At 36.4% G+C, this 70,364-nt stretch overlaps 9 protein-coding genes across 11 annotated transcripts in view; 3 read left to right on the forward strand and 6 right to left on the reverse strand.

The window, feature by feature from the left end:
• Window positions 1–7,583: 7,583 nt before the first annotated feature.
• On the forward strand, window positions 7,584–14,024 carry LOC116109142 (pumilio homolog 1-like). Of its 2 annotated transcripts, none has more exons than XM_031395370.1 (9): window positions 7,584–8,517; window positions 9,602–11,145; window positions 11,231–11,372; window positions 11,555–11,662; window positions 11,864–12,076; window positions 12,186–12,296; window positions 12,984–13,178; window positions 13,300–13,474; window positions 13,571–14,024. In XM_031395370.1, the coding sequence occupies exons 1-9, from the start codon at window positions 7,924–7,926 to the stop codon at window positions 13,606–13,608; spliced, it is 3,120 nt and encodes a 1,039-aa protein (XP_031251230.1). In that variant the 5' UTR covers window positions 7,584–7,923; the 3' UTR covers window positions 13,609–14,024. The 2 variants fall into 2 exon arrangements, with proteins under 2 accessions (XP_031251230.1, XP_031251231.1); XM_031395371.1 differs by having other exon boundaries at window positions 9,605–11,145.
• Window positions 14,025–14,423: 399 nt separating this feature from the next.
• Window positions 14,424–15,911, reverse strand: LOC116109145 (protein SRG1-like). The gene is made up of 4 exons (XM_031395373.1): window positions 15,576–15,911; window positions 15,249–15,496; window positions 14,827–15,151; window positions 14,424–14,737 (listed from the first exon to the last, which is right to left on the reverse strand). The coding sequence occupies exons 1-4, from the start codon at window positions 15,852–15,854 to the stop codon at window positions 14,483–14,485; spliced, it is 1,107 nt and encodes a 368-aa protein (XP_031251233.1). The 5' UTR covers window positions 15,855–15,911; the 3' UTR covers window positions 14,424–14,482.
• Window positions 15,912–16,555: 644 nt separating this feature from the next.
• LOC116109146 (thaumatin-like protein) lies at window positions 16,556–17,464 on the reverse strand. Its single transcript, XM_031395374.1, has 2 exons — window positions 17,322–17,464; window positions 16,556–17,232 (listed from the first exon to the last, which is right to left on the reverse strand). The coding sequence occupies exons 1-2, from the start codon at window positions 17,461–17,463 to the stop codon at window positions 16,556–16,558; spliced, it is 819 nt and encodes a 272-aa protein (XP_031251234.1). The 5' UTR covers window position 17,464.
• Window positions 17,465–18,637: 1,173 nt separating this feature from the next.
• LOC116109143 lies at window positions 18,638–22,285 on the forward strand. Its single transcript, XM_031395372.1, has 5 exons — window positions 18,638–18,684; window positions 19,040–20,837; window positions 21,342–21,543; window positions 21,642–21,838; window positions 21,928–22,285. Exons 2-5 carry the CDS (start codon window positions 19,049–19,051, stop codon window positions 22,005–22,007), a joined length of 2,268 nt encoding a protein of 755 aa, XP_031251232.1. The 5' UTR covers window positions 18,638–18,684; window positions 19,040–19,048; the 3' UTR covers window positions 22,008–22,285.
• Window positions 22,286–23,577: 1,292 nt separating this feature from the next.
• Window positions 23,578–25,929, reverse strand: LOC116109113 (L-type lectin-domain containing receptor kinase S.4). Its single transcript, XM_031395349.1, has one exon. It carries the CDS (start codon window positions 25,823–25,825, stop codon window positions 23,735–23,737), a length of 2,091 nt encoding a protein of 696 aa, XP_031251209.1. The 5' UTR covers window positions 25,826–25,929; the 3' UTR covers window positions 23,578–23,734.
• Window positions 25,930–41,423: 15,494 nt separating this feature from the next.
• Window positions 41,424–44,347, reverse strand: LOC116109137 (ribulose bisphosphate carboxylase/oxygenase activase, chloroplastic). 2 transcript variants are annotated; one of them, XM_031395364.1, is made up of 7 exons: window positions 44,188–44,347; window positions 43,181–43,497; window positions 42,978–43,083; window positions 42,797–42,882; window positions 42,201–42,673; window positions 41,840–42,121; window positions 41,424–41,700 (listed from the first exon to the last, which is right to left on the reverse strand). In XM_031395364.1, exons 1-7 carry the CDS (start codon window positions 44,230–44,232, stop codon window positions 41,585–41,587), a joined length of 1,425 nt encoding a protein of 474 aa, XP_031251224.1. In that variant the 5' UTR covers window positions 44,233–44,347; the 3' UTR covers window positions 41,424–41,584. The 2 variants fall into 2 exon arrangements, with proteins under 2 accessions (XP_031251224.1, XP_031251225.1); XM_031395365.1 differs by having other exon boundaries at window positions 41,804–42,121.
• A 4,375-nt stretch (window positions 44,348–48,722) lies between these two features.
• LOC116109114 (LOB domain-containing protein 29-like) lies at window positions 48,723–49,505 on the forward strand. Its single transcript, XM_031395350.1, has 2 exons — window positions 48,723–49,001; window positions 49,113–49,505. The coding sequence occupies exons 1-2, from the start codon at window positions 48,723–48,725 to the stop codon at window positions 49,503–49,505; spliced, it is 672 nt and encodes a 223-aa protein (XP_031251210.1).
• Window positions 49,506–50,144: 639 nt separating this feature from the next.
• Window positions 50,145–55,227, reverse strand: LOC116109128 (probable phosphoribosylformylglycinamidine synthase, chloroplastic/mitochondrial). Its single transcript, XM_031395355.1, has 3 exons — window positions 55,104–55,227; window positions 54,834–54,884; window positions 50,145–54,599 (listed from the first exon to the last, which is right to left on the reverse strand). The coding sequence occupies exons 2-3, from the start codon at window positions 54,873–54,875 to the stop codon at window positions 50,406–50,408; spliced, it is 4,236 nt and encodes a 1,411-aa protein (XP_031251215.1). The 5' UTR covers window positions 54,876–54,884; window positions 55,104–55,227; the 3' UTR covers window positions 50,145–50,405.
• Window positions 55,228–69,395: 14,168 nt separating this feature from the next.
• Window positions 69,396–70,364, reverse strand: part of LOC116109134 (AT-hook motif nuclear-localized protein 15-like) — a 4,851-nt gene continuing 3,882 nt past the window's right edge. The window contains exon 2 of the transcript XR_004124736.1: window positions 69,396–69,854. The gene's annotated coding sequence lies outside the window, so the exon portion shown is untranslated. The remainder of the gene's footprint in view (window positions 69,855–70,364) is intronic.

Consider the following 70,364-nt stretch of genomic DNA (forward strand, 5'->3'; position numbering starts at 1 on the left):
ATATAAACGTTTACAAAGTTTGTGACAATGGCTCCTTCCACGTTGTTGCTGCTGAGGAATTTCTGAATTTCAATGGCGATTTTGGTCTGTTTCCAGATTTGAGGCTTGTCTTCTCTTGATCTCAGTCTGTCAACGTGTCAATATGTGAAGATCTAGAGAGTGGATTAAATTGCTATCGATGGTGATGATGATTGATTTTGTCATGTTAATTTGGGACAAATTTGGTTTATTTTTGCTGTTGGAATTCTCAATTACATGTCCCTTTCTGCTGCTCCTTGGATTAATAGATTCTAAATAAATAATTAACTAATAAACCGAAGTAGATGTTGATGTTAATTACTTGTTTATAAATTAATTTGCCCTAGTAAAGTGCCGGCCGGTTTACAACTATTAAGTCTGCTACTACTAAAGATCGAAAAATTTAACCATTGTAGAACATCACGACAATGCGTTTCAATTTCTCAGCCTTCAACTTAGAATACTGTAGAAATACGTATTCCTGTAGAAGGATACGATTCCTGCTCGGTCGAAATACGTATGAACAGTGTAGTTTCGAATTGAACTGTTCAAAATGTTATGGGGCCATCCAAAATAATTGCGAGTAGTCGGATAAATTGGGTGTGGAAAGAAAGCTTGCAAGAAGAGTTGAAAGTTGGTTAGAAACTCGGGGTTGCTCATCAACCTGTGTGTGGATAATAATGAAATTTCTTTTGATAAAAGTAAACAAAAATACTTCCCTAGAGGTAAGGTTCTCTGTGTTAGGTGAGGTTGGTTTGAATATTAACACATTCTACAATTCATTTTGATTTTGTCCATTTAATTACATAATTCAGTATTAATATTTGCTAATGCATTTTAATTGAGTTGTGTTCTAGTGTCATATAATAATTAAACAAATTAACCGCAATGAGTTGGCATGATGGTCCAGAACAGTAGCGGATCCAAAAATTCTTGTTGGGGTAGGCCAAAATAAAATGTAATAGCATATGATAGTCATGTTCTATGTTTTTAGTTGAAATTAACATAAAAGGAAAAAAAAAGTTACATATAAATATATATTTTTTTTAATTTGAGTGGGCCATGTACTTTGGATCCGCCCCTAGTCTTGAAGGTTTGCTCCCTTTATTGATTTCCTGAATATTGGGTTTGTAAGGTTCTCAATAGACCCTAAAGATTAATTAAGTTGCGTACAAACTGGCCCGGGTTATCAAAAAAATAATTAAACAAATTATTTCGTGAGCCAAGATTGGGCTAGAATTTAGAGAAGCCGACCACTGGAGAGTTTTTCTGGAATATGGGCTTGAGCCCCAGCAGATTTGCTGAAGCAGGCCTTAAAGTTGTCAATTATACAGCCCATGTTTGGATCAAACTGAGTATAATTCTAAAATAAGGATAATTTTGTAACAGGGAAGACCTAATTGATCTTCAATCCCCACTTTTACATTTAATTTTTGTTCTGACATATTTAACCTTGATTTAAATTACCAGAAGTACCATTATAATTTTTAAATACACTCATACTTTATTTTATATTTTTGTTTTGATTTTCGATATTAAATGGGGTTTAAATTTTAAAGGGATTTTTTGTTTTTAATTATAAAAAAAGTTTACTTTAACCATATGGGGTGAAGACTGAAGATCAATTAGATAGGGAGTAAACGATTTTTTTCTTACCCAAATGATGACACTTCCCATCCACAAACTTTTAAATTACTATTTTACCACCAAAATTTATATTTCGTTTATAATTCAAATATCATTGCGACCTTACACCACCACCATTCTCTTCTCCGATCATTACTCACTAAAACCCCTTAAACCTTACTCATGCCATCCTCGCCAATCGAGTTATTAGGGTTTGCGTAGCCACCCCTCCCAAGTCAAATTCCAACCAACCCCTTGTGCCACCAAAAAACTTATTGACCTCCCTTCTTTAAAAGTCCCAGTAGTCTAGACCAAGTTTACTCTTTGTTTGCCGCTAAAATATAAATTTGAGTAATAAAGTAGTATTTTAAAAGTTTGTGAGATGAAAAGTGTCATTAAACCATTATTTGGATGGGAAAAAGTTGTTAACTCATTAAATAGGGATTAAACATCACTTCCAATTATAATAACAAGAGTAAACAACTTTTTCTCATCCAAATAATGGTTTAATGACATTTTCCCACCAAAGAACTTGTAACATACTACTTTATTACTCAAATTTATATTCCGTTTCCAATTCTAACATTGTTGTGACCTCACACCACCACCACCATTCTCTTCTCCGATCATCACTCACCAAAACCCTTCAAACCCTATTCCTGCCGATCTTGCCAATTGCCAACAATCGAGTGATTAGGGTTTGCACAGTCGCTCCTTTTAAGTCAAATTCTTATCAATCCAAACCCCCAAAATTCAATATTCTACCGCCAAAAGATTCATCAACCTCCCATTTTCAAAACCCCAATAACCTAAATTGAGTTTGCTTTTTGTTCGTCATTAGAATATAATTTGGGATAGATAAAATGATATTTTAAAAGTCTATAGGTGAAAAAGTATCATTACGACATTATTTAAGTGGGAAAAATTCGTTAACTCTAATAACAAATAGAAAATATGTGTTCTTCAATAAACATTGTTTGTACTCACTTTCCTCACTCTTAAAAGAAACACATATTCTTCTTGTTTACAACACCAATAGTCTATCATCATCATAGTTTTATTTTGTATTATACATGGCTCTTTTTTCAAACTTCAGAACTCATAAAACAACATTAAATTGTGAAAACTATGGTAAATGAATAATAAAAAAAAAGGATTAATGACACAATTCTCAACCCACAAATTTGACGTGGTGAAAACCATCAACTTCACTAGCTTTAAGGGAGCGTTTGGCTGGGTTAAGTGAGATTACTGGGGTTATGTCATCTTATATTACTTGATTACCATGTTTGGTTGTCAAATAATATAAGATACCGGTAATCTTTAAATACTAATAGTAGTTACTATGGGTAATATCAGATGTAATCTGATTATCTCCATTTTCTTAGGTATTCTGAGATTACCAGGGTTATTTTTTTTGTTATAATTTTATCCCTTAAGGGAAATGTGACATTGATACGAGATAAGAGGTGTATATGACGTTAACCCTAGTTAAATATAGATTTTACAATTATAACCTTATTTAAGTCAACAAAATAAGTTGGGTTTAATTATAAAAGGAGGACTGTGGAGACCACTCCCAATTTTTGGGCCAAAAGTTAATAAGCCCAAATAAAAAAATGAAGCGAGCCAAGAATAGATAATGAATTTTGAGCTCACCGATGTGGGATTAAAAAAATGAATATCATGTATCGATTTCTGAAACTAAAAACAAAAAAAATAAAGTGGACTGTAATCTGTACAACTTTTTCTTTTTGGACGCCTGCAATCTTCACTCTCTTTTTTTTTTTCTTCTTTTATAAAAAAAAAAACGAAATCTTAATTAAATATTGCATTTTAAAGATTCAAATTGCTTTATACAATGTTCAAATTTTTGTAATTAAAATGGGATTTTGTTGAGAAAAAAATGTTGTTTGAAATTAAGGACAAAAACTCAAGCATCATGTGGAAGTTTGGTCAATTTATTCAGTGGGTAAGTTTGGTTTAAAGTTAGGAGACAAAGGATTTAATTTTGTTCATATTTTTAACTAACCTCGCTGCATCTAATTAATATGTTGACGGTAACATGACCAATCTGCAATAAATTATTGTTTAAAAGTATGAACATGGAGAGGTGAGAATGAGATCATCGCTTGCAGATTTCCACCAAGTTTCAAGACTTCAATCCCATTCTTATTTACATATTTTAATATGTATGAGCACTGAATTCGTGAAATGAAAGATGGAGTATAGAAGCATACCCACGGATTATATGTATATTGAAAAATAAAAGAAAAGAAAAATCAGATTGATGGAGGTTAGGGTTTAGGGGTTTTTGGTGGGCGTTTAAGTGGAGAAGGGACAGAACATGTGAAAGTCATTACCAAGTATTGTAAGAGAGTGAACAGGATCACATCGTCATCACATGTCTGCAAAAATCACCCTTATCTTTTGGCATCTAAATATGTTTATTACTTTATAAAATAGCCTGACATTATCTCACAACTTGATGCTATTATGCAGCTTTCTGTTTTGTCGAAACTCAAAAGAATGAAAAAAATAAAAATAAAGCATCTCTTCATTTGGGTAAATTTACTTTCTCGTCATTTAAAGCCTTGATTTTTTACACTCCATTCTCCTTCCAGTAACAGCTTCCTTGTTACTTGAAGGGTCTGCTTACAAGTTTTTTTATTTTTTTGGTCGATGGTTTAGAGGGGTTTTTAACTAGACTGGTTTTAAAGTATTTTAAAATCAATATTTATTAGATTTTTTATGTGTTGGTTTTGATTGGCTTAAAAACCCTCTAGAACTAGTGTAATGTATTTTTAAGGGATTTATAAAACACCCAAAATCAGAGTGTTTTGGTTGATTTTAAAATTTTATTCTATAAATACCCTATCTACTACAAAACTATCCAAATTATATATATATAAAATTAAATATATTACGTGCGTTTCTAACCATATTAAATATAAAATAATTTTAAGTAATAAAAAAAATTATTAAAATCTCATTTTTGTATGCTTTCTTAGAGAAGTAGGGCTACAATTTTTCAATCATTCTAGATGATGTAAAGAATGACGAATAAGGATAAGAAGACTTTATCATATTTGAAATTATAAAATATTAATAAGTGAAAAACAAATAAAGAACTTTTACCTTGTAATTGAAAAAACAAAACTCTCAAAAACTGGTTAAAGTTGAGGTATTGTTATGGGCATATATGTAAATTTATCATTTTAGAAAACTGCAAAAACCGTTGAAAAATAAACTTTCAAGCACAAGTTAGGTGTTTCAAAAACCGCAACTTAAAATCCCTCAAAACCGCTACAGTGGTTTACCCTCATAACCGTTTCGGTGGTTTACCATCATAACTGTTATCATGAAACTCCCAAGTGGACCCTAAAAAGAAACCCTTTCTTTTTTTGCTTTTATGCATCGTCAAGTTATTGTCCTTTGTTACAAAACCTATAAATTCAAGAGTAAACAACTTTTTTTCCACCCAAATAATGGTTTAATGACACTTTTTCACCTACTGATTTTTAAAATACTAATTTACTATCCAAATTTATATTCCGTTTCCGATTTCAGCATCATTGTAACCCAATATCACCACCATTCTTTTACTCGATTATCACTCACCAAAACCCCTTAAACTCTATTCCTGCCAATCATTGGTAATCGAAGCAATTCAGATTTACACAAACACCTCACAAGTCAAATTCCAATTAATCTCAACCACCAAAATCTAATCTACCACCAAAAGATTTATCGGTTTTCTCTTTTCAAAAACCCTAACAGCCTGAATCAAATTTATTCTTTATTCACTATTGAAATATAAATTTAGATAGTAAAGTGATATTTTAAAAGTCTGTGAGTGAAAATGTGTTATTAAACCATTATTTGAGTGGGAAAAAGTGGTTAACACATAATTTCAAGCATATCAAATAAACAACTATTGTATGTTAATTATGAATCAGGGACTTGAGGAAAGTCTAACCCACATTCCATCCGTCCAAAATTTTTATTACCCAAATTCACTTTATTGGAGTCTGAAAATCATTAACAATATTTGATATCCTTAAATTCAATATCAATTTTTTCAATTATCTTATTTAATAAAAGAATGATTATGTCAAAAATTGAAAATCAAATTAGAGGACTCTTGAAAGAAATAAAATTTATGATAAAAAAAGGGATTAACTCAACTTTCAAATACTTTTTATAATTTAAAAACATTATAATGGTGTAAGAAAACTGAAGAAGATTACAAAAATATCTCGAGTTGTCGTTATCGAGCATAGCATCTATCTCTTGGTTATGCCCCATTTCCCTCTAAATCTAAACGACACTTGTACCACGCGCAGTCAAAAAGCGTGACTATGGGACCCAGTAGATCTCTGCCACGTGTTCCTCTTTAAGTTGTTGGGTGTGGAGGAGTGCGCGCGGGTGGTATGGTAGCTTTCTCTTCTCTATGTTATGACTCACTATTTTTAGTTCGTAAATAGACCGATGACGTGGCATTGTAACAGAAAATATTATAAGTATAATATCTCTTACATTCGGCCCTTTCGCTTTGTACTTTGTCTCTAATTCTACTTCCGGAATTTACGAAACAAAATTAATTACTTTAATTATTATTATATTTTTATGCAAGTGTTTATTACTCTCTCATTATTTTAATTGGTTTAATAATAATTTTGACACGACATTTTTTACGAGTTATCACTTTTTTTTTGGGTTTAAATAATGACTTAAATGACAATTTTTTATCTAAAATTTTTTAAAATATTATTTTATTATTTAAATTTTTATTTTGATGACGAACGAATAATAAACTCAATCCAAATTATTAGAATTTTTGAAGAAAAGAGACTGATGAGTTTTTTGATGGTAAAAAATTAGATTTTAGTAGTTAAAATTGATTGAATTTGACTTAGAAGGGGTGATTACACAAATTCTAATTGTTCAATTATTAACGATGGGTGAGATCAATGGGTTTGAAGGGTTTTGGTAAGTGGTGATCAGAGAGGAAAATGGTGACAATTTTAGGTCGTAATATATCATAATCAAAAATAGAATATAAATTTAATAATAAAATTATATTTTAAAAGCTTGAAAATGAAAAACAGATATTAAACTATTATTTTGGTGAAAAAAAAGTAGTTTAACCGCATTTAATTATACACTGTATTCGATTATTTCTATGTGCGAAAGGGCCATTGAATTTCTTCACTACACTACACTAGACGTAGCATTCTCGGATTTGCATTGATTTTGGTGGCTTGAAATGGTCAATAAAATAAAAGCTTGGCACCCAACTTCCATTATTACCAATCAAAAAACCACTTTATTTTCAACAACAACCATTCCCAATTCTATAATTATTTTATCAATTTACAATTAAAATATCTAAATTCAAAACTACATAAATTTAACCAATAAATCCAAATTATCCTATTAAAACAAAAATAAATTAAAGTATTACTTTTAATTAAAAGTCTCTTAAGAAAGATAGTGTTTTTTTTTTTTTTTTTGGACAAAGTATAAAATGAATTTTAAAGGATCTAAAAATAATATTAATTTGGGAAAAAAATTAAAGGCATTCAAATTTCTTACTTTAATTGAAAGTGTACAGCTCAGCCAAATTCATCCTACTGTTTCTACTAGATTATTGTTAAAGAATTTTGATTATGTGTCAAGAATAATTTAATAAAAGTTGATATAAAAGAAAATATAAAAAAAAAGTTTGCTAAGATCATCAACATATCCCAACACAATTTATTTATTAAAAAAAAATAAAAAATTCAGAAGTGTAAATTATCATGTAATCTTTACACATAAAAACCCTAAGACACACTGTTGTAAGAACAAATCCATTCTGAATCAATCCTGACCGTCCATTCATTTACTAACGGTTCAGATCTCTCTTCCTCTCAACTTATTACTGCCTTCATCTTCCACACTCCACTCTCGCTCCCTTTCTATCTCTCTCAAAATGGCTAAAGCCTCCATCAATTATCCACTCTCAATCCGATCCATTTCTATTTATATTTAACTAAGTCTACTCTAACACAATCAAAACTTAGTTTTTGCTTTCTGGGTTTTGTTATCTTAATTCTTGTAGACATGGATTCTTGGTTTTGATCATAAAAATCATATCTTTTGAGCTTCAAACGACAAACCCATTTGGATATTAACAATATTCAGCTCAAAGTTTCAATCTTTAGCTTAAAGTTTCAATCTTAATGTGTAAATGATCGTTGACAATTTTCTTCTTGTTGTAATTCGTCTTCAAAGATGATGCCAGATATTTCAGTACGATCATCCATGTTTAAGAGCCCTGATTACGTTGAAGATTTAGGCAAGCTGATTCGTGAACAAAAGCAGCAGCAGCAGCAACAACAACAACAAACATCAGTCAATACTGCAACTAGTGCGACTGATCTTGAGAAAGAACTCAATATTTATCGAAGTGGGTCAGCCCCACCAACTGTTGAAGGTTCTTTAAGCTCAATAGGTGGTTTGTTCAAGCAACTTGGGAACAACAAAGGTGGCTTCTCGAGTGAGGAGGAGTTGAGGGCTGATCCATCGTATGTAAATTATTATTACTCTAATGTCAACTTGAATCCAAGGTTGCCTCCACCTTTGTTGTCCAAGGAGGATTGGAGGTTTACACAAAGGCTGAGAGGAGGTGGAGAAGTGGGAGGGATTGGTGATAGGAGGAAGGGAAATGGGTCGCTTTTTGCGGTGCAGCCGGGGTTTGGAGGGAGCGATGAGGAGAATGGTGGAGCTGGTGGTGGCGGTGGAGGAGAGTGGGGAGGAGATGGGTTGATTGGGTTGCCTGGGTTGGGGTTGGGAAGTAGGCAGAAGAGCATTGCAGAGATCATTCAGGTGAAAATTTGGTGATAATTGTTGTGGTGTTGGTTTGGTTTAGTTTAGCTGAATAAATGTGATTTTGGTTTGGTTTCTTCATGACAAATATTATTTTTTGGTTTTTAATATGTTAGACTGGGTAGGAGTAATGTGATGTCTTATTGATGGATGAAATTGACTGATGGGAAGTTATTGTGTCATGCTAATTGTAAGTGGATTATCACGTTGAAAATTTGTGATTTGTTGTGTCTGATAATGTTTGTAAATGGTTGTGGAATTTTAGTAGACTAAGGAATGCATTTAAACTGAAAAGGCCATATTTTGATGATTATATGGATGGTGCTTGAGTAATGAACACATGTGTATACATTTCCTTTCGTGTAAATATTATGCTTTATGTCATATAGTGTTTCCATGTTTTTCCATATTGATAATGACTATTTGTGTGCCTTTCTCATAAAGGAAAGAGAGAGAAAAGGAAAAAAAAAAAAAAGAGTTGAGTTTGTTGTTGAAGGTTTAGAAACATGAAATTAGTTGCAACGAGTGCTAGGCTTTATCATTCTGTCAATGGGACTTAATTTATATGCCCATTTCTGTTGTTTGTTTAACTTCCTCATGTTGCTGAACTTGCCTCCTCTCTACTTGGTTGCTCTCAAGTGATCTGTTCACAATTAAGTTTTGTTTTATAATGTTGCCAAGGGATGAACCTGTCATTATCTACACTAAATGAACAAATTAATAGCATTAATACCGTTCTCCTTTGGTGGTTTGGAAGTGCTGATGTAGTGGGCAATGATTTGTGACCCTGTCACGAAGAGGCACCAAATAGGGGAGTCCTCACTGGCTTTGCATTTTTGGAAATATTACTGTAATTTGAAATTCTGTGAATTTTCTAAATGATAATGCATCTTTTGTGATTTACTTCCCTAGTGTGCTTGATTCTTTTTCGCGAATTGTTTCCATTCAGCCTTTTGTGGTGTACATGCTTTGTGTTTCTTGGCTTGAATAATAGTGTAATAGATATGTGCACAGTTTTTTTCTTGACCTTTTTACGCCTCTTTTCTCCCTCTTGACAAATGCTTCATACTTTGTTACTTTATAGCAGGATGATATAAATCATGCAGCCCCTGTCTCAAGGCATCCTTCTCGTCCTGCGAGCCGCAATGCATTTGAGGATGGTGTTGAGACTTCTGAAACCCAGTTTGCTCATCTGCATCATGATTTGGCAACCATTGATGCTTTGCGTTCTGGTGCAAATAAGCAGGGTCTGCCTGCTGTACAAAATGTTGGTGCATCAGCTTCTCATTCTTATGCATCTGCTTTAGGTGCTTCCTTGTCGAGAAGCACCACACCTGATCCACAACTTGTAGCTAGGGCTCCCAGTCCTCGCATTCCACCAGTTGGAGAAGGGAGGGGTAGCATGGATAAAAGAAATGTCGGCGTTCAAAACTCATTAAATGGTGTTTCTTCAAGTTTGAATGAGTCTGTGGAGCTAGCAGCTGTTTTGTCTGGCCTGAATCTGTCAACGGATGATATGGTAGATCAAGAGAATCATTCACGGTCACAAAATCAACATGAAATTGATGATCGCCATAGTCTCTTCAATTTGCAAAGTGATGCAAACCACATGACACAAAATTCATACTTAAATAAGTCGGAACCTGGGCATTTTCAACTGCATTCCGCTTCCCACTCTACTAAGGGATCTTATTCAAATATGGGTAAAAGCAGTGGGCTTGGGATTGGTATGAACAACAATTCTTTCATGGCTGATGTGCATAAGCCTGCTTTGTCATCTGCCAACTCATACCTAAAAGGACCCTCCATTCCAACTCTAAATGGTGGAGGAAGTTCACCTTCTCAACCTCAAATGGTTGGCAACATGAATTCTGCATTTTCGAACTTTAGTTTAAATGGGTTTGCAATGAATCCTTCATCGCCACCCATGATGGGAAGCCCGATGGGAAGTGGTGCTTTGCCACCGTTATTTGAAAGTGCTGCTGCCGCCTCTGCAATGGGAGCAAATGGTCTGGACTCTAGATCATTGGGGACAAATTTGGGTTTAGGACCAAATATAATGGCAGCAGCAGCAGAATTGCAGAACATTAATAGACTGGGGAATCACACTTCTGGAAATGCTCTTCAGATGCCTCTGATGGACCCATTGTATGTTCAGTACTTGAGATCAAACGAATATGCTGCAGCACAGGTTGCAGCTCTCAATGACCCCGCAATGGACGTTAATAATTCATATATGGATTTGCTTGGACTCCAGAAAGCTTACCTAGGAGCACTGCTGTCACCTCAAAAATCTCAGTATGGTGTACCCTATCTTGGTAAATCCGGTAGCTTGAATCATAATTTCTATGGCAATCCTGCATTTGGTCTTGGCCTTCAGTATCCTGGGAGTCCCCTTCTTCCAAATTCTCCTGTTGGATCGGGTAGTCCTGTCAGGCATGGGGAGCGTAATATGCGCTTTTCTTCTGGGATGAGGAATCTATCTGGGGGTGTCATGGGACCTTGGCACTCAGAAGGTGGTGGGGGCTTGGATGAAAGTTTTGCATCCTCTTTATTGGATGAGTTTAAAAGCAACAAAGCTAAATGCTTTGAACTGTCAGAAATTGCTGGTCATGTTGTTGAGTTCAGGTATATAATCTGCTGCTTACACTTTTAGTCTTCTTAGTTGTGGTAATCAAGAAGTTTAATTCTTCATTTATTATCATGTATACAGTGCGGATCAGTATGGAAGTCGGTTTATTCAACAGAAGCTTGAAACTGCCACAGCAGATGAGAAAAATATGGTTTTCCATGAGATCATGCCCCAAGCACTATCATTAATGACTGATGTGTTTGGTAATTATGTGATTCAAAAGGTACTTCTAATGTATAACAACTGATTTTCTGTGACCTTCTTATGGGGTTTGTGGTATTATTATTCTGGATAAAGGGGCTCCATTGTGAAAATTCTGTGCATGTTCAATAATGTTGTGGATACTGTCTAAGACAATCATAGAATGTTGACTTTTTGTGGCTATTATTTCGTTTTTATCTTCAGTTTTTTGAGCATGGAACTGCTGCTCAAATAAGAGAACTTGCTGACCAATTAACTGGGCATGTGCTGACTCTTAGTCTCCAGATGTATGGTTGTCGAGTGATCCAGAAGGTATCTTTTATTTAGTCAATCCAAGTTTTTGAGATTTCATCTTCATTTTGAGAATTTGTGTTGCAGATCTTGATGCATAGATGTTTCATCATCCTACACTGTATGATGTATGATTCATAAGATTGGATGCAAGGGTTAATTAATCTATTACATTTTTTATATTTTACATTTTAGGATTGAATCACACTTTGATCTTATCAGGCAATAGAAGTCGTTGAATTGGACCAGCAGACTCAAATGGTGACAGAGCTTGATGGTCAAATCATGCGTTGTGTTCGTGATCAGAATGGGAACCACGTCATCCAGAAATGTATTGAATGTGTACCTGAAGATTCTATCCAGTTCATTGTTTCAACATTTTATGACCAAGTTGTGACACTGTCTACTCATCCTTATGGTTGTCGTGTCATACAGGTTTGTAAACCCTATATTTTTATGGCACATTTTTTGTTTCAGATATCATGACTAGGAGTGATCAAGCTCACACTTCTAATACGAAAATGTATATATATTCATGTGGCAGAGAGTCCTGGAGCATTGCCATGATGCAAAAACCCAAAGTATAATGATGGATGAGATTCTGGCGTCAGTTTGCATGTTGGCACAAGATCAATATGGGAATTATGTTGTACAGGTTTGTTTTAATTCTTGATTTATTAACCCACCAGGGCTAATTGTACTTATATGGCTTGTCAATGCTGTTAATGGTGTTTATTAGTGGGGGTTATTTATTCCAAGCAGATGAATTGGGCAATAACTGACAATGATATACATATTTTTGCCTTGATGTGCTGCACTTTGCAACATTTAAGCCCTTTTTATGGATGCTGAGCCAGTTGAGTGGAAAAACCTATAAGAAGTTCATTTTATGGATCTGTTGATTGAGAGAAGCAACAAAACACAGCATTGACCAGAGAGCTGTTTTGGCACTGAAACTTAAACAGAACTTCTGTTGGTGATTTAATGGGGAAAATTATGGTCCTACTTTTGGGTCAGTAGAGTGTGCAAGTTTTAGCAATTTAGCATTTATTCCTCGACTAAGCTTTTCAAACTATTAAATGTTGAAGAAGTGAACTACAGAATCTGTGTGAAATATAAGTTTGGTCTTCCCTTCTGTGCTGAGGGTTTCAGGCTTGCCCTTTTGCTATTGAGTTACTGATACTTTCTTTTTTGTCAGTTTCTTTCCTTTTTGTGCAAGTCCGTGGAGTCTGGTGTGCAAAATATTGTATAATAACTATATTCTCTGTCCTCCCTCTACCCCTTTTCTTAATTTAAACTTCATTGTTGCCTCACTTTTGATTTCTCGTTTATAATGTCACAGCATGTACTGGAGCATGGAAAACCCCACGAGCGCTCAGCAATAATTAAAAAATTAACTGGGCAGATTGTTCAAATGAGCCAGCAGAAGTTTGCCTCCAATGTTATAGAGAAGTGTTTAACTTTTGGAACTCCTGCAGAACGCCAGACCCTGGTGAATGAGATGCTCGGTTCAATTGATGAAAATGAACCTCTTCAGGTTTGTTGGTTTCCAATATGCTCCTCATATTGCTTTTAACTTCTATTGTTTGGTTGTGTTGATTATCTGAACTAATAGTGTTCTTATTTTGATATTTTTTTTTTCCACCTGTTTATATCAGGTGATGATGAAAGATCAGTTTGCAAACTATGTTGTACAGAAGGTGCTGGAAACTTGTGATGACCAGCAACTTGAACTTATTCTCAACCGAATAAAGGTTCACTTGAATGCTTTGAAGAAATATACTTATGGGAAGCATATAGTTGCACGTGTAGAGAAACTTGTTGCAGCCGGGGGTACGTAATCTTGCATTTTTTACATTTTGGTTCTTCGCCTTATTCCAACCCTAGTCAAAGAACATGTTTCTAACAAGTTGCTTTTATCTTTTGCAGAAAGGAGAATTAGCATTATGACTCCACATCCTGCGTAGAAGGCGTAGAAAAGGAAGTTGTTGTACAGCTAACTGAGGATAGTACGAGTGCCTCTCTCTTTTCAATTTTTTTCTCTTTAATGTCTAGTACCGGCTCCGTCTATTTATTTGGATAGATTGGAGAGCTGATTGGAAATAAAAAATATTGTTGGTTGTACTTAAAACTGTACATTTGTTAGTTTGAGGATATACCTAGAATCAGGCTAGCTGTGGCTCAGATGGTGAAAAAAACTGATGCCCTGAAGAGATAATTTTACTGTATAAGTTTTAAGGGTGTAAAAAGGGAAGAGGTAGTAAAATTGTGATCGTGCCTGTACAAAAATGTTGTTAGGCGGAGACAGCCTTTGGGGGAGTTTGGCATTTTTCCAATGTTATGGATTGTTTTTTCTTTGTTTAAGGAACCTTTTTTTTCCCAATATCATGGTTCGGTATCTTGATGGTTTGGTTTGGTTATTTTATGATGCTGGTTACATGAATTGTATGCATGATCGATGACCGTCGATTGAGATTATAGGCCAAAAAGATCATGGCAATAAGAATCACTGGAGTTTAAACTAGAGAGAAGTTGCCTGGGATTTTTTTGAAGTTTTACTTGAAAAACAAAAATTTATATATATATTGGTAGAAATCACTGATTTTGAGAAGTATGGATTAATGGGTATTTAACATCTCTTGTAGTTTCTTGTATAATGTTTTTGTGGAGTCTTTAATTTCTCTTCCAATTTCAATGACTCTTTTAAGTCTTAATCACCTTCCAAAATTATTCCATTTCTGAAACAAGTATTACGCTGGGCAAGATTTTGCATATTTTCATGAACGGCTTCAAGCCATCAGCTGATGCCTGATCGTACGAAACCCGTTAACCTGAAAACAATCATACACTTTCCAGCTTCAGATATTCAGTGTGAGCTTTGCCATCCATTTTCCTCTCCAAAGTGTGTCTAATGTAATCGACGTACTTAATCTTTCTGTATAGCTTGGGGCGATGCTTATCGTCCATCATTGATTCCAGTGGACCAATTTCCAACTCTTCATTAGGCATCATAAATGTAGCTATTGACATTCTTGCTTTATTCACATTTGTGACAGCCCTGTGTTCAATGCTTTTGTAGACGCCATTGCTCCATGCCTGGGAAAAAAATTTCAAACACATTAGATGTTTAACACGTACATTTTATCAGCAGTTCTATGAGTAGTAAAAGTTGAGTTGTCAAGCACCTCAGCAACATCGCCGATGTTCACAACGAGTGCATTTGGAATCGGTTTTACAGGAACCCATGTTCCTTTGTGCCTAATTTGGAGGGCAGTGATCTCATCATCTTGCAGAAGTAAGGTTAATGCACTTGCATCAGAATGGGCGCTAACACCAAGAACAAGATCAGGCCTCGAGCAAGCTGGATAGTAGTTCAGTCGCAATGCTTGTTTCATCTCTCCGTACAACTTTTTCAGTCCATCTTTATCCATTCCCATCAGCAATGATAGCTTAGCAGCTAGTTCATCACTTAACTTCTGCATTTCGGCGGAGTAGTTTTCTACCGCCTCCCTGTCACAAGAAATGTACACGATGGAAAGACTTAGAGAAGAGAATCTAAATGTGATTAATTCAATGTTTGTCACTAAATCATTCCTTAAATGCATACTTGAAGCCGGGTAATGTCAATGGCCAGTGCTTGAATATCCTAATCTCAGGTGGGAGAGTCATTAAGAATATCAGGTCACCCCAATCAAGTTTTTGCTCCTCTGAGACGACATAGCCTTGTCCATATCCTTGAAGATCATTTTCTGCCATAGCATACTTCTTTTTCTCTTCCAGGGGAAGTTCATAAAACGCTGCTACGGCCGCTTTCATATTATCCAAAACCTTCTGCGGCACCCCATGATTTGTTATCTGCAAATTTACATTTCAGGTTAGACGTCTTTATTGCATAGCATCACAAACTATTGACTGTTACAATTACTAGAAATACCTGAAAGAAACCCCATTCCTTGCAAGCAATGTCTAGTTTTCCAAGTTCATCTTCATCTCCATTTTCCAGCAAGGAGAAGTTTATTACTGGTATTTCGGATGAATTAGGAGAGAACTCAGAGTCAACTGTCGGCCTGTCCTTGCGTTCTTGTATGTATTTTTCAGGTACAATCTGAGAGTCATTCCTCACGATCTCCTGAACACTTGGTACAGGTAATGATTTTCCCCAACCTAACCCCTCCTCTTCTTGCACATAACTATTCTCAGCTTTTGGCTCCATTTGTTTTCATGTATTCTTGTTCACGTTCAGCAGGAATATTAATATTAGCTGATTGCTTCGTTCAATTCAAGTAAAATTGGAATCTATAATTTCCTTTTTTCTGAAAATTCCTTTCGGAATTACTGGAGTTTTCTTCTTGTTTGACTACCCAAATTATAATGTTAAACAATATAAAGAATAATGAATGTGGTTGAGAGAATGACTTCCTGGAAAGTCCTTGGAGTTTACTTCTTGTTGGACATTGTTTATGGCTATCCAATGGCGGCAATTTACTCAAAACTTTGGCGTTTTGGAACAAGATAGAAAATGCCTTAGAGTAAGACTCAAGCCAAAGAAAATTTCTGTTTTCAAATATAGACTCGTTGGAATATCTAAGGATATAAAATTGGGTGGATTATGCTTCTCCAAGAATCGGTACGATGCCTTCGTCATTTTATTAGAAATTAGAAACCACTCTGTCAAGTCGCGAATTGATTACTGATGGGAAAATTCAAGTTAATGAAAACAGCATATGCAGCAAATCAGTGGGCTGAGCCACAGTGAAACGACAACTTTATTCTTCTACTAGAAATTTCAGTAACAACTGACCTTCCATTAACAATAAATTGAACTAGAGACTTTGCAATTACTCGTAATAAAAACTTGAATCATTACTAGAAATCCAGTAACAGGTACGGGAAACAATATCACTAATTATACCATCAATTGGGAGGACAAAATGTTATGACATAACGAGGAGCCCTGCAAGTTTTAAGCCCTGTAGCATCATCATAGGCATAGCTATAAGCCCTGGGGCAAATTGCTTTAAAGACATTGGAAAAAATAGTTGGCTTGCAGCTTTTAGGATTGGCAAACTCCCCAGTGCAACAATACCTATCCGATTTTGCAGCAACACAAGCACTCTTGCAGGCCACCACTTTCCCTTGTTGTTTCACAGCCAAATTAGTAGGGCAGCAGATGTTCAAATCAGCCTCACACGCTGCGACTCCACAGCCTGCACTACCACCTATAGGTGCCATTGAAACAGGAACATTGAATCCATCAACAAGACTCACATCATAGTAATGCAAGGAAGATTCCAGGGTGCCAAGAGTCATTTCTACTACTGTTGCTGGAGGGACTCCACCGATGCCATTGCATTGCAGGAGACCGGCGCAGTCCCCAGTTTGGCATGAGCCTTTGCCGGTTGTTTGGTCGAAACAGCAGCCTTGTCTTGGCCAGATTCTGCCTGACCATTTATCAGGGACTTCAAGAACTGTTTGCTCCCCACTGAAGAGGCAGAAGCCACCTTTGTAAGGAGTTTCATGTCCAGCAGTTCCGAGGATTCCAGGCCATATGCTTTCGTTGCAGTTGTTTACTAGTATGAGCTGAATGCCATCTGCAAGAAAACATCAAAAAGAACCATTTTGGTAAGAAAAAAAACTGATCAGTTCAAATGGGTTTTTGTGAGAGGGAAACAGAGAGTACCTGATAATGACAGGGAGGAGAGTATGCAGAGAAAGAAGAAGCAGAAGAAATGTGAAGAAGTTGGCATTTGTTTTGAATTTTGGTAATGGGAAATGGTGGTTTCATTTTCATATAAGCAAATGAATCGTGATGGTGCTTGCATGTTTCCTTCTTTTTCTCCACTATGAAAGACTTTCAACTTTAGATAACCGCATTTTCAGAAACGGTTTGTGAACAAAGCAAAAGAGATTTCTGTAAAAGTTTGCAGTTGATTTTTCCAGACAGTTAAAAACATTACCTTTCCACTGTGAAAATTGGCAAACTGGTAAACCCATTTATACATATTTGGTGATTTTCCCACACAGGTTTATTAAAAAAAATGGCATATAAAGTATCAAATCTACCATTTTCATAGGAAAATAGAATGATTCCAAAGTAACAAATCTTGCTTGTGCCTTTTTAACATAAGATTCTATTCTTCCTGTGAAAGGATCCTTTTACAGAATGTGATAGATAAAGCCTGTTTCAAATAAATAAGGGAGATTTTCAATTATTAGATTTCTGGAGCTTCCGAGCCTTTTCCCATGTGTCAAGTTTCACTTTCATGTGCTTATGTTCATAAAATTCAATTAAACTCAGCACTAATCACTGTTCAATCCATCTTAATTTTCAAAAAATTAAGATATAAAAATTCGGAACTTTATAAACCACTGAATGATGTTAATTAATTTTGGAATTCAGCTTAAACTGCGTATCCATCTCAAATTAATCACATATAAAAGCAGATTAATCGAAAATTATGTCTTTCGGGTGTTATATTAAAACAAAAATGATCTGGATCTTCAGCTGAGAAGAATTAATGAATTTTAAGTTAATTTCAATTGGGTTTCATACAGATAAAAAAAAAAGTATCAAAAAATAAGCTGAAAGTGGAAAAAAATTAATTGGAATGAAACCCTAACCCTAATGTCAGTTAATAAAATTAACATAGTCAACTGCCTGTTTGTTTCTCGCGAAAACAGAGTTTAAAATGGTTAATAGGATTAAACGTAACGGTCATGAACCAGAAAACTGGGCGGTTCAAAACGGCGGCAAAACGGCCGGTCCAGGATAATCGTTTTCTTTTTGATGATACAAACAACCGTTTGTGAAGCAACCGGGAGTTCCGGTTTCTCACTTACTAAAACCGGTTCACTTCATCACGTGTCCATATGACCGAGTAAACCCGAACTAATTGTGGATAATTAAACCGGGTAAGACAGTACCCTAACCGGTCTGTCCGGTTATTCTCTTTTCGGTTTATATCTCGCCCAAACCTCCCTTAACTCGGTTCTCTCTCTTGCCCTGGCTTTCAAAAGAGAGACTCTTCAGCACTACTGCACAAGTAAGTTTCCCATTCTCTTTCAGTGTTACTTTTCTTTCAATTTATACATTTTATTGGAAAACTTATTTTGTGTTTTTGTTTTTGTTTTTTATTTTTTGTTATATTTTAAGAACTTTAATGGGTAGCTTTTTGTTCCAAGTATGCATAATATTATCCGTCTCTTTTTTGGTTTATATTTTGTGAAGTTTAAAGTTAAAATGGCATTTTAGTAGCTGTCATGGGTAGTCCATGTTAAATTAGTTTAGTTTTGTAAGATGACTCTAGTTCTGGTGTATTATGCATTGTTTTTGGTGAAGAGTAACTTTTAGTCTTTTTAGTATTAACATACTTGTGTTTTGTGTATTGCATATCTAAGGTTGATGCCATGGCATCTAGACCAGAACTGATACCGATAACATCACAAAAACATGACCCAGCATGGAAGCACTGTCAGATGTTTAAAAATGGGGATAGAGTACAATTGAAGTGTGTTTTTTGTGGTAAAGTATTTAAGGGTGGTGGGATTCATAGGATTAAGGAACATTTAGCTGGCCAAAAGGGTAATGCATCTACTTGTTTGCGTGTTTCACCTGATGTTCGCCTTGAAATGCAACAAAGTTTAGATGGGGTTGTGGTAAAAAAGAGGAAGAAGCAAAAGATTGCAGAAGAGATCACGAATAATAATCCGATTTCTAGTGAGATAGATGTCTTTGAACAGGGTGATCTTGGTACTGGTTTGCAATTGACAGAGGTTTCAAATACACCTGAACCTATAGCTAGTTCGAGTGTGTTGGTTAATAGAGAAGGAACAAGTAATATTAGTGGAGATAGGAAAAAGAGATGGAGAGGGAAACATCCTTCTGTGAATACTTATGCAGTTGGTATGTCAAGTGTTTCATTAGCTGCTAAGAGAGTGAATAATCCTCTCTATATGGCTATAGGGCGGTTTTTTTATGATATAGGAGCACCGCTAGATGCTGTGAACTCAGTTTATTTCCAACCAATGGTTGATGCTATTGCCTCAGGAGGATCAGAGGCTGTAATGCCTTCATATCATGATATTCGGGGTTGGGTTTTGAAGAATTCAGTTGAGGAGGTGAAAAATGATATTGATAAATACACGGCAACTTGGGGAAGGACTGGTTGTTCTGTTTTGGTTGACCAATGGAACACTGAAATGGGTAGAACTTTGCTGAGTTTTTTGGTATATTGTCCTGAAGGAACAGTGTTTTTGAGATCAGTTGATGCATCTGGAATCATAAATTCCTCTGATGCTCTTTATGAATTGCTTAAGCAAGTGGTGGAAGAAGTTGGAGTTAGACATGTGTTGCAAGTGATCACTAGTAGTGAAGACCAGTATATTGTTGCTGTGAGAAGGTTAACTGATACTTTCCCTACTCTGTATTGGACTCCATGTGCAGCTCGTTGCTTGAACTTAATAATTGAGGATTTCGCGAAGCTTGAGTGGATTAATGCAATAATTGAACAGGCTAGAGCCATTACTAGATTTGTGTACAATCATAGTGTGGTTTTGAATATGGCAAGGAGGTATACTTTTGGAAATGATATTGTAGAACCGGGAATCACTCGCTCTGCCACAAACTTTACAACATTGAAAAGGATGACTGACCTTAAACATAATTTACAGGCTATGGTAACTTCACAGGAATGGATGGATTGTCAATATTCAAAAAAACCAGGGGGACTGGAAATGTTAGATATAATAAGTAATCAGTCATTTTGGTCATCATGTAACCTGATTGTTCGCTTAACAAATCCTCTCTTGCGACTTCTGGGAATAATTAGTAGTGAGAAGAGGCCTGCAATGGGATACATATATGCTGGAATGTATCGAGTAAAAGAAACAATTAAGAAAGAACTCATTAAGAGGGAAGAGTATTTGGTCTACTGGAATATTATAGATCACTGCTGGGAACAACAATGGCATCTTCCTCTTCATGCTGCAGGGTTCTTCCTGAATCCCAAGTTCTTTTATAGTATAGACGGTGATATGCCCAGTGAGATTGTGTCAGGAATGTATGACTGCATAGAGAGATTGGTTTCTGATACAACTGTGCAGGATAAAATCATGAAAGAGATAAACTCATATAGGAATGCTGTTGGAGATTTTGGGAGGAAGATGGCAATTAGAGCGAAAGATACTTTACTTCCTGGTGAGGACCAATTCTATTAGATTGTCTGGTTATTTTCAGCTTTATATTACGTACCATCTTTGCTTTTATGGGAATTTACTTTAATTTTTCAAAAAATACCAGTAGCAGGAGGGTGAGTGTGAAGAAGCTCTATTTTATGTGTGTTTAAGCGTATAAAAAAAAAAAAAAAAAAAAACTAATTAGATGCAGAATAAAGCGGGGTTTGCTTACAAATGCAGATGAAAAGCTAATATAGATAATTAATATTTGTGAGGAGCAGTTTTCATAGTCATTTATTACTAAAAACTCTTGAGAAGTCCCTAATGTTTTCTATTGGGTATTTGGTGGGAAACATTTTGTTGCTTATAGTCTATGTAGTTCCAACTATCATGTGATGGATCAAATTGCTTGCATATCTGGCATTAATGTCAGAGGCACTGCATGTTTTGATCATTATATTTTTTTGCAAGAAGCCTTATAATAAGGCTTACATTAAGCTGATGTTTTACTACCTATCTGCCATAGCGGAATGGTGGTCAACATATGGAGGAAGTTGCCCAAATTTGGCACGTTTGGCAATCCGCATTCTCAGTCAAGCATGCTGTTCGATGGGATATAAGCAACATCAGATTCCTTTTGAACACATCTATGACACAAGGAACTGCCTGGAGCGTCAGCGTCTCAATGACCTTGTATTTGTTCAGTACAACTTGCGGCTGAGACAAATGTAAGTAGAAAATATTGGGCCTGGATATGTTTATTGTTGGTACCCTAAAATATCTAAGATGAGAAAATCATATTATTTCACATGCTGAATTTTTACAGGGTCAGCAAAAACAAAGAACAGGATTCTATGGACCCCGTGTCATCTGATGGCGTTAACACTGCTGAAGACTGGATCACGGGGAAAGACGTGTGTTTGGAGGACTATGGGACCTCAGACTGGATGGCACTTGATCCACCGGCTTCTAATACAATGCTTTTAGGATCTGCCAGTGATGAAGTTGAAGAGCTAGGTGAAGGTAGTTATAGTTCCTTGGATGTAAAATAGTATTCAATGAACTTTCAGCTTTGCACTGAGTTATAGTTTCTTATTTTGATCAATGTGCAGGTTTTGATGATTATGAGATTTTTAATAGAGTGAAAGATGGTGAGGAGGAAAATGTTGACGACAATCCAGTAAGTCAGTAGACCACAATCAAAGGGACACTCTTTTTTATGTAAATAATAAGTAGATTATTGTTGCCATTTGCACATTATCAACCCGACAAGGTAGGGTAAGTTATTTATCAATCTATCTCTGTTGCTACGATTGGAACCATGGAGGATGATGTATCCGAATGCTATTGTGGTTAGGAAGATTTAGGAATGTAATTGTAAAATCACTCTCACATTGGGTTTGCAGTGGTTCAATGTTAGCATTTTTGCTCCATTTTGAGGTCGGAGTTGTTGCCGTAAGAATAAATCTTTCACCCTTATATACAGAAAACTAATATTCTCATACAAATGCTGATATTCTTGTGAGTTATGCTTGACAGCAACCTGCAGTGGAGTCGGCATGCAAGAATTTCCTTGCATCTTCCTGCTGTTTCGTGCTTAACCATGGCAGCGATGATTTATTCTGCCTCCATGATCAAATTACATTCGCGTTCTTGATATTTTGGTAATAGAAGCCATGTTCAATTCTATAAGCTTCCTAAAACACTTAATTCCAAGGCAGTGATTATAAATGATTCTAAAAAGATAAGCATTGTTGGCCAGTAGTAGTATAGAAATCTGCCTTGATCGTTCTGAAATGTAAGTTCATCAGGATTAGACCACTGTAGCCAGAGTGACCAATTACAAGATCTTGAAATGGTCGGCTCCATCATTATTACATTCAAATCTGACCGGCCTTGTATTTTTCAAACTACCAGTTTCAAAAATCAACTAAATAAAATACCAGTTTTTCATTCGCACGCTCTCTCTCCAATAAGAATACGAAAGCTGATGGCTTGGTATACTTTTGTCTAATCACTGCAACTACGTGTTGAACTTAGACTTATTTTATAAATGCAATTTGGTCTTGGCTCTATCTAAGTTTTGGAATATGAAAAATGTGGAGCGTCCCAAATTGTTAAAGCTACATCTGTCAAAGAACCCAACGAATATGAGATTTGCTAAAATGGTACTCTGAACGTACTGCATATTATTTCATTTTGGCAAGGCTGTTTCTGATGTAGTGTTGTTACTTTCTGCTTTACAAACCCATGTGCAGAGAAAGGCTAGTTCGAAGAAGCCCACCGACCAATAATTATCATTTATGTGACATGATAGATGCTTTTTTTCTGTCTTCTAGCAGGAGAAAGTACTGAAAACGAGGCCAAACTCAGTTCCTTGTTTTATAGAGCAAATGGTTTTGCAGTGGAGATTGAAGCATAATAACAAGATAACTACACTACCCTCTTTAATTTTGAGTTTCCTGGATTGTCAGAATGAGATTGAAACATTAAAAATTACCTACTCTATTAGTTGGCAGGTTATCTTTTATCCTCTGTTCATTGATTAAAGTTTATTTTAAGTCCACTTGATCTTTGAATATTGGGAGCCAAAACAAGTCTGCTTCAGCCACGTCTTCCTGGGTATCACCTACCTCTTGGCTAAATTTTGAAGGGTTCATAATTTAAATTTCTAGAAAACAAAATTAACAGAGAAAGGGAAAAACAAGCAAAGAAGCAACTTCTATAGACTCCAGCTATTAAGATTACGGACTACAAATCAAGGCAGATTCTTTCATTGAGAAGCAATTTGATTTATGGACATCAGACAGAAGTATGATGGTATAATAAAAACCATATTGTTAAAAAAAAAAAAAAAAAAAAAAAACCCACCAAGGGAAAAAAGAGAAAAAAATTGGAAAACCCATTTCCCTACCATAACTATCTAGCATCATCTCTTACTGTAAGTGAGACTGGCGAAGATAAGCCTACTTCAAGATCAACATCTGCATCGTTGAGGGGTGATGACCAATTACTCACTTTCTCATAATATGAAGAATTAGGGTATGAATGAACAAAATCCTCAAACTCAAGACTTTGACCACCACCACCACTAGTAGTAGTATTAACACTGATACCAGCAAATTCATCAAGTGCTTCAACCACTTCAGGCAATGCAACCTCTCCCTCCAAGTACCTCACCACTTGCCTCATTGTAGGTCGCGCGAAGGGCGAATTGTTTGAACACATTAGCCCCAATTTCACAACAATAATAGCTTCAATCTCATCAAACTCGCCATTCAATCTTGAATCCACTACCTCAAGAATTGCACCACCTTTCCATCTATCCCAAACCCAGTCAACCAATACGAGCTCTTCAGGCAATGCCTTTGGTTCAATAGGCTTTCTCCCACACACCACTTCAAGCATAAGTGCACCAAATGCATATACGTCTGAGCTTGTTGTGGGCTTGCCGATGCGTGTGAGCTCAGGTGCCAAGTATCCCAATGTGCCCACCACCCTAGTGGTGCTCGGATTTGATCCATGCTCATACAGCTTAGCTAGACCAAAATCACCTAGTCTTCCATTTAATTCAGAATCTAACAAGACATTTCCTGCCTTAATGTCTCTATGAATAACAGTTTGTTCCCACTCTTCATGCAAATACAAAAGGCCTGAAGCTACACCTTTGATAATCCTAAACCTCTGTTCCCAAGTGAGAATTGCTTTTGGTTCATCAAAAAGATACTTATCTAAGCTACCATTTGGCATATAATCATAAACGAGTAGCAAATCACCTCTGCGGCGACACCATCCTAGTAATTGAACAAGATTTCTATGCCTAAGACGGCCAATACTAGCAATCTCAGATATAAATTCTCTCAAACCTTGTTTAGATTCACGAGAAATTCTCTTAACAGCAACTTGGATATTAGAATTTGGTAGAGTTCCTTTGTAGACTCTACCAAATCCACCAAACCCAAGTAGCTCTTTGTCTCTAAAACCTCTTGTTGCTTTCTTTAATTCCTGATAAGAGAATCTATGAGGACCAACATCAAGCTCCCAATCTTCAATAACATCAGCATTCTTAATTTTCCAGACAAGATAAAAGGCTATTCCAACAACAAAAGCCGTGAATAAAAAAGCAGAGACAGAAACCCCAACAATTAATGCTGTATGACTCTTTTTAGGCCCAGGAAGTGAAGGAAGAGAAGACAAAGTCAAAGATTCAGCTTCTCCACTCATGTTAAAACTCCAACCCAGTATATAATGTGAGCTTGAAAGCATACCTGTTGATGCAGAGAAACCAACATACATAGTGTCTCGAATAATTGATGATAGATCCACAACAAATGACAAAATTGAAGATGTTGGTTTCGCAGAGAAAGGTGAAAGCTTCACATCTAATCGATTCGTTTCCGAGTCATAATCAATCCAGGCTTGTATAACCTTACCACTCTTGAGATTCAGCACTTGTTTTGTTGAATTTTCAAGAAAATAAGCAGCTGTGGCCGATGCATTTGATGTCATGCTATCAATATCAATACCAACATGATTACCATTGATATCACCAAACTCAAAATCTTGAACTGTATCAAATTCAACTGCAAATATCTGGTTGGTTAAATTCCCGTTATCACTTGCATTGAGGAGGCCAAGATATTGACTGGGAAGAGCACCGACAAGCTCTTTTGTAGGAGAGATTGTAAAAGCAAAACCATGGCCGCCAAGCTCTGGATATTCATTAATTATAGCAAAAGCAAAACAAGTAGAGAAAGATAGAGACTTGCTGTCAGTTGAGTTCTTGAACTTGATAGGAGATGAGTAAAAAGCATGCCCAAGAACTCGAGAAGTGGTGTTCGTTAACTTAAGTAAGCCATTGTCTTCAATCTCCGCAGCACCATTTAAGCTCATATTCATATCATTGGAATCACCACGGAATCCACTGAAAAAAAACTCATTCACTTGAGAAAAAACTGGGGTTGAAAGAAAAAGAAAGAAGCCCAAAAAAAGTCTGAATTTTTCTGCCATGGAAGGGAAAAGATTTGAGCTTTGTTTGATGCTGTGTTGTGAAAATGGTGTACTGATGAAGGATTTTCTGGAATTTGATAGTGGAGCATATCCGCCAGTTTGAATCCAGGGAAGGAAGGTGTAAAAATAAAATAAAATAATTTATTTTTTTCAAACTTTATAAAAGTTTGTTGCGGCTGTTGAATTAAAGTATTTTTATTTATTGAAGAATTCAAATGAGAATTTTGTTTTGGAGACAAAAACAAGTGAGAGTGTTGGGACTTTGACACTTTAACCTCTTACTTCTTAACGTTAAGGTGAGTTTAAACAACGTTAATTTTTTTTTTTAATTATATCACCTACAATACTTAAATGAGAAAACGTCAAAGACTACGATTATCCGAAACTATTAAATATTTTCTATTGTTAAAGTCTTTAAGGGAAGTTAAACACGAAATTATAAATTACCAAAATACCCTGTATGATGTTCTACCGACGAAAATATTTGATAAATTTTTTATATTCGTTAAAGTGTTTTCGATTTAAACATGATTTAGAGACTAATAAAATTAGTTTATCCTTTAAGCTAATAAAATAAGTGAATTACCTACTAATATATTATATTCTTTGTAACAATTAAATTTTGGATAAGTAGGAAAACAATTGATATTCCTTTAACAATTTTGTATTTATTAAGGATTTTTTTTTTTTTTTTTTTTTTTTTTTTTTTTTTTTTTTGATCCTGTGTGGGAAAGCAGTACAACAAACGACACCGTCCAGTCAAAAACACAACGACACGTTTAAAGATTGAATTGGGAGATAAGAGTTTAACAGATTAAAGTCTTTGCTGTCTCAGTCTTTTGTTTGTGGGGAAGGGATCATTATTAGTTTATTACACGTCTTCTCCGGCCTTTTCCTTTACTTTTGTTTTTATTATCAGAAATGCCATCTCTTTTTTTTATTTCTATTTTAAAGATTGGAAATTTATCAATTTCTAGTTTGGCCTTGGTTGAGTACACCCATAACACATAAGTATTAAAAACAAGTCTCCACCCCCCAATTTTGTTGTTAAAGTTCATTGATGACCCTTCCGTTTTCCCCCCATTTTTCTTTTCTTCTTTCTCCACCTTTTGCCCGCCAAATCGGATTGCTTTTGAATATAGCGTAATAGCATTTGGCATTGTCTTTAAGTTGTATTTGGCCTCTAGAAGCGTTACAGTCTAGATCCAGTCGCTAAGAGCACCAACGAGGTTAGAACTAGCCTTTGGTAGTTTGTCAAGGCCAGATCTAGCCTTTGTTGTAATTGTGAGGTTAAAATGATGCCCTTGAAGCCAAATTTGGTCTTTAGTGATACTCTCGTTATTATACTGTGTCATGGTATCTAGTGACATCGTAAGATTTCCATGACATTCAATGATATCGCCAATCACCATTAGTTGCAAGTCAAGCGGTAGCTACGTAGGGAAAGGGCAAAGGTTCAGGTTTTAGTGGTAAAAATGTCATTTCTCAACTCAAAATTTTTTTTAACGAAATAGGGGTTAGACTTCTATTTTCAATACTTGCAAGCACTCAACATAATTTCATTATATGTATGGGGTTTATTGAAATAAGGCTTTTTTGTTTCCCTTTTCTAGAATAATGTTAAGGAAGAATTTTTGAATAAACATCACGTCGGTGAAGAAAATGGGTAGGTGCATCGTGGTCCATTAGACCACAAGATAAACGCTAAAAACATAAAACGTTTGCCATTGACGATGCTTACAGCTGACCCGACTTAGAAAGTCCACCAATGGAAAACCAGTTCCACATTTTTCTGCTTCTGCAACTCCATTTGTTTTTTTTTCCTCCGATTGGAAATGGAAGACGGCGACGCCCTCATTTTGCTCTTATCTTTAAACTAGTACAGCGCTAGTTTTTGCACCAGTCATCATCATCAATGTGTCAAACATTCAAACAAAATAAAATTTTCAGAAAGTTTTAGTACTGCATGTGGCTGCCTCCCGCCGTCCTGCAGCAGTAGCAAAGCGTGTGTTCCTATTATCTTGGGAAATTAATTAACATGTGATTATCGAAGTAATAACAACGTTGAAAAATGATTTTTCTTTTGTGTTGTCTTATCGACGTTGGAAATTGCTATCTCATTTTTGACATTTGCCAACATTTTCTGGGTCAGCGCAGCGGTGTCAATTGTCAAACTTCGAAGAAAATGAAATATGTTAAAAATTTAAGTCTTACACTTCGATGGCAGTGGTGTTTGGTCACCTATCACTTGGTTTTTTTTTACCATAACTATTATTTATTTAATAGACCAGATTCTTTATACGTTAATATATAATTATGTTTAAACCATAACTTAATTCGATATTTTAAGTTATTATGAACTTGTTTTCTATGTATTTATGTATTGAAACCTGTTAGTTTGGCGGCTGACAGAATAAAAACATGGGATGGAATTATCCTTATTTGTTCTCTTGCACTCAGAATGCTTTTGCATACCTCTCCCCTTGTGATCGGATGGTAAACCTTTTAGTCATTAAGGTTAGTTATATTTGAGGAGTATGTGTTCGAGTCGCAAGAAAGATATTTACTGTATTTGTTAGCGGTGTTCGATTCGTGGTATCCTGCATTTTTTAAAGGAACCGAAACCGACGGTTCCTTGAAATTTGGAACCAGAAATAATGGTTTCGGTTCCTAGTTACCCAGAACTAGAACCTGTAACAATGGTTCCGATTTCAGTTTTGGATTACCCTGTAAAATTCATGACCCCCCAAAAGTTTTTAAAATGGCAAAAAAACACTTAAAAACTTACAAATAACCCTCCACCTGGAACTTGTTAACAAAAATAAAATTACAAATTATAAATTCAAAATTAAAAACTCCATTACCTTGTAAAGATAGATTCTCAAAAGTCAAACCAACTTACTTTAAATGTTATGAAATATAAATATAAATGTATTCACGTTACTTTTTCTACAAAAGTTTTTATTAACCCCCCTACTCCTTAATTTTATTTTATATTAGTCTCAGTTCCTAGTTCCGGTTCCAAAAATTTGGAACCGGAACCTACCCGTTGACGGCCGATTCCAGGTAGGAACCAGAACCAAACCTCGGGTATTCGCCGGTTTCTGTTCTAATCGGTTCTTTTGAACACCCCTAGTATTTGTGCAATTACCTTGATCAAATAGACTTGTAGGGTGTTTTATGGCCCTAAGGATTAAACATGCTCCAATGTGGGTTTGAGTAACTCAGATACCAAAAAAAAAAAAAAAGTTTTTGCATTTAAATTTAATAAAGAAAAACAAAAACCAGCTAATTAACTTAGAATCAGTTTAATTATAGTGGTTAACGATATCATAATATATATTTACTTCTTTCATTAGTCATAATAAAACATATTTATTGAATTAAATTAGATTTGGGAAATTGGGGCATAATTAATGGAGAAAATTATTGCGCCCTCATTATCCCAAGCAAGAACTAGTTAATCCAGGTTATATATTCTTATCTTCACAGCCAGACAAGTTTCATGAAGAGATATGATCAAAGACAAATCGTAGGGATTCAAAACAAATAGAAATGAAGTCAAATTTGGAAATATAAAGAATGACAGAAATATGACTTCACGAATCCCGTTTCTTTGAGTTCCATGCTGGACTTGAGTGGGAATATGACTTAGTCTTGTTCGTAAATTGAAATTATTTTATTTTATTTTTCAAAGTGGCATGGTCTTTATCTTTTGAGTGAAACAGTATTTATTGTCTATTGGAATAAATATATTGAAAGGTTGAATTTTTTTTTTTTTTTTTTTGGTGACTGAGTGTTCGAGCCAGCTTGCGTACCTCAACTTATCCTTTGGGGTCCTGAAATTGATAGCCGGATAAATTCTTTCAGTGGCTACTCCTATTAACAACTTAGATGGATCAAACTCAAGACCTCTTGAGTAATACATCCAAGAATCTTAACTGACCACAAGGCCACCCAATAGTGGTTGGAAGGTGAATTTTCACCAATTGTTTAGAGTAATAACTTTAAGAAGGTTGAGGCAGTTATCTAAGTGCGGCATTATAATTCATTGAAGTGAGTGGATGTTGATACTTAATTCTCTTCTTCCTTACGTTGGGGTTGGTTTTCAATATGAATGTAATTACAAAATTGATTAGGGAAAGTTGTATCTACAATAAGTCAACAAAGACTTCAATTCTCACAGAAAGTTATCACATTGGATGAGAAATATAGTATTACCAAGTGCTTCTCACTTCACTTTTTTATCACTCCCTTTGTCAATTAAGAATGTTTTGCTTTACTTTATCCCTAATGTTTTGCCTTGATACAAGGTTTGGTTTTCTCCCCCCCATACAATTTAATAGAAACCAATTTAGTAAACGACATGTTCCCACCCAAGGTTTAGCGAAATAGCAAGTTTCCACCTGGTTTTATAAATTCTAGATTTCCACTATTAAATTAACAAAAAATTATTTAATGTAATGGTCAAAACCACACCCTTTTCCCTATCATTGCACATGTCGTTCGCCAGCCATAGCAATCGCGTCGCGAGACTATTCTTTGTTGGATTTCGATCGACTTGGGGTGACAACCTCTCCCACCCCTCATTTCGCCGATCACCGTACACAGTTTGTTTTAAGTGATTTTCACCTTTTTTCGGTCGATTAGGACATCGAAAATCCCTCTTGCGACCACCATTCAACTCATCGGCCTCCCACCTCCAAAAACCCCAACAGTGCCATCATTATTGCTCATGTTCTCGAATTCCTCTCTCCTTAGGGTTCATGATTTTGCTGTATTTTTGGGTTTGATTGGGTTCAAGTTGTTTCTAAGGAATTGAAAGGAGATTGTGCTTTGGAGGTTGGTTGGCATTGTTTCCGAAGTGATTTGTTTTGTTTTTCTAGGTTTATGAATTATTTCCGACGTTGAAAATCACTGGTTGTGAAGTTGGCCCTCCACCTATTCGACAAAAAGCCTAAGTGTGGTGATAGTAGCTGGGTGGCGGTGGCAACAGTGGCTGGGCGATTATAATGGCTAGGCGATGGTGGTAGTGGTAGTGGTAGTGGCAGTGGTAGTGGCTGGAGATGGGGATGATGTGAAGGTTGAAGAAGATGGTTATTTTTCTAATTATACTAATTTGAGGGTTAAAAAAATAATTTATTAATTTATTTGTCAAGAGTAGTATGGTAATAACATCATTTGCATTTGTGTCAGGACCTAAAAATCGCTAATGGTATTAATTTAAGAGTGAGAATCTAGAATTTACGAAACCAAGGGTTTAGAACTTGCCATTTCGCTAAACCTTGGGTGGGAACTGTTAGAGTAGATACCCTAGAGCCAATCAATTATTATAGAATTGACTCTTTGTAATAATGTTCATTAATCAATAATAAAAAGGCATTTTATTTTATATTGCGTAAATCATTATTATTTCAATATGTATTGATATATGTCCTTAGAATGGTAGAACCGTGATGAGGGTATCAAGTGTTTCAAATCTTGATAGTGAGAACTCTATGAGCACATATAGTGGCCATTCTAGAAATGTCTGTAGCCTCAGTATTATTCTGAAGTAAGGGCACAAATAATACGGTAAGACTATCATAGCGTTGAACGACCTTGTCGAAAGGTAGTGACTGATCTCACTTGTCAAGGTTGTTTGGTGACAACCTGGTGCAACACATAGGTGCTTGCTGTAGGCGAATACACCGCAGTAAGTTCACTGGACAAACCTACCAGAGGATTCCATATGGATGGTAACCCCAGTGTCTATGGAACAAATCCTCTAACGAATAGTGGTGCATGTGATCCTTAGATTTGAGATCACTGGAGCGCCTTTGCACTGATTGGTGCAGTTTGACACTAGCCTAACGAAGTTCTATTTAGAGCTGTCAATACGGTGGTGATTGGCTGCATCAAGGAGTGTATCAAGACTATGGTGGATAGACAGAGGATTCATCACTCTCGGGTACGGGAGAAGTTATCTCACGACGCAATTCAGTATATGGCAATGACATTAAAACTGTGGCTACAGTGGGATTGAGTTGTTGCTCTATTCGGATTATAATATAGGTCATTGGTCCAGAAACTAAATACATAATATCGAGAGTAACCAAAGGTTGACACTATTTCTATGCCTTCGTCTCGTCGAGATAACGTATGATGAAAGGATCGAATTGTACGGTAACCATATCGTTGACAGGTAGCTACTTTGCTGAATCCGAATCTATCGGGTGGCCATGATGCCTTGCTAGGGGCCAATCTTGGTCTGTGTATTAGTGAGACGATTAATTGGTGTTAATCGCGATACTATACACTGCCGATATGATGAGGAGCCTATGGGTCACACACATAGAAGACAATTTAAGATCCAAGAAGAAAGAAGGGCGTTTTCGTCTTTTAAGGCGAAAGGGTATTTTGGTAATTTCACAGTGCAATTAAATTTGCTGAGGTCGTAGCCTTTATTTAATTTGTTAGAAAAATTAAATAAGTGAAATTACGTTTAAATGTGTGTTCGCACATATTTAAATATATTATCATTATTGTTAAATGTTAATATATATTTAAATATATATTAATTGATTTTAATTGAGATAATGATGGAAAATAAAATAAATCAAATTGGGAGTGTTTGGCAACATGGGGCGTTTGGGTTGGAGCCCAAGCCTATTCCGTATGGGATTAGGGCAAATTGTTTTTAAATATAAAAGGAAAAGTGTGTGTGATTTTTATTAAGGGTTTTTTTTCTTTTGAAAACCAAAAACACACAGCAGCCAATTTTTGCCTCTCCCACGGCAGTAACACCATTGCCTAAAATCAATTCAATTGATTTTGTCTTCTTCTTAATCTTGAAGCCAAAGAGGATCTAGCAAATCCCTCTTTGGTTCTTTTAAGATTGTCTTCGTGTGGACTACGCAGGTTCGATCCTACACTTGGATCGGTAGCAAAACGTTCGTCGACAAATTTGGAGGAGCCTTCAACGTGCGTTTGTTTCTCTTAACTCATGTTGAATATTTATGCAGATTTTATTTAATATAAATTGTAAAATCATACCCTTGATCTTGGCTCATGTAAACGATCCCGTTATATTATTTTTTTGTTTCCGCTGCGTATACGGGACCGTTTACTAACAGTGGTATCAGAGCCTAGGGTACTGAATTTTACAATTTTTATGTGTATGGTTGATAACATGTATTTGATGATAATATGTTGCCATATTGAATCTGTGTAAATCTGTCTTGAAATATGTTTTTAAGAAACTGATTAATCGATTAATTTAATTTGTTGATGATCTGCTGGTTTGGTTTAATGCATGATGGATTTTTGTTGAGATCAATGTGTTTGATTGATTGCAAAATCCGGTTAGAGTGTTTTTGGTTGCTGTATGAACAGATCCGGAGCTACAGATCTGTGTACGCTCGCCGCGGCGATATAATCCATCGCCGCAGCGATCGTTGTCGCCGCGGCGATATAACTCATCGCCGCGGCGATCGTCCTTTGGACGAGCGCTGTATGAAAACAGCGCTCGCCGCGGCGATATAACCCATCGCCGCGGCGATCGTCCTTCGGACGTGCGCTGTACCAAAACCAATGCACGCCGCGGCGATCTAACTCATCGCTGCAGCGAGCGCACTTCCAAGTGTGCAGGGGGTAAAATGCAAAGTTTCAAAACTTTTGGACCAAACTGTAAATCTGCAAATTATCAGGGGGTAAATTGTAATTAACCCACAAATTTCAGAAATTGATTGTTTTTGAAATGTATGCTTTGTACTTGTTTGTATATTGCATGGTGCCCGGTACATGAGCCTTAGACCTAAGGGTGAATGTTTTAATTATTTTTGGGTATGTATGGTTGTATTTTATTAAATAGGGCCTGCGTGTCCTGCCTTTCTCCTCTTCTCGATGTATATTCTCTTCTCATCTAATTCCCCTCGAATGTAAATCGAGGTTTCTAAATTTATTGATGTAAAGAATTTGTATAATTATTTATTGTAAATTTAGAAAGATATTTTTTGTAATGTACTTGAAGTCGGAGCAAAGGACGAGGCAACCATACTTGAAGACTCAAGATTTTTATTACAGGACCCCTAGGTGACCCACCGATTCCTCTAGGCTCGAGGAAATCGGTTTTAGTTGGGCCATGTACCGGCACGTTTAATTTTGTTTAGAATGCATGCTAAGGTTGAATGTTTGATAACATGCCAAACAATGTCATTCTAACAAAGATAATAATTTGGTGAGACATTAAATAACAAAACCCTCAATTAAAGTATATTAAGTCACGAAAGCCTTCCATCACCATGGTTTTAATCAAACCACTGTTCGTCGAAACCTTGTTCGCCAAAGCGAAGGGTACACTTCTACCAGTGGGAGGTTAAAATGCATTGGAGTTTTCCTTAATGGTGATGGGTCGACTTAAAATGACGGTTTTGCTTGTTCGCCAAAGCGAAGGTTGATAAACACGCGTCATAGGCATAGTAGAGCAGTACACATATTGTGTGTACGTGGTGACATGTAGTGTCCACTCTACTGATACTGAGAATCACACTTGAGGACGATGGCATGTACTGTCCATTGGATTGTGTGATTGGCTTGTTGGCTTTCTCACATTTGAGGTTGATAGTGGGAGCTATCAACTGGTGTGGATTGAGTTTGTTGGCCTACCTAATCAACTCATTTTGGCTTGTTCGCCAAAGCGAAGGTTTGAAATGGGCAGGATGGGATCTCGGTCCACTAGGAAAGTCAACGGGCTTTCCCGAGTTAATAGTGAGGGCTATTGGCTTGAGTAAAATAGTGGGAGCATCGTTTAATAAAAGACCATATTAAACAATAATGAACTTTATAATAACTTTATCTTTTCTGCAATTGTAGATTCACCAAAATGAGCATTATGAACCTGCGACCGATAATCGAGAAAGAAAACAGGTTGGATGGATCCAATTTCTCAGACTGGTATCGTAATCTTCGGATTATACTCAAGTCAGAAAAGAAATTGTATATCCTTGAAAAGCCATACATGGCTGAGCCTGATCCTGATGCCACTCAGGAAGTTAAGGATACTTATCAAAAGTTCCTTGATGATGCTGATAGCGTTCAATGCTTGATGTTAGCATCGATGACACCTATGCTGCAAAAGCAGCATGAGAATATGGATGCTTCTTCCATTATTCTACACCTCAAGGAGCTTTTCGAAACAAATGCTCGACATGAGAGGTACAAGGTGTCGAAAACACTGTCTGGGAGTCGTCTGACTGAGGGAGCCCAAGTTGGTCCTCATGTGCTCAAGATGATCGAGCACATAGAGAGGCTTGAGACTTTGGGATATGGCTTGGATGCAGAATTACAAATGGATTTAATTTTGCAATCCTTGCCTGACTCTTATGCTCCGTTCATAATGAATTTCAATATGAACACGATGGAGAAAACCATATCAGAACTTTTGAACATGCTGAGGACTGTAGAGCAGGACTTGAAAAAGTCTAAGCCTGTTTTACTGGTTGCTGCCAGTAAAACAAAGGGTAACGGCAAGGGTAAGGCTAAGGCCAAACCCAAACCCAAACCCAAACCCAAAAGACGAGTTGCTCTTGGTCTTGAGAGTGGCATAGGGAAAGGCAAGGTAGTCTGTTTCTTTTGCGGCAAGCCTGACCACTGGAGGAAACACTGCAAGGCTTTCCTCACAAGCAAAAAGAAGTCAGATGCTACGACTTCAGGTATTTTTATGATTGAGATTAATTTTTCTCCCTCAACATCTTGGGTTATTAACATAGGATGTGGTATTCACATTTGTACCGGTGTGTAGGAACTAAGGCAGAGTAGAGTGCTCACGAAGGGAGAGGTGGACCTACGAGTTGGAAATGGAGCACACGTGGCTGCATTGGCTGTAGGGACTTACTTTTTATCTTTGCCTACGGGCTTGTTATTTGGAACTACATAACTATTATCACGTACCTTCTATTTCTAGAAATATTATTTCAGTATCCGCTTTGGATAATATAGGGTATCATTTTGAGATATCTAATGGATTGTTGTCCTTTAGTTTGAATGGTATTCTATTTGGAATTACAAGGTTATATAATGGATTATATGTTCTTGATTTAAACAATAAAGATATTCTCAATATTGAAACCAAGAAAACTAAACATAGCGATCAAAACCAGGCATATCTTTGGCACTATAGATTGTGTCATATTAATAAGACCCACAATACAAAACTTCAAAGGGATGGAGTTTTGGACCCCTTTGACTTTGAGTCATTTGAGGTATGCGAGTCTTGCTTGTTAGGCAAGATGACCAAGTCTCCTTTCACAGGACAAGGTGAAAGGGCTACTGAGCTGTTAGGCATTATTCATAGTGATGTATATGGTCCACTAACAGTTGAAGCCAGAGGTGAATATTCATACTTCATCATATTTACTGATGATTTCAATAGATATGGTTATGTCTACCTCATGAAACATAAATCTAAAGCCTTTAATAAATTCAAGGAATGAAGTACAGAATATGTTGGGCAAAAGTATTAAAGCTATTCGGTCGGATCAAGGAGGTGAATACTTAAGCTTAGGGTTTTTAGAGTACCTGAAGGAATGTGGGATAGTATCACAACTCACCCCTCCTTATACACCCCAACACAATGGAGAGTCTGAAAGGAGGAACAGAACCTTACTTGACATGGTTAGGTCCATGATGAGTTTTAGTGATTTACCTGCATCGTTCTGGGGTTATGCCCTAGAGACTGCGACTCACGTTTTGAATCGTGTGCCATCAAAGTTTGTAGATAAGACTTCATATGAACTATGGAGTAGGCAAAAGCCTAACTTGTCTTATCTAAGGATTTGGGGTTGCGAAGCTTATATTAAGAAATTGACTTCTAACAAGCTGGGCCCAAAATCTTTTAAATGTATATTTATGGAGTATCCAAAGGAGACTAAAGGATACTATTTCTACCACCCAGAAGAGCGCAAAATTTTTGTTGCTCGATCTGGTGTCTTCCTAGAAAATGAATATTTTCTAGGAAGTACTAGTGGGAGAAAAGTAGAACTCGATGAAGTTCTAGAACCACAAGATATACTAGACAAAGGATGAGATGATGTGCCACAGGAAGTGGTTGAACATCATGAGGAGGTTACTCCACAACTTGTGGATCAAAGTGAACCACCTCAGGTAACACAGGAGTTATGTAGATCTAGGAGAGTACCCCATCAGCTCGAGAGATATGGTTATCTCGTGACTCAACATGGTGACGTACTAGTCTACCAAGACGATGAACCCAAAACCTACAAAGATGCTATATCGGATCCAGATTCTGTTAAATGGCTTGAAGCCATGAAATCTGAGATGGACTCCATGTAACATAACCAATTAAGTATGGTCTCTGGTGGAACTACCCGAAGGGGTAAAACCCATAGGGTATAAATGAGTCTTCAAGAAGAAGACTGACATGGATGGCAAGGTGCATACTTATAAAGCACGACTGGTTGCCAAAGGTTTCAAACAAATTCATGGCATTGACAAAAAAAAAACATTTTCAAAAATTACCATGATTAAATCCATCTGGATTATGCTTGCGATTGCTGCATATCATGACTATGAGATTTGGCAAATGGATGTCAAAATTGCTTTCCTGAATGGAAACCTTGAGGAGGATGTGTATATGACACAACCTGATGGTTTCGTTCTTGATAGTCAAGCTAATAAGGTATGCAAGTTGTAGAGATCCATTTATGGACTCAAGCAAGCTTCAAGGAGCTGGAACATTCATTTTGATGAAGCCGTAAAAGAATTCGATTTTATCAAGAACGAAGATGAGCCATGTGTTTTCAAGAAAGTGAGTGGGAGCGCAGTAGTATTCCTAGCATTGTATGTCGATGACATACTTCTGATCGGGAATGATATACCGAACTTTCAATCGATAAAGACTTGGTTATCCAAGTGCTTCTCCATGAAGGACTTAGAGGAAGCAGCCTACATCCTTGGTATAAAGATCTATCGTGATAGATTGCGTAGGTTGCTTGACCCAAGTCAGAGTGCATATACTGACAAAGTACTAAAAAGATTCAGTATGGAAGAATCCAAGAAGGGATTTCTTCCGATGTCACATGGTGTTTAGCTCTCTACGGAATTGTGTCTTAGAACACAAGATGAGAGAGATAGGATGAGGAGGATTTCATATGCATCAGCAATTGGATCAATCATGTATGCCATGTTATGTACTCGGATTGATGTCTCATGTGCTTTGAGTACTTGTAGTAGATATCAATCGGATCCAGGTGAGCGTCATTGGATGGCTGTCAAGAATATCTTTAAGTACTTGAAGAGGACTAAGGATATGTTCTTGGTTTATGGAGGGGAAGATGAGCTCATTGTAAGAGGATACAGTGATGCTGGTTTCCAAACGGACAAAAATGATTATCGATCGCAATTAAGGTTTATATTTTGTCTCAATGGCGGTGTAGTGAGCTGGAAGAGCTCCAAGCAAAGCACTGTAACGAACTCTACAATGGAGGTTGAGTATATTGCATTGTCAGATGCGGCCAAAGAGGTAGTCTGGATTAAGAAATTCATTACTGAACTTGGTGTGGTTCCCACGATTGTTGATCCTATAGATATCTATTGTGACAACAATGGAGCAATTGCTCAAGCTAGGGAACCATGGTCTCATCAGAAGTCCAGACACATACTCAGACGATTCCATCTCATCAGAGAGATAGTTGAGATGAAAGACGTGCAGATTAGTAAAGTGCATACTGACAACAATCTCGCAGATCCACTGACAAAGCCTTTGTCGCAACAGAAGCATGAAAGGCACTTGAGATCTTTTGGTATTAAATATATGAATGATTGGCTATAGTGCAAGTGGAAGATTGTTAGAGTAGATGCCCTAGAGCCAATCAATTATTATAGAATTGACTCTTTGTAATAATGTTCATTAATAAATAATAAAAAGGCATTTTATTTTATATTACGTAAATCATTATTATTGCAATATGTATTGATATATGTCCTTAGAATGATAGAACTGTGATGAGGGTATCAAGTGTTTCAAATCTTCATAGTGAGAACCCTATGAGCACATGGTGGCCATTCTAGAAACGTCTGTAGCCCCAGTATTATTCGGAAGTAAGAGCACAGATGATACGATAAGGCTATCATAGTGTTGAACAACTCTGTCGAAAGGCAGTGACTGATCTCGTTTGTCAAGGTTGTTTGGTGATAATCTGGTGCAACACATGGGTGCTTGCTGTAGGCGAATACACCGCAACAAGTTCACTGGACAAACCCACCAGAGGATTTCATATGGATGGTAACCCTAGTGTCTATGGAACAAATTCTCTAACGAATGGTGGTGCATGTGATTCTTAGACTTGAGATCACCAGAGCGCCTTGTACACTGATTGGTGTAGTTTGACACTAGCCTAACGTAGTTTTATTCAGAGCTGTCAATACGGTGGTGATTGGCTGCATCAAGGAGTGTATCAAGACTATGGTGGATAGACAAAGGATTCATCACTCCCGGGTACAGGAGAAGTTATCTCACGGCGCAATTCAGTATATGATAATAACACTAAAACTGTGGCCACAGTGGGATTGAGTTGTTGCTCTATCCGGATTATCATACAGGTCATTGGTCCAAAAACTGAATACATAATGTCGAGAGTAACCAAAGGTTGACACTATTTCTATGCCTTCGTCTTATCGAGATAACGTATGATGAAAGAATCGAATTATATGGTAACCATATCGTTGACAGGTAGCTACTTTGCTGAATCTGAATCTATCAGGTGACCATGATGCCTTGCTAGGGGCCAATCTTGGTCCGTGTATTAGTGAGACAATTAATTGGTGTTAATCGCGATACTATACACTACCAGTATGATGATGAGCCTATGGGTTACACACATAGAAGATAATTTAAGACTCAGGAAGAAAGAAGTGTTTTCGTCTTTTTAGGCGAAAAGGTATTTTGGTAATTTCACAGTGCAATTAAATTTGCTGAGGACGTAGCCTTTTATTTAATTTGTTAGTAAAATTAAATAAGTGAAATTACGTTTAAATATGTGTTCGCATATATTTAAATAAATTATCATTATTGTTAAATGTTAATATATATATTAAATATTTATAATTGATTTTAATTGAAGATAATGATGAATTAAAATAAATATCTAATTGGGAGTGTTTGGAAACATGGGGTGTTTGGGTTGGAGCCCAAACGTATTCCGTATGGGAATAGGGCAATTAAATAACACTATATAAGAAAAGTGTTAATTAAAATTGGAGAGGTTTTTCATTCATTCAGTTTGATTGAAAAAGAAAACACACACAACCCCCTTTCCTCTCTCCCACGCCAGACTTGGTTTTTGCTTAAAATCAATTTCTCTTTATTTCTTCTTGATTCTTAAGGTTAAGGAGGATCTAGCAAATCTCTCCTTAGTTCCTTGCGATTGTCTTTGTGTGGACTATGTCGGTTCGACCCTACACTTGGGTTGGCAGCAAAACACGTTCAGAGGAAAAATTGGAGGAGCCTCTAAACGTGCGTATGATTTCTAAACTCTTGATTAATTTTTTCTATAGATTTCTACTTTGATATAAACTGTAAAATTATACCTTGATCTTGGCTCTATGGGAACGATCCTTGTATTATTATTTTTGTTTTCCGCTGTGTATATGGATCGTTTCCTAATAGGAACATGTCGTTTGCTCCAATTAAACCAAACATCTAACAAAACCCAAATGGACTAGACCTATCTAATACAAGGATGACCTAATGCATAGGAAGAGATAAAAGGAAGATGAGGTGGCGTTGTCGAACTAGGGGTGGTACTAAAAACAAAGATGAGATGGCAGAGGAGGAGATGGAGTTGGGTAGAGGCGGTTACGTACGAAGATGGATTTAGATATGATGTTTGTGTTGGAGTCTCATACCGACTAGGCACGCTCAAGCCTACTGATTTATAAGAGGGGGTGAGGAGTCAAGCTCACTTCAAATTCTATTTGGTAAGGAGTCAAACTCACCTTAAATTCTATCATGATGTCAGAGCCCAAGTTCAGTTGAGTTGAGTGCTTGACCAGCGGGTAAAGAGTTAGAGCCAACAACTACCTCCAATAACAGGCATGACCCAACATATGAGCTTGACCGTGAGAGGGAGTGTTGGAGTCCCAAACCAACTAGGCACGCTTAAGCCTACTGGTTTATAAGAAGGGGTAATCTTCGCATTCAATAAGACCTTATTGGCTGAGGAGTCAAGCCCATCTCAAATTTTATCAGTTTGCATTAGTTTCCAGAATTTTTACATAACATTTTGTGCCTAAAAAAAATTCACTTCTTCTTCATTGATATAATTTTTGTCTTATTAAAATAGGGCGTTTAGAGAAAATTGGAGGTACATAATCCCACATTTTATAATCTTTTTTTATCTATATTTAAGGTTAAATGTTGTAAATAACCAAAAAAAAAAAAAATATATATTGAAGTGGGACTAATGAAATCATTTTGTTTAGTTTAAAAGCAAAGAGATCCAATCCAACCAAGCCCAGTAGTGCTCTGTCAACTTAACTATTGATCAACAAGAAAAATCAAAATTAAAAGGGAAAGTACACAAGTTAATGTTGATGGTAAGAAGAAAGCACTTTTCAAGATTGAATATAATGTAATTACAACACAAAACTAGAGGTTCCCAATCAACTAAAAGGAAAAAAAGGAAACAAAACAGTAATTATTCAATATCTCACAATTCTTAATAAGCGCTTCTCCTTCCGCCACAATCCCTAGAAAAAGGCCTAGAATTGATAAAGGCAACTTCCATCATCACTTCTTGCAGTTGGATCAAAGTTGCCTGCATTTGGATCAGTACATCCTTCAGGAACTGGAATACTCATTTGCTGGGCTGCTTGGCCTGCACAATTCAATAACAAATAACAGTTAATTTCTACTCTTAGATTCATTTTAATCTACTGAGTTTCGATCAAGTTTGTAAGAAATTTTTTATAAATGCAAACCTCCCATCAATGCCTCTAGCTAGGATGGGAGCTAACCATAGAAAGAGCCACTCTTGATAGCATCATCATTGGCTTCACCAAGAGCAGCCTCGCTCAAATACTTGTCAGCCAATTGGACTCTCTTCACATTCTCTTGCTCTTGGACAAGCATGTTTCCATACTCCATGAGCTTCTCAATGGTCATCTTTGGCTGGTCAAATGTTGGTGGTCCGTCCTTTGAGTTCACAAGCTTCTTCCCAATGCCCTCAACACCAACTCCGGAAATCCAGTTTCTCACTTCATCGTCGTAAACTCTGGCCCTCAGGGCACCGAAGAAATCTGCACAAGTACAGGTAATTGTCATAAGTTTTCTCGGAAAAAAAATTGTAGTTTTAACATAGGAAAGTAGATAAATTACCAATGGATTGTCCGGGGAAGGAGTCAACAAGCTTGACAAGGTCATCTTCAGCAACATTGTCAGTCCTGAAGATACCCTTGCAGACACCAATACGGTCTTCCCTGGTGGGTGCCCAGTAGAATTTCTCCATACGACCGTCACGGATGAGGGGAGCATACAATGTGGAGAAATCGTTACCGGTGACGATGATGGGGACACGGGGGTTTTCCTCCTTGTTGTACATACCAGGGAGCTGGACGCTTGTTGGGTTATCAGCAATGTTCATGAGAGTGGCATTAACCATTTGGTTGTTGACTGTGTATTGGGTTGTTCCACCAAGACGACCAGCTCCGGCATCAAGATCGTTGATGAAGAGGGCGCACATTTTTCCCTTCTTGATTATATCAGCTGCCTCACGGTACCTTTGCCTGATGAGCTTAGCGGGTTCTCCCGCGTTTCCACTTTCCAATTCTCCAGCACTCATCATGATGGGGCTGAAATTTCATCACCAATATTATATAAAACATTTTTTTTTTTTTAAAAGTATCAAACACATATAACCATTTGAATCTAACATTGTGTTGCTCAATTAACTAAAAAATGTCATTTTTACTCACTTAATGCCCATCTTGGCGAACACAAGCTCACATTGGAATGATTTTCCTTGACCTTTTCCTCCCCAAATACCCAAGATGAGAGGAACCTGTAAAGAAGAAATTGAAAATTGTTTAATTAGTTCTGTTGTAGTTCAACAATAACTCGCGAAAAGAAATTGTTTAAGCAGATATGATTACATACCTTAATGTTAGGCAGGCTCATGAAGTTCTTAGAGATGTGAACAAGAAGCTTGTCCATGAAAGCAGGGGCAATGTAGAAACCATCCATGTTGTTGTCGAAGTTGTATCTAAGGCATCATCAAGTAACAAATCAGTATAAATCAGCCAGTTTCTTGGCAATTAAACTAAAATCATAAGCAATAATATTGAAGATATGATACTGACTGGCGAAGACCGTGGCTAATGTAGTCATAAGAACTCATGACGGCGTAGTGAGTTCCGGTACCCATGGGGGCTTGGAAGAGAGAATCAACCATACCCTTTCCTCTGGTGATGTCTTGTTGGTCATCAGAGTCGTCATAGGCAAGGCCCTTCCATTTGTCCTTTTCAGTCTGCTTCTTCTCATCATATTCAGCGTTAATCTTGAAGCTCCCAGAAGGAACCTTGGAGTTTGTGAATCTTGAACTCCCTTTCTTCAAGCTGGTGCCCAAGAAAGCAGAGCTTGGAGCTGAGGATCCAGCACCAGACCCATTCAAGCTCAACTGCAACAAAAATTACCACTCTGTCACCCCCAAAATCCTCAAAATATTAACTATTTAATGAACACGATCACCGATCATCATCAAACAAAAACTTTTTACTGATACATACAATCAAATTTAGCTACTTCTGAGATTAAAAACTTTGCATGCTTATACATGAACATTACTAGTACTTTTTGTCACGTACATAAAAGCATCACAGCTTAAAACTATTCAATAACCTCTTTAATTTAAATTAAAATTCAAACAAAACCATGGGATCAAACTCCCAAAAATTTATCAGCACCAAATTGGACATCGAATTTCTTATGATCACCAGATTCACCACCACGCATACGGATAGATATGCAAGATGTAGCAAATATATGTGTACTGTACGTGCATACTTACGTAAGTATAGTAATACAAAGTAAAAGCATATATCAGCATGAATAAATATATATAAAAGCAAAACAAGAATATAAAAGCATAAAATCAGTCTCGAAAAAGCAACTTAAACATCGCAGAGAGACTGTTAAAACTATCAAGTGACAACACATAATAATCAAAAGACACCATAAACCTAAAAGAGCTCTAAGAAAAAACAAGTATAAGTGAATTATGAATATAGTTGCAAAATTTCAAATACTCTTAGATAAATATGAGTATGTTTGCATGTCCAATAAAGAAGGAATGGATAAAATAGTGTACCGGTGCTCTGTTGACTGCACCAACAGTGGAGACAGCAGCAGCCATGAGGATATTTGAGAGACTGAGAGAGAGAGAGGTAGGGAGTTGCAGCTGAATGCAACGCAAAGCAAAGTGGAGTGGTTCGTTGAGGAGATCAGAAAAATGAAGCGTGGAGTGAAAACTTATAGTGGGTTTGTATGGGTGTTCCAAAATTCATCAATCTGGATGATTGGTTATCGAGTTCTTAGCGTCCACACAATCAAGATTGCATGGTTGACACGTGGCGAATGGTAGGTTGCTTTACCCTCTTAGTCCTCAGCTCCTGTTGGGTCCTCGTTATTCTTTGCCACTTAAATTTAGGTTATTCTGTTACCACACAAAGCTTGCAAAGACTGATTATGGGCTATATCTGTTTGTCACTGTATTTTGTATTTTTTCGAGTGGAAAAGATAATTTTGCATTTGAGGTGCTAAACTGTTCTTGATTTCTTATAATTTGAATTTCTTTATCTTTTTGTTTGTATTGTGAGAGAAATATAAGAGGCCAGTGAGGTATTGTCCAAATGTACTTGGGGTTCTCTCTCTTTCTCTATTGGTCTCATTCAAAAGCAACCATCTGTAAATACTTTTGTTTTCCAATAAGAATTATCTTTGAATTTCTTAAAAATAATATAAAAATCAAAATTTGTAAGAGAATACTCTTACTGTCATTCCAGCCTCAAACTCATAATGCTAAGCCTTCTATTGTGTGGGAATCCAAATCATGGTTCCAAAACTGGCCCAAAGCAGTCTTTTCGCCGAGGCCTACATTTGCCTTCTGGTTCTTGTTAGAGCCATTCGTTCATCAGTCATCACTATGTGCTTCAATTAGAGGACAACGTGATTATTCAGCCCCTGTTTCTTTCACTCTTTGGATCATTTTTTCTCTATTTTATTTTGATTAAAAAACAGAATATGTGTTTGTTTATTTATTAGAATCATTATTCTAAAAATTAATTTGAATCAAATAAAATTTTTTATATTGAAAATGAAAAGAGGGGGGATTTGTTTTCTATTATCCTATTCTATTTAACTCAAAACATTTTTCCAACTTTATTCAACTAAAAACAAATCATCTTTCACTCCTCCCAATCTGAAAATTAATCCACCTAAGACCACCACCGCTAGCCGCCAGCCACTGTCGATCGTCAATGCTAGAACGATGCACAATCGATCGGATCTAGTTGGTCTTCCACCAATCTGACCATTTTCGGCCAGATCCATGGGTTAGAAACGACTAGATCTACAGCCAGAGATCTAGCTATTGACAAAGACTAGATTTTGGTCATTAACGACGGCCAGATTATATCGTACATATGGCTGTTTTCGTGGATCTTGCCAAATAAATGCACGACTGGCCAGATCCAGTCAGTTTTGCGTCTTTCTAGAGACTATCGGCTATTGTCCAGCGATGGTGACTAGCGACCGGTAGTGGCTTGAGTGGCTGGGGTGTTTTTATTAATTTTTAAACTTTTATTATGGAGGGTGTTTAGTTAAATTAACAAATGTATGGGGTTAAAAATTAATCTAAATATTTTTTAAAAATGTATCAAACAACCTTTTAGCATTTTATCTAATTCTGATATAATTTTCAGATATTATACAAAATACATTCTTAGAATCTTATCTTATTCGATTTAATCCAATTCAACTCAACTTAAAATAGTTTTTCAGAATATCCTTTTTCAAATAATTTACCAAACATTAAATTTTCGAAATTCTCTTTATTACTTTTTTTTTTTTTTCCCCTTCTTCCTTTTGACTTTGGAAAATAATACAGCCACTGACAGTAGTGTACCGAATAACATGGTAAAATCCTGACCGTTGATTAATTTTAACTTAATATTAATCAACGGTCAGGATTTTATTATATCATTCGATACACAAATTTAGTACACTACTATCTGTGCCTGTAGCATTACTCTTTTAACTTTTCCCTATTTCAAATAGTCCGCTGAACTGTTTTAAGTTTTAACTACTTCAATGTTCTTTAACCGAATTACCTTTTTCCATTATACCTTTGAAATACTGTCATTTCTGGCATAAAGCTTTGAATCCCATCTCATCCATCTTAAGAAACCTGGAATCTTGGTTCTTAAACATCACATATTAGATAACATATTTATGATATTTCTCATTTCCACAAATTCTAATACCGTCATCGTATCTTAGAAGAGTAAAGACTTTCCTACCCAAATAATGTTTAACTGCACTTTCTCACCCATAGACTTTTAAAATATCATTTTACTATTTAAATTTTTATTCTGTTTCCGATTTCGATATCGTTGCTACCCCACATTACCACCATTCTCTTCTCCGATCACCACTCACCAAAACCCCTCAAACCCTACTCCCGCCGACCTCACCAATCACTGACAATTGAGTGATCAGGGTTTGCACAGCCACCCCTCCCAAGTCAAATTCTGATCGATCCCAACCACCAAAATCCAATATTCCATTACCAAAAGACTCATCGGCCTTCCTTCTTTAAAAACCCCAATAGTCTGAACTGAGTTTGCTCTCTGTTCGTCGTCGGAATATAAATTTTGGTAGTAAAATTATACTTTAAAAGTCTGTATGTAGGAAAGAGTCATTAAACCATTATTTGGGTGAGAAAAAGTCATTAACTCTATTTTAGAATATTACTATTAGCTCTTTAATAGGTGGTATTAGACAACACTATATACAAAACGAAATTTAACTATCTTTATCCTTAAACTATACTGTGCGAAACCGAAAAGAATACAGTTTAATGAACTCAAAATTAACCCATACCAAGGAGTGGGTTTACTTGCATCTTTGAACCGTATTAATTTAACGATTACACATTTACTCGAGTTCTAAAATATCATTGTTTTAGCTGATTATTTGTTGTCCTTGTTCTAACATTAACCATTACACTAATCTGTAAACTCATAATCATTGGTTTAGTGAAAATATAGAGAAACAGAACCTTGGAGAAGTCCGAATCTTACCCTAAAAATCAAACTACAAATGATCAAATTTGATACCCAAGTTGAAAGGAATGGAGTTGATGACAGCTCAAATTTGCAAAAGAAGAAAAGAACAGAAAGAAAGAAGAAACTACAATAGTTAAAACCTATAAGCCATAGAATGGTTTCTGTTGAAAGCAAGGCTTTAAGTTTAACAGGAGGTGAATGTGAACTCCAAGGAAAAAACTAGCAATCAAGCCTAGCATTTACAGATTAGAAAAAAAGAAAAAAAAAAATGATGTATAATTGAAGCATGATAAAGAAAGACACTTTCATCGTTAATCTCGAAAGCCGAAAAGTAACTCTCCACCATGCCATCACGCTTTCCTTCTGCAGCCCTTAGTTTCATTCCCAAGAAAACAAAAGTTTACACAGTAGTTTTGAAAAGACACAAAGTGGAAATGTTTTGGTGGTGTCAAATTCAATTCCATGTCAATGTAATAGCATTTTTGTCTGCCTCTGTCTCGTTTGCCAATTCCCACTTTACTTCTAGAGCCATGAAGCACAAGTATGGATAAGCTAAACTAGAACATGTTTAATTACTGTGTATGATGTTTACCTGATGCGAGTTTGTTTGTGTTTTGGCCTTTGATTTCCAGGGAATTGGACGAATTCCTTCTGTTTCAACTCTTTTTATCACCCACTCATTGTAAAGTGGGAAACAGCACAACCTGATTAAGTGATAAAATATGTTAAATAATGGAGAATTATTAACTGAACTAAGCTAATGTAGGATTAAAAATTGCGTAATTCCAGGGAATTTACCACAGACAAAGACAAATAGCCGTCATGACTCATGCATTTGTGTGTCCAATCTCTGAGCTCTAGAATTTTGCATACAAAACCACGTAAACTTGTTCTCATTTGATAAAACACCAAGTTTTCAGCCGTAATGCATCAACTCCTGTGTCTTGATTTTGACTGAAAGCATTACTTAAAAAACTCTTTCTGAATATTTATCTTTATCTCTTCACTCAACTTTGGATCCAACAAGCAACAGTCATTTTGATTTATCACCTAATCAACATTCAGAAAGCTGCAGATTTGGTTTGCAATCTCCATTTGAAAATCCAAGTCCCAAAAAGTTAATTAACCTTTCAGGATTTGTAAAGGGAGAAATGGGAATTCTTGGTGTCTACATGATAACATTTTTTAACTAGAAAAAGGTACTATTTCAGGCAATTCATATCTCATTTTTAGAGCCCAGTTTGTAATGATGATGATTAGGTCTTTATTTAAAGTGTTGTTTATTAATAATCTATAATCAAAAGAGCCCTTTTAAGGCATAAATTAGGAAAGGTTACCAAAATTGAGAATGACAATGTAGGCCACAAAGGAGACCGAGAAGAGACTAACTTTTTAACTAAAGTCAGAAATGTCCCCAGCCACAACAAAAAGAACATCCAGCTCTCTCATGATTGTTATAAAGAGTTAAATTTCGACTTCTTATCCTAAACAAACAAGTTCCATAGAAAGAGCACTAGTGAAATATCATTCACACAGAGAAAAGAAAAAGCTGAGGACAATGACAGGATTTGGCTCTTCATGCGGAGCATGCAAATTTCTGAGAAGAAGATGCACAAATGATTGTATCTTTGCCCCTTACTTCTGCTATGAACAAGCTGCATCCCATTTTGCAGCAGTCCATAAAGTGTTTGGTGCAAGCAATGTCTCTAAGCTATTATTTCACTTACCAGTTCACAACCGAAGTGATGCTGCAATCACCATTTCTTACGAGGCATTGGCTCGAATGCGAGATCCTATCTACGGCTGTGTCGCCCAGATTTTCGCCCTCCAGCAACAGGTTTCTGAAAATCCTGTGATATCAAATGTATCAGTGTTTCTTCTCTAACAAGTAAATCCTGAAATGCGGAACATGAATGCTTATAGATTAATTATTTATTTTTCCCTGCAGGTAGCTAGCTTACAAGAGGAAATAGAACTTCTTGGAAATCATATGGCGGCTAATCAAACGGTTGGTGTTGCTAGTAGTGGAAGTTCACAAGCACCTAATGAATTAACATGCAGTCAGTCATACTTTTCTCCATATCCAGATGCCATGAACACACCTTACTATCAGAATCAACAGGCTGAAGCTGGACAGCTAAATCATGGAGGAAACATAAATGCGACTCAAGCTTTTGATACCCAAATGAACGTACAGATTCCTTCCATAAACGGATGGGAAGAACAAAACATTCTTCGTGAGTCTAGCCCTGATTATTTACAGAGATTCCTGGAAGAAATGGACCAACAGAATTTTGCATATTATCCATGGTTGGACACAAGTGGCGATGCCACAAATTAAGAGGTCCGGCGTGGAAGCAAGATTAGCTGAGAGCTCCACATGAAAACAAGTTACGTACTCTCTGATAATGTCACCTTCACAGAGTAAATATCTCAATTTTGTTCCTCAAAAGTACTGTAAGACTTATTTTGGTGGCACCATATAAATAATAGGTTGATGTGATAAATACATTACATATGTCAAAACAATTGTCATATCAATTGGGGTGCAAAATTGGCTTGATTTACTTGTAATGTCTAGTATTATTATATTTTTCGCATTATCCATTTTGTTATATTAACCTGTAAATTACCTTGATTCTCCCTATGAAGATGTTTGCTTATTTTTAAATTCAGCTGTCATAGAAGCATCCTTGCCTCCTTAAATAGCCTTGCCATGCATATATTTATTCACTCAAGGATATCAATATTACTTCAAAGTCAACACCTCATTTGGTGTGTTCATGCCATGAGTATAATTTAAAGAGTGGTGCCTTCGTGCATGATTATTAACATTTAGAGAAGTTTCAATGGTTTATAATGGGCAACTTAATGATCTCCAAAGTATTATTTCAGAGCCTTAATAAGAGTTTAGAAATGTGATTTCCATCGAGTCATCGAGTATTCATGGCCACGCAAGCAAACTATATCACAAAGATGGTCAAAAGAAATGTGATTGCCATTCCAAAGTGAACATAAAGAACATGAAAATTTGATGCCCACTTCCATTCATCTTTTATATATAATTTAGCAAACAAAATTAAGAAAAAAAAAAAAAAAAAAATTAAAACCTTGGACATTTCCTGAAAATAGGTTAAATCGGAGAGTTGAGCTAAATACAACTCACTTCATCTCTATAGTCCTTGTGTTTTTATTTATCGATGCTGTATTATCAGACAATGAAGGCAGAAACCAAACCAGCTCATGAACACCATTCTCTGGCATTTTGGAACATCTTTAACCATGGGCTTGGACCTTTCTTATCCACAGTCCAGTCCTTCGGATACCATGGGAATTGCCACATCAAGAAGCAACGCTCTGGATGCGGCATCATGGCAAGATGTCTTCCATCAGGTGAACAAATTGCTGCCACTCCTAAGGGAGAGCCATTAACATTAAATGGGTAAGCTTCGGTAGGATTCCCATCATCGTCACAGTATCTTACTGGGGCCAAATCTGAGTGAATAACACGATCCAGAACACCATCATCGGGGAAATATGCTCGCCCCTCACCATGGGCCGTCCATACACCCAATGTACTACCTTCCATTCCTTTGAACATCATAGCCGGTGAGTCCTTTATTGACACACTTGTGAAGCGGCATTCAAAACGACCAGATTCATTGTGAACGAACCTTGGTTGTGATGGGTCTCCACCAGCACCATGCACACCCCCAACTTGAGGCCCAGGAACCCAACCCAATAGAGCCATGAGCTGACACCCATTGCAAACACCAAGACTAAAAGTGTCTGACCGCTTATAGAACTCCTGGAACTGATTTAGAAGTGGTTGGTTGAATCGAATGGAAGCAGACCAACCTTTTGCAGAATCAAGAACATCAGCATAGCTAAAACCCCCTACAAACACAATTCCACGGAAGTCCTGAAGAGAGATAGCACCATTAAGGAGATCTGACATTGTAACATCCCATGGTTCGAAACCAGCAGCATAAAAAGCTGCTGACATTTCTCTGTCCCCATTGCTACCTTCCTCTCGAATGACAGCTACTTTTGGTTTTGAAGTTGCAGTCATGTACTTCTCATCTGTAAAGGAAGGTGTGAAGGACAATTCCCAAGAAGGTTCATGCCTAGACTTCAATCCTTCTTTTTCTGATTCCACACAATAAGCCAATCTTTGGAACTTTTCCAGCTCGAAACTGGTTTCCTCCCACATGTCTCTTACTAAAGAAGTTTTCTCATTCAGATGAGTTACCCTATCAACATTCAATTCTATCATGGGTAAGCCAGTCACCTGTCCAATGATCTCAGCAGAAACACCAGCACCATTGAGTCTTTTCAATACAGTATCCAAGTTTGTCTTGCTCACCTCAAGAACAAGACCAAGCTCTTCTGCAAACAGTGTATGGAAGAGGCTGTGTCCTTTTGACTTCAAGTTCAATGTAACCCCACAGTTCCCAGCAAATGCCATTTCCAGTGCACAGACCAAAAGCCCACCATCACTGATATCATGACCAGCAGATATAAGTTCATCTGCAAGAAGGTCCTGAACACCGTCAAATACCCTTTTAAGGTAAGGAACATCTTCAATATCAGGAGACTCGTCTCCAACTTGGTCGAACACCTGAGCAAGAGCAGATCCACCCAACCGGCGCTTCCCCTTCGCCAAATCAATGTGAAGTAAAACACCATCATCTCCTAGTTTCAAATCTGGGGTCACTGTTTTTGTTATGTCAGGACATGTGACATAGACACTAATAACAAGATTTCCAGGAGCTTTAACAACCTCTCCACCTGCATGGGCTGCCATGGAAAGACTGTCCTTTCCCCCATCAATCGCAATACCAAGTTCTATCATAGCTTCTGAAAGAGCTGTTGCAGCATCATACATAGCTGCTCCTTCCCCGTCAAGCTTGGCAGCATACATCCAATTACCACTCGCTTTAACATCAGAGAGAGAAGTAACCTTCGCCCAAACAAGATTTGTAAGTGCTTCTCCAACCGCTAATCTTGCCATTGCTTTTGGATTAAGCAAGCCCTTGATTGGCTGCTCCCCAATGGCACATGCACCTCCAGTCAAATCAGTATACGTCTGAGCAATGACAGCAACATCAGCAAGAGTGATTTGCAAGGGGCCAACAGTTTGCTGCTGTGCTACAAGCCCTGTCACACACCTATCCACCTTTGTCGTTAAGAATCGCTTAGAACAGACAGATGGAAGTCTCAATACCCTCTTCAGTGAATCCGTCACTGTAATCCCAGGAGCAATATCAAGTGGCTCCCGAGCCTGGTCAAACCGAGAAAATTCAAAGGTTTTTTGAGGCATGTCCCCAAGTACTTTCTCAAGCTCAAGATCCACAGCAGGAGGAGGGGGAGGAAGTCCACTTGACTGACACTTTTGAATAGCTAAGCTATCAACTAATACAACACGTCCCTGACCACTAATGCTTCCAATAACAGCCATTGAAACTCTCTCTCTTTCACAGATCGATTGTAACAAATTGCGGCTTTCAGGCTTCACCAGGATTGCATCTTGCTCCTGATATTCTGCACCCCATATTTCTAAAACAGACATAGTGTGATCACCAACTACAACAGCTCGTATATCAATCTCAGCACCCTTAGGGTATATGATTTCCTTCACAACATTACAGTTCCCACCAGCTCCTTGATCATGAATGCTTATAATTGGGTTATTCTCTCCCATTTCAATGCATGCACGAACAACACGATATAATTTCTGTGCCATCTCAGCATCTCCACGCTGTACTGCATTAAAATCAAGATCTGCATCATTCTGCCCACTAACCATGCTAGATGCTGCTCCACCACCCATTCCAATACGATATGCAGGACCCCCAATCTTCACAACCAACATTCCAATGTCAGGCTCTCCTTTTGATATATGTGTATGATCAATCTGGCCAATGCCTCCGCTGAACATAATTGGCTTCAACCATTCCCGCCTTTCCCCACTTGGGAGTCTCATTCCAAAACTTCGAGTGTAACCCTGAATCAATGGCTCTCCAAATTTGTTACCATAGTCTGATGCGCCATTACTAGCATCAATAAGGATTTGAAGAGGGGAAGCCAAGTTTGATGGATATTTGAAAGATGGATCTTCCCAAGGAGCATAAGACCCCTCTATATTGAGGTTCCCAACACAGTAACCAACTGTAGATGCAACAACAAAAGATCCCCTTCCTGTGGCATGAGTATCCCTGATTCGACCCCCTGCACCTGTCTCTGCACCAGGATAAGGTGCCACAGCACATGGGAAATTGTGGGTCTCTGCTGTAAACAGAATATCAAGGTCACAAGTACTTGCAGTTAATGGACAAGTTGAACCAGGTTGGACTGGTCGCAATTGCTTGGCTGGGAAGCCCTTGATTGCACTTGAGTTATCCTTGAAACCAATGACAGAATTGTTTGGGTTTGCCAGCAAGGTGCTCTTCACAATCTGCATAAGAGTCCTATCCATAGGTTTTCCATCGATGACAATCTTCCCAGTGAAAAACCAGTGCCTGCTGTGCTCACTATTAGATTGTGCAATATCAAACAATTCAACTGTTGATGGATTCCGTTTAATGTCATCCCTAAAGAGCCTGGTGTAATACTGCAAATCTTGCTCATCAAATGCCAAACCCATCTCCTGATTGATTTCCTCCAACGCCTTCCTGCCCTTCTCCATCACAGGCACATATCTGACTTCCTCGGGAACCACACTGGTCTTGAATGATGTCAGCTTCTGGACATAAACACACTCAGTCATTCGATCATGAACCATTGCTGCAAAATCATTGATCTGATTATCTTGCAGAGCTCCCTTACTATACAACAAGTATCTCCTAGACCTCTCTAAACGAATCACCTCTGTTAACCCACATGCCCGACATATTGATACAGCATTAGCAGACCATGCAGTAGTAAATGACAACCTAGGCCCAACCTCAATTATTACAGATTTCAACCCTTCTTGTCTCTTCTTCTCAAGAAAGCTCTCAGCCCCCAAATTCTCTGGCTCATACGTTTCTTGAAGAAGCCACTTCAAGACTCCAAGCTTCTCGCTCGAAATACTTGAATCAAGACCAATATTAAAACACTGTTCTGTTTTCAAGCCAACAATCTGGTTCGAAATCTTTGTTTGAACTGACTTGAGAAGCTCAGCTGTTGCACTATCTTGAAGCAATGGAACACGATAAAAATGAACAACCTCTTCAGCGGGCTGTTCCACCAATCTTGTTTGTTCATCTATGGAACTGCTAACATTCCCAGAAACAAGAGCTCTGGGCCTTGATTGAGCACAACATTTCAATGAAAAGCCTCTTCTATTAGATACACCAAACTTCGAATTCTGATTACATAGTGTGCCCCATAGCAAGTGTTTCCGCTTGATAGCAGAATTTTTATTCAAAAGAAGTGTATGCCTCTGTGTACCCTGTTATTAACATTTAAAAGAATAACAAAATATTTTCAAATTTACAACCTCAATCCAAAACCTCAGGACACAAGATAAGAAAAAACAGGATGATATGAAAAAGAAAAGAAAAATAGCGTCAAAATAACGGAAACTCAAAAAAGCATTAAGTTTTTTTCTTTTTCGCGTGTATGTCTGTAACAATTTCCCACAGTTTTGCAGGAACCAACCAGAATATAATGAATCAAAACTTACTTGTAAGAAGTCAGCCGCTGTAATTTCCTTTAAACCAGCCATTTACACAGCCTGCAATACCCACAACAGAAACAAATATCAATATCTTCACGAACCCATAATTCCATTTCAAAGTCCAAACATCCCAGCAGCACAAAATCAAAACAAAACAGACCCTTCGCAAAACAATCAAATTAACAACCGAAACAGAGCTAAATAAAACAATTAAAAAAAAATCAATCACTATCAATAACAAATATAAATTAAATAGTTATGCAGAAAGATAAAGACCTGGTTGTAGTTAAGAACAAAGAATCAGTGATGTGAGTAGTGAGAATTTGGTGACTAGGTTTTTGTTTTATATGGAGCAAAACCCTACTTCGTGTATTAGTCTAGGAGTGGCCAGTGTGCGTGTATTTGCTTTGCGTTAGTTTTCGTTTCCATTTCGGACACAATTAATTTAATTAAAAAATCTAAGTAAGATCCTTGGTCGGAATAATAACAAATTCCTCCCTAAGGTTTGGCTTACCCACACTTTAGTCTTTTATAATTATAATATTTCAGGAATGTTTTGATGGTAGGACCGACGGATCGACCATTGTTAATGATAGGAAATTAGGAACATCAAGAGGCTCGTTTGATATACTTTTTTTAATAGCATTTGTAGAATCCTATTCTAAATACATTTTAAAATAAGATTTTGCAAATGTGTTTAAGTACATTATCGGAAAACATTTTCTGAAAATATTTAGATTACTTTTTAACCTCTTACATTTGTTAATTTAGTTAAACACCCTACAACAATAAAAGTTTATAAATTAACAAAAAAATGCCCACCCACCCAATCGACTTTTGGCAGCCAGTCATTACTGCCAAACGGTGGTCGTCAATCATCGAAATGACGCACGACCGGCTGGATCTAACCTGTCGTGAGCCAATCTTGCCTTTTTTTGGCTAGATCTATAGTTAAAAAATGGTTGTCAACTACCAGATAGATCTGGCCGACAAAGGCAAGATCGACGCATAACTAGCCAAATCCAGTCGATCGTGCGTCGTTTCAGCGCCAAAGGGCGACGGTGGCTATTGGCAGGTGATAGTGGCTTGGGTGGATGAGGGTATTTTTGTTAATTTATAAACTTTTATCAAGAAGGATAAGTGTTAAATGTTTTTAGTTAAATAAAATATGATTGGATTTTGAAGAATATTAAAACAAACATATTTTTCATTTTTTAGGATAGGATATGGTGAGAATATTGTACGAAACACAGCCAAAACGTTACTGACAGCACTTATATATGTTGGTAAGTGACCAGATTCACGCAGCAAAAAAACATAATTATACAAACTAAAAAGTCACTTACACATCTTAAAAATCCAAGCACAAAATTGTATTGTTCACATACATTCACTTAAAACGTAAAATAAAATCTGTGAAAAAACAAATCCATATAAGGATTTAGTTCATACCCACGTTTGGAGGCTCCTCCGAATATCTCTAACTTCGCTCACAAACATTGTTCATAGCGCTGTTTATCAAGTATTGTTCATCGATACTGTTCACCGGCTACTATTCATCGATACTGTTCACCAAACTATTCATCGACATTGTTCACCGATTTCTTCGCTAATCGATCAAATATAGGATCGCACTCACGGAAATCCATACGAAGATAATCCGAAGAACTGACAATTGTTTTGCTAGAACAATTGTCGGCTTCAAATAAAGACAATCAAAGAAAAGAAAATTTTCTTTTTGCACTCAAAGAGTGAAAACATAAGAGAGAGAGAGAAAGAGAGAGAGACAGAGAGAGAGAGAGATAGGGTGGCTAGGTTTTTTATAAAAAGATTTTTATATATTTTAATTAAGTTTCACTTATATAGTGCAACTAATTAAAACCCTATTCCTATAAGGAATATCCATGGGCACCAACCCAAGTTTACCCTTGTAACCAAACACCATGTAATTGGTATTTTAAATTAATGAATTATTATTATAATTAAAATCAATAATATATTAACATTTAACTAATAATAACAATTCATTTAAATATATGCATACATATATTTAAATATAATCTCACATATTTAATTTTAATATCAAATTAAATACAGCCAACAACCTCAGCAAATTTAATTACACTGCGAGATTACCAAAATACCATTTTGTCATAAAAGATGAAAATACTCTTCCTACAAATTGATTCTTAAATTATGTTCTAAGTGTGTGACCCGTAGGCTCTTCATCATATCGGTAGTGTGTAGTATTGCGATTAATACCAATTAATCATCTCACTACACACTGACCAAGATTGGCCCCTAGCAAGGCATCATGGTCACCCGATAGATTCAGATTCAGTGAAATTGCAGCCTATCAATAGTATGGTTACCGTGCAATCAAATTCTTTCATCATCTGTTATTTCATCGAGACTGAGGTACATAAATAGTGTCAACCTCGGATATCCTCGACATGTTTGTATTCAGTTATTGGACCAATGACAGAAATATTAAATTGAATTGAGCAATAACTCAATCCCACTGCGGCCACAGATTTAGTGTCATTGTCATTTACTGAATTACTCAGTGAGATAACTTCTCCCGTACCCAAGAGTGATGAATCATTTGTCGATCCACCATAGCCTTAATACACTCCTTAATGCAGCCAATCACTACCGTATTGATAGCTCTAAATATAACTATGTTGGGCTAGTGTCCAACTATACCAATCGGTGCATAAGGCGCTCCGGTGATCTCAAGTCTAAGGATCACATACACCACCATTTATTAGAAGATTTATTCCATAGACACTAGGGTTACCATCTATATGGAATCCTCTAGTGGGTCTGTCTAGTGAATTTGCCTACAACAAACACCTATGTGTCGCATCAGGTTATCAGCAAACAATCTTGACAAATGAGATCAGTCACTGCCTTTTGACAGGGTTGTTCAACACTATGATAGTCTTACCGTAGAATAATACTAGGGCTACAGACATTTCTAGAATGGCCATCATATGTGATCATAGGGTTCTCACTATCAAGATTTGAAACACTTGATACCTTCGTCATGGTTCTACCATCCTAAAGACATATATCAATACATATAATATGATTTACGTGATATAGTGGATAATGTCTTTAATTGATTAATAAACATTATTACAAAGAGTCAATTCCACAATAATTGATTAGCTCTAGGGCACCTACTCCAACAATCTCCCACTTGCACTATAGCCAATTATTCATGTATTTAACATCGAATGACCCAAGTGCCGATCATGCTTCTACTCCAACTGAAATTTCAATAGTGGGTTAGTAGGTATTTTGCAAATATGTACATTCTCTTTCTAATTGACTACTCAGATCAAATTGAATCAACTAAGTAAGTGTTTGGACTACTGGTAAGAGCGTGATTCCTTAGCCATAACAATGGCTTCAATATCATCGTAGTAGAACTTTACTGGATGACCAATGCTTGGAACCACATCAAGTTCAGTAATGAACTTATTGATCCAAACCACATATACGACTGCATTAAACAATGAGATATACTTAGCATTAATAGTAGAATCCGCTATAATACTTAGCTTCGAGCTATTCCAGCTCACTGCAGCTCTATTGAGACAAAATATAAACTCGGATTACAAGCGAAAATCATCTTTATCTATTTTAGAGATTAGCATCATTGTATCTTCTTACTGTGAGTTCATCTACCACTCCATAATCCTAGAACATATTCTTAGTCCTCTTCAAGTACTTAAGGATGTCCATTAACACTCATCCAGTGTAGTCCTCTTCAAGTACTTAAGGATGTCGATTAACACTCATCCAGTGTTACTCATTTGGATATGATTGATATCTTCTACAAGTACTGAATGCACATAAGACATCAATTCGAGTACATGACATCACATTGCTCACTTGGATCCAATCGATATCTACTACAAGTGCTCAATGCAAATGAGATATTATTTCGAGCATGCAATCAGAGCATCGCTCACTTGGATCCGATTGATATCCCTTACAAGTGTTTAATGCATATGAGATATCAATGTAAGCATACAAGATGGATCCAATTGCTGAAGCATTTGGGATCCTCTTTAATCTATCTCTCTCATTGTGTAGTTTAGAACACATATCCTTAGAGAGATAGACACCATACACCACAAGAAGAAATCCCTTATTGAATTCTTCCATACTGAATCTATTCAGTAAATTATCCATATACTCTGACTTAGGCTAAGCAACCTACCCTATCTACCACGATAAATCTTCATTCCGAGAATGTAGGTTGCTTCTCCTAAGTCCTTCATAGAAAAGCTCTTGGATAACCAAGTCTTTATCGACTGCAAGCTCGGTATATCATTCTCGATCAAAAGTATGTCATCAACATACAACACCAAGCATGCCACTGCGCTCCCACTCACCCTTTTGTAAACAAAGGCCTCATCTTTGTTCTTGATAAAACCGAATTTTATTACGGCTTTATTGAAACGAACGTTCCAACTCCTTAAAGCTTGTTTGAGTCCATAAATGGACCTCTGCAACTTGCATATCCTTTTAACTTGTCCATCAAGAACGAAATCATCGGGAGGTGCCATATACACATCCTCTTCAAGGTTTCCATTCAGGAAAGCATCATTGATATTCATTTGTCAAATCTCATAGTCATGATATGCAGCTATCACAAGCATAATTTGGATGGATTTAATCATGGCAACCGGCGAAAAGGTTTCTTCATAGTTAATACCATGAATTTGTTTGAAACCTTTTGGCAACTAGTCGTACCTTATAAATATGCACCTTGCCATCCATGTTAGTCTTCTTCTTGAAGACTCATTTACACCCTATAGGTTTTATCTCTTCAGGTGGTTCCACTAGAGACCATACTTGGTTCTGGTACATGGAGTCCATCTCAGATTTCATGGCTTCAAGCCATTAAACAGAATCTGGATCCGATATAATGTCTTCGTAGGTTCTGAGTTCATTGTCTTGGTAGACCAGTACGTCACCATGTTGAGTCACGAGAAAACCATATCTTTGGGACTCACGACGTACTCTCCCAAATCTACGTAGCTCTTGTGCTACTTGGGGTGGTTCACTTTGATCCGCAAGTTATGGAGTAACCTCCTCCTAATGTTCAACCATTTCCTATGACACATCATCCCATCCTTTGTCTAGTATATTTTGTGGCTCTAGAACTTAATCCAATTCTACTTTTCTCCTACTAGTACTTTTTAGAAAAAAAATCATTTTCTAGGAAGACACCAATACAAGTGACAAAAAAATTTGTACTCTTCTGGATGGTAGAAATAATACCTTTGATTTTCCTAGGATATCCCACAAAAATGCATCTCTTAGATTTCGGGCCCAGCTTATTCGAAGTCAATTTCTTGACATAAGCTTCACAACCCCAAATCCTTAGATAAGACAAGTTGGGCTTTCGCCAACTCCATTGTTTATATAGAATCTTATCTATAGACCTTGGTGGTACACGGTCTAGTGTGTGAGTCGCAGTCTCTAAGGCATAACCCCAGAATTATATGGGTAGATCACAAAAACCTCATCATGGACCTAATTCCCACATTCCTTCAGGTATGTTTAACTCAACTTGCCACATTCGGTGTAGGTGTGACTTTTAGAATATTCTTATTGTCTTTTTTTTAAAACATATTATTATGAAACAGTTCCATAGAATATTATTTATACTAAAAGACGACAATCTATTAGTAAAGCAATATTCTTACTTGTCCAAAGTGGACACAGAAAAATTATTTCTAGAAACTGAACGAATATTATAACAATCCACAAGTTCCAAGTAACAAGCCCGTAAGCAAAATCAGACAATAAGAACCTACAGTTAATGCAGCATCATGTGCTTCATCTCCAATAGTAGGTCTACCTCTCTCTCGGCGAGCAATCTACTCTGTCGTAGTCCCTGCACATTAGAACAAATGTGAGTACCACATCCTGAGTCAATAACCCATGATGTTGACGAGAGAAGTTAATCTCAATTAAGAACATGTCTGACGAAGAAGTAACATTTTTCTTTTTTTTTGCTACAAGACCTTGCAATGTTTCCTTCAGTGGCTAAGATTCTCATAGTGAGGACAAACATCTTTTCTATCTATAGCAGTTACTTTCAATGACTTCTGAGCCCTTACCTTCTCACTTGAGTTGGCTTCAACCAACGTCAATGTTCTGACATTCTCATGTCTAACTCAGTAGCATTCAACATATCGAGAAACTTAGAGAGAGTATTCTTCTTACCATCCTCAATGAAGTCATAGACAAATTGAGAGTAAGAATTTAGCAAAGACTGTAATATCAGGTCTATCGCTAAACCCTAATTAAGTCTGCATCCCAAAATCTCAAGCTTGTTCATACACTTGGTGAACTTTAGTATATGATCGTCAATTTTGGTACCATCTTCCATCCTACATCTGAATAACAACCGATACACCATATGCTTCTCATTTCTCTGAAGAAAATGAAGAATAGAAGCTAAGTCCATTTTCTGGCACTACTGTCGCAGTAATGGTGTCATTGATGCAAGCACAATGTAGCTAGTCATTTTTGCTTTTGCATCATGTGTATATCTCACATATACATACCCAGTCTCATGGAAAGAACTATCAGCAAGCTTTGGTGACAAAGTCTTCTCAATGGTGTATAATATATCGCTTGACCGAAGTATATCATTTATACTTCTATACCAATCAACGAAATTCTCACCATTCAATTTCTCTCCCAGTTCGATGATTTGTCGCAATGATGTTGGGATCATTTTGCTCAATTAAAGTAAATCTATGAGTGCAAAATAAAGCAAAATTATCATGTTTATTTTTATTTTAATAAGGCCTTTTATTAAACAATCACTCCCACTATTTTCCTCAAGTTAATAGCCTTCCCTATAACTCGAGAAAGCTCATTGGCTTTCCTAGTGGACTGAGATCCCATCTAGCCCACTTCAAACGTTCGTTTTGGTGAACAAGTCAAAATGGGTTGATTAGGTAGGCCAACAAACTTAATTCACACCAACTGATAGCTCTCATTACCAACCTCAAATGTGAAGTAAGCCAACAAGCCAATCACACAATCCAACGGCCTAGCCATCGTCCTCAAGTGTGATTCCCAGTATCAATAGAGTAGGCACTACATGTCGCCACGTACACAGAACATGTGCACTTCTCTACTATGCCTATGACGTGTTTATCAACCTTCGCTTTAGCAAACAAGCAAAACTGTCATTTTAAGTCGACCCATCATCATTAAGGAAAATTCCAATGAATTTTAACCTCCCACTGGTAGAAGTGTACCCTTTGCTTTGGCGAACAAGGTTCCGACGCACAGTTGTTTGATTAAAACCATGGTGATGGAAGGCATACGTGACTTAATATACTTAATTTGAGGGTTTTTATTTAATGTCTCATCAGATTATTATCTTTGTTAGAATTACCTTGTTTGGCATGTTTTTGAACGTTCAACCTTAGCATGTATTCTAAACAAAATAAAACGTGCCAGTACATGGCCCACTAAAACCGATTTCCTTGAGCCTAGAGGAATTGGTAAGTCAATCTAGGGTTTAAAAGTAAATCATGGGTCTTCAAGTTACTCCTCTTCATAGCTCCTTCGTATCTTCTTCACGATCATTACAAAGAATTTTTTAATAAAAATATTATTCTAATTTACATCAATAAATAGAAACTTCGCGTTACATACGAGATGAGTGAGATGAGAAGAAGAAATACATCGAGATATTACAGAGAGGCAGGACACGCAGGTCCTATTTCTTTATAAAATTACAAGTAAACCCTATATAAATAGTAAACAATAGGTCTAAGGCTCATGTACCGGGCACCCTACAATTTCAAACAAGAACATCGCATATATTAAAAAACAAACAATTTTTGAATAGGATGTGTTGAAATTTCAAGTTACCCTCTTAAATGTGCAGAATGAACATTGACTTTAAAGGTTCCAAAAACTGTAATTTAGCCCTTATGCGAAAAATGAAAAGCAAAAATGGAACAGTAGGTTTCTTGCCGCAATGAAGAAATTATTCGCTCTGGCGAAGTTCATATACACATGGTCGCTGCAGTGAAATTTTATTTCACCGTGGCGTGATCTACTTTTCGATGAGAAGCCATTTACTTCTGGCCTCTCGTCGTGGCGAAGTTTTATTTCGTCGCGGCAAACACCGTAAAACTGTGAATCACACAGTGACGCCTTTTTGCAATTTTTCACGTAATGACATGGATCCAAATTGAATCGAATACACAAGCATTCGACCAGGACACCAACCAACCAATAAATCATTCATCAACACACCATTAGTCATTCAATTAACAGAATTTTACAGATTTAAAAACAACCAATTTATGCATCAACATGTTATCACTCAAATATACATAGTATCAATCAACGATGATTAAACAATACAACCTGGTACTCAAGGCTCTAATACCACTGTTGGTAAGTGGCTAGATTCACGCAGCGGAAAAACGTAATTATACAAACGAAAAATTCATTTACACATCCCAAAAATCCAGGCATAGATTGTATTGTTCACATGCATTGACTTAAAACGTAAAATAAAATATGTGTAAAAACAAATCTATACAAGGATTTAGTTCATACCCACGTTTGAAGGCTCCTCCGTATATTTTTGATTTCGCTCACAAACACTGTTCACAACACTGTTCACCAAAATTGTTCATCGATACTATTCACTATATTTCTTTGCTAATCAATCCAATGTAGGATCGCACTCACGGAAATCCGCACGAAGATAATCCAAAGAACCGACAATTGTTTTGTTAGAACAATTACCGACTTCAAGAATCAAAAGACAATCAAAGAAAAGAAAATTTTCGTTTTGCACTCAAATAGTGAAAACGTGAGAGAGAGAGAGAGAGAGAGATAGGGTGGCTAGGTTTTTTTTTTTTTTTTTTTTTTTTTTTATAAAAAGCTTTTTATATGTTTTAATTAAGTTGCACTTATATAGTGCAACTAATTAAAACCCTATTCCTATAAGGAATACCCATGGACACCAACCCAAGCTTACCTTGCAACCAAACACCATGTAATTGGTATTTTAAATTAATTATAAATATTTTAGTTAAATCAATTAATATATAATAATATATTACATTTAATTAATAATACAATTCATTTAATATATGCATACATATATTTAAATATAATCTCACGTATTTAATTTTAATATCAAATAAATACAGGCAACAACCTCAGCAAATTTAATTGCATTGCGAGTTACCAAAATATCATTTGTCCTAAAGACGAAAATATATTTCTCACAAATTGATTCTTAATTATCTTCTAAGTGTGTGCATAGGCTCTCATCATATCGGCAAGTGTAGTATTGCGATAATACCAATTAATGTCTCACTAACACATACCAAGATTGGCTCCTAGCAAGGCATCATGGTCACATGATAGATTCGAATTCAGCAAAATCACTAGAGATGGCAATGGCCGACTATTTTCGGGTACCCGCCGGCCGGCCAGAAAGGGGCGGGCTTTAACCGAGGTTGGCGGGTTGGGCTTGGGCCTGGGCTTGATTTAAGGCCGACTCGGGTACGGGCCGGGCATGGGTATATCTTTAGGCCCGGCCCGGCCCGGCCCGAAAATTTAGTATTAATTTTACTAATTTACCCTTATAATATATATTAATTACAATATTATCCTATATATATATATCCATTTTTCCCAAACCTAACCTCAATTTTCATCCCATATTAAAGGTTTAACATGTTAAAATTGCCTTTAAATGAGTTAGATGGGTTTGGTTCAACTTATTAAAGTGGATTTCACCATAACATATTATGCACAGATGAAAAGTTAGTATAATCAACTATTATGGAGTTTTAATTGCTCACTTATTGCTTAAATTATTTGTGGAAATAGCTTCAATTAATATTTAAAAACCATTTCTAAAATTAAAAATATAAAAAAATTTGAAATTTATTAATATTTAAAAATAAACATTATTAAAAAAGGCAGGCTTGGGCCGGGCCTGCGGTTATAAAAAACCCGTCGGGCCAGGCTTGGGCTTTGCCTATCATACCTGTAGCGGGCTCGGGCCGGGCTTGGGCCTGTGTCATGAGGTCGGGCTTGGGCCTGGGCCAAGGGGTACCCGGTCCCGACCCGGCCCATTGCCATCACTAAAAATCGCAGCCTATCAACAGTATGGTTACCATGCAATCAAATCCTTTCATCATCTGTTATCTCATCGAGACTGACGTACAGAAATAGTGTCAACCTCAGATATCCTCGACATGTTTGTATTCAGTTACTAGACCAATAACAGAAATATTAAATTGGATTGAGCAACAACTCAATCCCATTGTGGCCACAGATTTAGTGTCATTGCCATTTATTGAATTACCCAGTGAGATAACTTCTCCCGTACCCAGAAGTGATGAATCCTTTGTTGATCCACCATAATCTTGATACACTCCTTGATGCATCCAATCACTACCATATTGATAGCTCTGAATAGAACTACGTTAGGCTAGTGTCAAACTACACCAATCGGTGCATAAGGCGCTTCAGTGATCTCAAGTCTAAGGATTACATGCACCACCATTCGTTAGAGGATTTATTCCATAGACACTAGGGTTACCATCCATATGGAATCCTCTAGTGGGTCTGTCCAGTGAACTTGCCTACAGCAAGCACCTATGTGTCACGCCAGGTTGTCAACAAACAACCTTGACAAGTGAGATCAGTCACTGCCTTTCAATAGGGTCGTTCAACACTATGATAGCCCTACCGTATTATATGTGTCCTTCGTCAGAATAATACTGGGGCTACAAATATTTCTAGAATGACCACCATATGTGATCATAGGGTTCTCACTATCAAGATTTGAAACACTTGATACCTTGTCACGGTTCTACCATCCTAAAGACATATATCAATACATATAATATGATTTACGTGATATAGTGGATAATGTCTTTTATTGATTAATAAACATTATTACAAAAAGTCAATTCCACAATAATTGATGAACTCTATGGCACCTACTCCAACAACTCAAACACTGACAGTGACTAAAACGTTATTAATAATATACACTAGACTAAAAGAGTTAGGCCAAACTTTAAGGACAAAACTGTTATTAACCTATTCTTGGTCAATGTAGGCCGCGGGAAAGCCTAGGATCTTGCCATCTGTGGGTCCAAGTGAAAGATGAATTGATGACGTGGCAAAATCTTGGTGGTTAGATGTTTGTGTTAGAAGAAAATCTTTAGTGAGATGAACATATAGTAAAAGACTAAAAGTTTTATTATTTTAATTTTTTTTTTTTTTTATAATCGGGATATTCAGATGGGTTTGTACACATTTCAACTAATTTTTCGAGACTCTAGAATCAGAGGCGGACTTAACCCCTTTAAGGGTTGGGCCTAACCTCAAATTATTAAAAAAAAAAAAAAACCAATTTTTATGTGGAAAAGTCTTCTCTAGAATCTCTCCTTATCTTTTAGGATTCTATTAGTCTTTATTAGTTTGACCTTTCTATCTCCCCCTTTCCTCTAATTTAATCCATATAATATACCACACAAATCACTATTAATTGTGATTTTTAATTCTATGACCTGACTTCACTGTCATTTCATCTATACTTACTTTTCTGTCTTTCACCCCTCCACCTAATTAATTACTTAATAGATGTCAATTTCATCTACTAATAAAATATTTCATGTCTAACTTACACCTCTTTTTAATAGAAACAAAAATTAATAATTATAAACTAATAATCTACTTAATAATTATCATTATCTTTCCATGATTTTAATAAATTTTGAATGATTATATTATACTTTTTTTTACAAATCTATTCTCTAATTAATGATAATGATGTGACATAAATAAAAAAACATATTATAATTCAACTTAAATCATTAGTTGAACTTTGACCATGACAATCTAATGGTAAGAGCAAGCATAATTATTTACTATTTAATTTTTTAAAGAACTTAATCATATAAAACATTACTTTAAATACCCATATAACTCTAACTCATTTTTCCATTGGGCCCTTGCTTCTTTCCTTCCAATTTCATGACAATTTTTTATAAGACATGAATAACATCAATTGGTAAGAGAAGAATTCGAATTGAAAACAAATTAGGTCAAGATTTAGGGTTTAGGTTAGGGTTTTTTTTGTTCTCTTCGTATTAAAGAAGTTTTTCCACGTAAAACTTTTCTTGCATTTCCTTGTGAATTTGATATTATTTTCAACACATTTCCTCAAGATTTTGCTTCTTATTGATTTATTTAAGTAGGAAAGTATTGTGTTTTTGCATTTTTTTTCTTTTTAGCTTCATGATATTATATTATTTCATTTGCTCAAGGTTTGGTAGATTTTAAAAGTTTTCATTAGTTGATTGACAAATAATGGAGGAGCCGCGGAGGCCCCCTAGGCAAAAATCCTTGATCCACCATTGTCTAGAACTACTGGTCGAGTAAGAGTTCTCATGACTACCCTCACTAGCACTCAAAGAGGGACTCGAACTCAAGTATTGTTTCAAAATTAGTTCTTATAAAAAGAGTGATAATCATAAATGCATAAAATTTTTTAAGGAAAGTTTGCAAAGGAAGGGTATAGGCAGATACAATGAAGGGGTGTTTGTCTGAGCTTATAAGCTCGAAAATCAAGCTGACTTGTTTGTTTATAACTTTTGGGGCTTATAAACAAAAATACTAATAATAATAAGAAGAAGAAGAAGAAGTTGGGGGATCCTACTTTTTTTTTTTTTTTTCTTATAAGCACTTTGTTTATAAGTTATTTTGACTAAGTATATTACCACATTACCCTTATTTAATTTTAAAATTTTATTATATAACCTTATTTATTATTTGATAAAATAATGTGATACCATTTTAATCATTTTAATAATAAAATGTATTTATAAGCCATATTTTACTAAACGCGTTAACTACTTATCAGTCATTTATAAGTATTTTAACCAAACATATAACTACTTAAATTTTAAATACTTGTAAGTTCAAATTCTCTTATAAGCACTAATTACTTATAAGCTAATTTTCATAAGCGCAGACCAAACAAACTCTGAATTAGTGTATTAAATAAAAGGTGTATAGAAGATCATGTGTTTTGGTAAGACTTGGTAATTTATCAGTTACATCGTTGGGTGATTATATCATTTATGTTAAGAAGATCCAATTCCCTCGTAAATATTATTATCAAATAGGAAAAGGTATTTACATAATAAACAGCGTTTTGTTCACTGATACCAATGAATGTGCATTTCCCATCATAAACTCTTACCACAAAAGATAATATATAAAGGGAAATTTTCTTAATGATAACCTATTTAGAAAAGGAAGATCTCCTAATTTGTTAAAGACTCCAATTAAAAAAAAAAAAAAAAAAAATCAATCTAGAAAGAAGAGACAATGAAAGAATATCATAAGATTACCAAAAAGGGATGATATATGAAAGGGGAATTTGGTAATAGTGACTTGTTTCTATCATAGAAGAACTTTCTTATTTGTTGAAAACTACACTTAAGAGAATGAAGGGATAATGAAATAATATTATAAAGGATTTTCATTTATATAACATTCTTCTCTCTAAACCTCAGTGGATTGCTTCTCTTGGAATAAAAATAAGAGTAAGGGTTGTTAGATACAGGAGAAGTCGATAAAATATATCTAGAAATTAAATAATAATTTACATCTTGGTTCTAAACTCTGCTCTGAAACTCAGCCCGGTCTAGCCAATTTAACCAGTCAGACTGAGACTTGGGGCTTTCTTTGAGTTGGGTTACCACTTTCAACTGTTTTCAAAATCTTTAACTTGATTGTCGGCAAACGAGGGGCTATCAAGTGTTAAGGTTAGAGGAATTTTGTAGAATAGAGGTCGGTGGTTCGAGGGGTGGTGTCTGATTGAATTTTGGACACTGGAATCAGCCGAAATTTGGTTGGAAAAATCAACCCAATTGTAGCGACATATGTGAGTCACGAGGAGCTACCAAGCGCCAATTAGAGGGGTTTTGTAGGGTGGAAGTTGGTGGTTCATGTGATTGTGTCGGATTGAATTTTGGCTGCCAGAATTTGGCCAAAAAAAGTGAAACTCTAATTGTCACAGGAGTGTGTTTGATAGATTTCAAACCTATAGGGGTTAATAGTACTTTTTCAAAGGTAAGGTATGTTTGCTAGATTTTAAACTTATTGAATCACCGGTAAGTCACCAGTTTAACCGGTCACCTGGGACCCAACCCCTTGGTTGGATGACACCTGGAGTCAATTTCAAAACACTGGTTCTAAGCTTTTTTTTTTCAAGTGTATATAAACAGTAATTGTGATGTAACCATTAAAAAAAGGTCGTTTCAATGTGTGTTATTGCTATAAAATAAAAGGCTTGCTTATTTTAACGTACTTTATGCACAAATAGACATCGACATCATGTCAAAGCAAAATTTGCTTCATATACAAAAATCATTTGGCAAAGAAATTATAAGCATGGGTTTGAAATTAATGGTTCTATGAACATTTGGATGGGATAATATATTAACACGTTGGTGTTGGACCCATGTTTTTATTCTTCTGCTTTTCTTCAACTATTAAGCACGGCCTCGAAAGTCAAAAACCCACCCAATCTTCAGCAATTACCTTAACTTCTAAGATTCAATAACATCAGAAACCATTTCTTGTACTACTCTTATATCAAATTTCAGCATCATCTCCATAAGGTTTTAGCAAGACCAGCTTTAGCTTTCTTGTGGGAAAAGGCAAAATAATGGCTGCTCACCCAACAGATGGATACATTTGTCAACGCAGTGGTTGCAATTTGTATCAATTTTGTTTGCGAAAGCCATGCTGTGTTCCACTGATATTGCTTTGTTTCTTATATTTTCATATATACCAAGTCTTAATTCAATTTGTTCTTTCATAAAAATATGTTTATTCTTCAGCCAAGGTCATTAATTATCAATCGATTTGAATTGAATTCCCAATTCAAAAGATAGCACAACTGCAGACACTAAGCTGTGATCACAAAAGAGAAAGCAAAGATAATATACAGGAGTCAGTCTTCTTTCGCAATAAGTGGCAATCATAGTTTAGTACTGCTGTTTGTCCTTGAGAAATTGAAGTGATATGATACTTACTCCAATTAGGGTTCATAAATGGCAGTTTTGAAAGGCCATATCAACCCGGGTTGAAGCTGTAATTGGCTATGAACAAAACAAAACCTTAAAACAAGAAAAGAAGACATTACAAATTCATACACATTAACTCTCAAAGAATACTGTGCATTCCTTCTCCCCCAAACTAAATCTATTTCTTTTCACATGACACACCCATTCTTCAATCCACAGATGTTCATTTCAGTCATCTCAAGCACAGAAGATATAGGTAACCTTCTAATTAATAGAGTCAATAGTATTTAACTACAGAAACACACGAGTGAAATAGACTTCTACAAGTTGGAAGATTAGGAATTGACTTTTAATAATAATTGATTCTTTTTTCAAAGGTTCAAAGATGACCAATTCT

The sequence above is a fragment of the Pistacia vera genome, unplaced genomic scaffold (assembly GCF_008641045.1).
Source record: "Pistacia vera cultivar Batoury unplaced genomic scaffold, PisVer_v2 Contig572, whole genome shotgun sequence".
Lineage (NCBI taxonomy): Eukaryota > Viridiplantae > Streptophyta > Magnoliopsida > Sapindales > Anacardiaceae > Pistacia > Pistacia vera.

Excerpts from the sequence above, each read along its gene's own strand:
- LOC116109142 (XM_031395370.1), top strand. The coding sequence starts at position 7,924 with ATGATGCCAGATATTTCAGTACGATCATCCATGTTTAAGAGCCCTGAT. Across the intron at positions 11,373-11,554 it reads GTAATTATGTGATTCAAAAG|TTTTTTGAGCATGGAACTGC; the intron begins GTACTTCTAATG and ends TTTTATCTTCAG. Across the intron at positions 13,475-13,570 it reads GAAACTTGTTGCAGCCGGGG|AAAGGAGAATTAGCATTATG; the intron begins GTACGTAATCTT and ends TATCTTTTGCAG.
- LOC116109145 (XM_031395373.1), bottom strand. The coding sequence starts at position 15,854 with ATGGAGCCAAAAGCTGAGAATAGTTATGTGCAAGAAGAGGAGGGGTTA. Across the intron at positions 15,497-15,575 it reads AGGAATGGGGTTTCTTTCAG|ATAACAAATCATGGGGTGCC; the intron begins GTATTTCTAGTA and ends GTAAATTTGCAG. Across the intron at positions 14,738-14,826 it reads ACATCGGCGATGTTGCTGAG|GCATGGAGCAATGGCGTCTA; the intron begins GTGCTTGACAAC and ends TTTTTTTCCCAG.
- LOC116109146 (XM_031395374.1), bottom strand. The coding sequence starts at position 17,463 with ATGCAAGCACCATCACGATTCATTTGCTTATATGAAAATGAAACCACC. Across the intron at positions 17,233-17,321 it reads CTCCTCCCTGTCATTATCAG|ATGGCATTCAGCTCATACTA; the intron begins GTACTCTCTGTT and ends GTTTTCTTGCAG.
- LOC116109143 (XM_031395372.1), top strand. The coding sequence starts at position 19,049 with ATGGCATCTAGACCAGAACTGATACCGATAACATCACAAAAACATGAC. Across the intron at positions 20,838-21,341 it reads GAAAGATACTTTACTTCCTG|CGGAATGGTGGTCAACATAT; the intron begins GTGAGGACCAAT and ends TATCTGCCATAG. Across the intron at positions 21,544-21,641 it reads AACTTGCGGCTGAGACAAAT|GGTCAGCAAAAACAAAGAAC; the intron begins GTAAGTAGAAAA and ends GAATTTTTACAG.
- LOC116109113 (XM_031395349.1), bottom strand. The coding sequence starts at position 25,825 with ATGGCAGAAAAATTCAGACTTTTTTTGGGCTTCTTTCTTTTTCTTTCA.
- LOC116109137 (XM_031395364.1), bottom strand. The coding sequence starts at position 44,232 with ATGGCTGCTGCTGTCTCCACTGTTGGTGCAGTCAACAGAGCACCG. Across the intron at positions 42,883-42,977 it reads TGAGCCTGCCTAACATTAAG|GTTCCTCTCATCTTGGGTAT; the intron begins GTATGTAATCAT and ends TCTTCTTTACAG. Across the intron at positions 42,122-42,200 it reads CTTCCCCGGACAATCCATTG|ATTTCTTCGGTGCCCTGAGG; the intron begins GTAATTTATCTA and ends GTACTTGTGCAG.
- LOC116109114 (XM_031395350.1), top strand. The coding sequence starts at position 48,723 with ATGACAGGATTTGGCTCTTCATGCGGAGCATGCAAATTTCTGAGAAGA. Across the intron at positions 49,002-49,112 it reads TTTTCGCCCTCCAGCAACAG|GTAGCTAGCTTACAAGAGGA; the intron begins GTTTCTGAAAAT and ends TTTTCCCTGCAG.
- LOC116109128 (XM_031395355.1), bottom strand. The coding sequence starts at position 54,875 with ATGGCTGGTTTAAAGGAAATTACAGCGGCTGACTTCTTACAA. Across the intron at positions 54,600-54,833 it reads CAGCGGCTGACTTCTTACAA|GGTACACAGAGGCATACACT; the intron begins GTAAGTTTTGAT and ends TGTTAATAACAG.